General features: G+C 30.4%; 5 protein-coding genes across 9 annotated transcripts; 3 read left to right on the top strand and 2 right to left on the bottom strand.

Moving 5' to 3' along the window:
* Positions 1-2,262: 2,262 nt before the first annotated feature.
* Positions 2,263-22,177, bottom strand: LOC119612932 (eukaryotic translation initiation factor 4E-binding protein Mextli). Of its 5 annotated transcripts, XM_037968824.1 has the most exons (11): positions 22,024-22,177; positions 16,998-17,690; positions 15,118-15,388; positions 14,844-14,915; positions 14,291-14,351; positions 13,889-14,220; positions 13,749-13,822; positions 13,406-13,673; positions 11,444-11,605; positions 11,248-11,366; positions 2,263-2,505 (listed from the first exon to the last, which is right to left on the bottom strand). In XM_037968824.1, the coding sequence occupies exons 2-11, from the start codon at positions 17,388-17,390 to the stop codon at positions 2,377-2,379; spliced, it is 1,881 nt and encodes a 626-aa protein (XP_037824752.1). In that variant the 5' UTR covers positions 17,391-17,690; positions 22,024-22,177; the 3' UTR covers positions 2,263-2,376. The 5 variants fall into 5 exon arrangements, with proteins under 5 accessions (XP_037824752.1, XP_037824749.1, XP_037824751.1 ...); XM_037968821.1 differs by having other exon boundaries at positions 13,749-14,220; XM_037968823.1 differs by having other exon boundaries at positions 13,749-14,220; positions 22,057-22,130.
* Positions 22,178-22,738: 561 nt separating this feature from the next.
* On the top strand, positions 22,739-24,625 carry LOC119612935 (probable cyclin-dependent serine/threonine-protein kinase DDB_G0292550). Its single transcript, XM_037968828.1, has one exon. The coding sequence runs from the start codon at positions 22,833-22,835 to the stop codon at positions 24,177-24,179; it is 1,347 nt and encodes a 448-aa protein (XP_037824756.1). The 5' UTR covers positions 22,739-22,832; the 3' UTR covers positions 24,180-24,625.
* LOC119612936 (28S ribosomal protein S2, mitochondrial) lies at positions 24,612-25,643 on the bottom strand. The gene is made up of 2 exons (XM_037968829.1): positions 25,506-25,643; positions 24,612-25,446 (listed from the first exon to the last, which is right to left on the bottom strand). The coding sequence occupies exons 1-2, from the start codon at positions 25,528-25,530 to the stop codon at positions 24,683-24,685; spliced, it is 789 nt and encodes a 262-aa protein (XP_037824757.1). The 5' UTR covers positions 25,531-25,643; the 3' UTR covers positions 24,612-24,682.
* A 1,388-nt stretch (positions 25,644-27,031) lies between these two features.
* LOC119612937 (protein SAND) lies at positions 27,032-30,804 on the top strand. Its single transcript, XM_037968830.1, has 4 exons — positions 27,032-27,468; positions 27,530-28,058; positions 29,439-29,792; positions 29,859-30,804. Exons 1-4 carry the CDS (start codon positions 27,228-27,230, stop codon positions 30,502-30,504), a joined length of 1,770 nt encoding a protein of 589 aa, XP_037824758.1. The 5' UTR covers positions 27,032-27,227; the 3' UTR covers positions 30,505-30,804.
* A 3,490-nt stretch (positions 30,805-34,294) lies between these two features.
* Positions 34,295-56,502, top strand: LOC119612931 (ras-interacting protein RIP3-like; the record flags this gene model as incomplete). The annotated part of the gene is made up of 2 exons (XM_037968820.1): positions 34,295-34,741; positions 55,225-56,502. A coding segment is annotated over exon 2 (588 nt), but the record flags the coding sequence as incomplete, so codon positions are not given.
* Between the last annotated feature and the right edge of the window lie 5,114 nt (positions 56,503-61,616).

The raw sequence follows: 61,616 nt of genomic DNA, 5'->3' as shown, positions 1-61,616 counted from the left end.
AAATTTCACTATAAATTTGAAATTATACTAAATATTCAAAATTTTACCAGATATTTAAAACTTTATTTGAAATTTTATTAGAATGTCCAAAATACTATAAAAAGTTTAAAATTTTATAAGAAATTCAAAATTTTATAAGAATATCACTATAAATTTATAATTTCAATAGTAATTCAAAATTCGAATTTTCACAAAAAGAAAGAAATCCAAATTTTTAATATGATAAAACTATAAATTCCAAATTTTATTAGAACATTCTCTATAAATTACAAATTCGAAATTTAACTTAAATTTAGAAAATTCAGTAGAAATCTCATAAATACAAAATGTCACTTGAAATTCCAAATTTCACTAGATATTTTAAACTTTTAGAAGAAATTTAAAATTTCACTAGAAATTAGAATTTCACTAGAAATTAGAAATTCTAAATTTCACTACAAATTCGAAATTTCACTAGAAATTCTAAATTTAACTAAATTTCACTGGAAATTTAAAATTTCACTAGAAATTTAAAATTTCACCAGAAATTCAAAATTTCATTAGATATTCGAAATTTCATTAGATATTCGAAATTTCATTCACAAGAAATTTAAAATTTCACTAGCAATTCGAGATTCCGCTACAAATTCGAAATTTCACTAGAAATTCGAAGTTTTACTAAAAATTCCATTACGAATTCGAATTTTCTGTACAAAATCGAAATTTTACAAGAAATTTCACTAAAAATTAGAAAATTCACTAGAAATTTCATTAAAAATTCGAATATTCTGTACAAAATTGAAATTTTACTAGAAATATTAAATGTCATCACAAATTGGAAGTTTCACTACAAATTTAAATTTTGTTTGAAATTTTATAGAAATTCGAAATATCACTAGAAATTCCAATTTTTACTAGATATTTTAAATTTAACTACAAATTTAAAATTTCACTTTAAAATTTTTAATTTCATTACAAATTCGAATTTTCTATAGAATATCGAAATTTTACTAGAAATTTAAAATTTCTCTAGAAATGTCATCGAAGTTTTAGTAAACAATTTGAAATTGTACTAGAAATTTGAAATTTCACTAGAAATTTGAAATTTCACTAAAAATTTGAAATTTCACTAGAAATCTGAAATTTCACTAGAAATTAGAAATTTCACTAGAAGTTCGAAATTTCCCCAAAAATTAGAAATTTCACCACAAATTCGAAATTTCGCTACAAATTTGAAATTTCACCACGAATTGGAAATTTCACTACAAATACAAAACTTTCACTCGAAATTTAAAATTTCACTTGAAATAAGAAATTTTCTTTTAAGTTTTTAATAAAACAACATTAATTTCGAGGTTCTTTTAGAAAAAAAGTAAATATATTTATTTCATTTAAAATAATAATTTTTATAGATTCCAAATGAATTTCAATTAAAAAAAAAAAATAGTTAAATTAAATTTTAGTTTCAGGTAGACTAGAAATTATAGAAACAGTACACAAATAACAAATAATTAACAATACAAATGGAAAAGTTAAAAAAGACAAACAAAAGAAGTAAAAGAGAAATGAAACATAATATAAAAAGAATGAGTTTTTGTTAATAAATTATTATTCAATATTGATAATTTTAATAAAAAGAATACTTTTTTTTTAATAAAGACTTTTTTAAAAGTTAGTTACATTAGTGTTTAGATTTGGATTGGTTGATTTTATTTTTAAATTACAAAAAATGCAAAAATAAATATTAATAAAAAAATGATTTACTAATTTGTTACATGAATTATAAAAAATAAAAAAATAAAATTATAAACAATATAAATAAATAATAAAAAATTTAAATAAAAATTATTTAAGAAAAATTGGTCTTTTTGTTTTAGAACAGAACAAACAAAATAATATCAATTTATAAATTTATAGACCTGTTTTGTTTGACATTTAATTTAATAATTATATATAAAGTATTATAAAACAAGTTTAGTAATTTTATTACAAAACAATTATCGTTAAGGTTATTATTGAGTTCGTAGATTCTTTTTGTTTTTTTTTTTTTTTTTTTTCTAAATATATATACTAAAAAAGTTACTATTTTTTTTAATATAATACGTATTTGTATATATATTTGTTTAAAATGGTTTTCTTTTTTTTTTACTTAACCTAAATTGCAATTGGTTTCGTTTTTTTTTAACTTTTAAATTTAAAGTGTTTTTCTGCTAAATCTAAAAGTTGTAATAAACAAAAAATAAAAAAAAGTATTTTTTTCTTAATTATTTGCTTTTCTTATTAAAAAAAAAGGTAAATTTTTCTTTAATGCTGAAAAGCATTTGGTTTTTTTTTTTTGTTGTTTTTAAATGTTAAAATTTTCGTTAAGAAAAATATTTAAAAATAATTTTTTTTTTTTTATTCGTTATCTTGATTATCTCCCTCAGTGGTGTTGTCATCAGCAGCTGTTATATTACGTTTACTAGAGGATTTAACCAATTCCAAATATTTTTCTCCATCAAAACGATTGCTTTCATCTTGTAGATCCTGTAGGAATATATAAAGAGATAAATAAATGTTAAATATTTTTTATGTCAAGGAGACAGGAAGTTTGCTTTTTTGGAGCGAAAGGAATGTATTTAAAAGTAAATGTAGTAATTTTTTTAAATTGGATTCACTTAAATTTAAATTTTCACTAGAAATTAAAAATTTCATCAACAATTTTAGACTTTATAGAAATTCCAAATTTCACTAGAAATTCAAAATTTCACTAGAAATTCAAAATTTCGCTAGAAATTCGAAATTTCACGAGAAATTCATAATTTCACTAGAAGTTCAAGGTTTCACTAGAAGTTCAAAATTTCACTAGAAAGTCAAAATTTCACTAGCAATTCGAAATTTTACTAGATGTTCAAGAATAGAAATTCAAAATTTCTTTAGAAATTAAAAATTTTACTAGAAATTCGAAATTTCACTAGCAATTCGAGATTTCACTAGAAATTCAAGATTTCACTAGAAATTAAAAATTTTACTAGAAATTCAAAATTTCACTAAAAATTCAAAATTTCACTAGAAATTCAAAATTTCACTAGAAATACAAAATTTCACTAGAAATTCAAAATTTCACTAGAAATTGAAAATTTCACTAGAAGTTCAAAATTTCACTAGAAATTCAAAATTTCGCTAGAAATTCGAAATTTCACGGGAAATTCATAATTTCACTAGAAGTTCAAAACTTCACTAGAAGTTCAAAATTTCACTAGAAAGTCAAAATTTCACTAGCAATTCGAAATTTTACTAGATGTTCAAGACTAGAAATTCAAAATTTCTTTAGAAATTAAAAATTTAACTAGAAATTCGAAATTTCACTAGCAATTCGAGATTTCACTAGAAATTCATGATTTCACTAGAAATTAAAAATTTTACTAGAAATTCAAAATTTCACTAGAAATTCAAAATTTCACTAGATATACAAAATTTCACTAGAAATTCAAAATTTCACTAGAAATTTAAAATTTCACTAGAAGTTCAAGATTTCATTAGAAGTTCTAAATTTTACTAGAAATACAAAATTTCACTAAAATACAAAATTTCACTAGAAATTCAAAATTTCACTAGAAATACAAAATTTCACTAGAAATTCAAAATTTCACTAGAAATTTAAAATTTTACTAGAAATTCAAAATTTCACTAGAAGTTCAAAATTTCACTAGAAATACAAAATTTCACTAAAAATTCAAAATTTTACTAGAAGTTTAAGATTTCACTAGAAGTTCAAAATTTCACTAGAAGTTCAAAATTTCACTAAAAATACAAAATTTCACTAGAAATTCAAAATTTCAATAGCAATCCGAAATTAGGGTAGAAGTCCAGAGAGGAAATTCCAAATTTTACTAGAAATTCCAAATTTCACTAGAAATTCCAAATTTCACTAGAAATTTGAAGTTTTACTAAATAACTGCAACAAACAATTTAAAAAAAACCTTAAACCAAATCTACTTTATAATACATTCCATTAATATTAATACAACTTAAGCTTACCTTTTACCAAAATATATTTGTAACATTATTTTAAGTCTAGCAATTGTTTTAATATATATTTTTATAAAGCATATATGATGTGAGTATTTAAATTCTCTTCCCGTTTAATCAAAGTGCAGGTGATTAGTTACGAATTTTATTAATATTATTATTATTAATATTGGAGACACAAACAATTTACATTCACAATTATATTAACGAAATAAGGAAAACAAAAACGTATGATGAGTAATAATAAAATAAAAACAAAATGTTATAAAGCAATGATGATGATTAATAATAAAATAAATGTAAATGAATGAAGTTAGGAGAGGGAAACACTCGACTTAATTAGAAGTTTTTGCGCGTTTATAGTTATTACCAAATACGATCAAAACCTTAACCATATATGATGTGGATAAAATACATATTAAATATATAGACCATAAAGAGAAATAACAACCTAAATTATTAAATAATAAAACAAACGAACCAGTGAACTTAATATATAGTTACATACTATGGCAAATTGTTTAATAATTTTTTTTATTATAGATCAAATTGTTTAAATTAGAATTTGCTATAGTATATCCCTAAAGAATTTAAAAGTTTTCTATTATATAAGATTTTATTATTCTTTTGTTTTATTACCAAGTGTTTTTAAAAGTATTTTGTAAATACCTTTTATACAGGTAGAAATATATTTATTTTAAAATCATGAGATTAACGTTTTTGTTGACTGGATCACAAAATAATATAATAATAATACATATACATACATTAAATTAATGAAATACATAAAAAGGTTTCTTTGTTTGTTGTAGTAAGTTTGTTTGTTAGGTAGTTTATAGGTTTTGTTAATATAAATTATTAAGTACAATTAATCATTATTTTAATTATACATTAAAATTTTTTTGTTTTATTTCTTTGGTTATGTTTAAGGAATGCGTAATTTATGTTTAAACTTTTTTTTAATATTTTAAAGTATTTTCGAAATACTTTTTTTTATTTAAATATTAATTTGGTTTATTTTTAAGTTAAGTTACTTGTTGTGTTTTTTTATATTTTATACATATTTTCTTTTTTAAATTAAATTTAATCTGTTTCACAGCCAAAACACAGATTATATGGAGAGTTTTTGTAAATAAATAATAATTAAAAAAAAAAAACAATTTTCTTTTAAATAAATTTTGTTTTCGTAAAACAAATAAAATTTGAAATTTTGTTTAAATAAGTGTTGTTCACAGTTAATAAATTTGTTTTTAAAAAACAAATAAAATTTAATTTTTAATTATAAATTATTTAACTTGAGATTCTTTGTTTTTTCTTTTTTGTTCTTTTGAGTGTTAATTATAAAGAAAGTGTAAAATATTTTAACAGAGAAATAGTTGTAACATGTTTTTTTTTCTTTTTGAAGAGAACAAGGAGTTAAATGAAAAAGATTACTAGGGAGTCTTTCCTAGAATCGATTGTTGAGTTGACGATTAAAGTCATGTTGATCATCCTCGCCGTACAGACTAGTGTAGTCTAGTCTAATTTGTAGTCTAGTTTTTAGTCTAGTATTTAGTCTAATATTTAGTCTAGTATTTAGTCTAGTCTATTGTCTAGTCTATAGTCTATTCTAGTCTATAGTCTAGTCTATTCTAGTCTAATCTATAGTCTAGTCTATAGTCTAGTCTATAGTCTAGTCTATAGTCTAGTCTATAGTCTAGTCTATAGTCTAGTCTATAGTCTAGTCTATAGTCTAGTCTATAGTCTAGTCTATAGTCTAGTCTATAGTCTAGTCTATAGTCTAGTCTATAGTCTAGTCTATAGTCTAGTCTATAGTCTAGTCTATAGTCTAGTCTATAGTCTAGTCTATAGTCTAGTCTATAGTCTAGTCTATAGTCTAGTCTATAGTCTAGTCTATAGTCTAGTCTATAGTCTAGTCTATAGTCTAGTCTATAGTCTAGTCTATAGTCTAGTCTATAGTCTAGTCTATAGTCTAGTCTATAGTCTAGAATATAGTCTAGTCTATAGTCTAGAATATAGTCTAGAATATAGTCTAGAATATAGTCTAGTCTATAGTCTATAGTCTAGTCTATAGTCTATAGTCTAGTCTATAGTCTAGTCTATAGTCTAGTTTATAGTCTAGTCTATAGTCTAGTCTATAGTCTAGTCTATAGTCTAGTCTATAGTCTAGTCTATAGTCTAGTCTATAGTCTAGTCTATAGTCTAGTCTATAGTCTAGTCTATAGTCTAGTCTATAGTCTAGTCTATAGTCTAGTCTATAGTCTAGTCTATAGTCTAGTCTATAGTCTAGTCTATAGTCTAGTCTATAGTCTAGTCTATAGTCTAGTCTATAGTCTAGTCTAGTCTAGTCTATAGTCTAGTCTAGTCTATAGTCTAGTCTAGTCTATAGTCTAGTCTAGTCTATAGTCTAGTCTATAGTCTAGTCTATAGTCTAGTCTATAGTCTAGTCTATAGTCTAGTCTATAGTCTAGTCTATAGTCTAGTCTATAGTCTAGTCTATAGTCTAGTCTATAGTCTAGTCTATAGTCTAGTCTATAGGCTAGTCAATAGTCTAGTCTATAGTTTCTATAGTCTAGTCTACAGTCTAGTCTATAGTATAGTCTATAGTCTAGTCTATAGTCTAGTCTATAGTTTAGTCTATAGTCTAGTCTATAGTTTAGTCTATAGTCTAGTCTATAGTCTAGTCTATAGTCTAGTCTATAGTCTAGTCTATAGTCTAGTCGATAGTTTAGTCGATAGTCTAGTCTATAGTCTAGTCTATAGTCTAGTCTATAGTCTAGTCTATAGTCTAGTCTATAGTCTAGTCTATAGTCTAGTCTATAGTCTAGTCTATAGTCTAGTCTATAGTCTAGTCTAGTCTAGTCTATAGTCTAGTCTATAGTCTAGTCTATAGTCTAGTCTAGTCTATAGTCTAGTCTATAGTCTAGTCTATAGTCTAGTCTATAGTCTAGTCTATAGTCTAGTCTATAGTCTAGTCTATAGTCTAGTCTATAGTCTAGTCTATAGTCTAGTCTATAGTCTAGTCTATAGTCTAGTCTATAGTCTAGTCTATAGTCTAGTCTATAGTCTAGTCTATAGTCTAGTCTATAGTCTAGTCTATAGTCTAGTCTATAGTCTAGTCTATAGTCTAGTCTATAGTCTAGTCTATAGTCTAGTCTATAGTCTAGTCTATAGTCTAGTCTATAGTCTAGTCTATAGTCTAGTCTATAGTCTAGTCTATAGTCTAGTCTAGTCTATAGTCTAGTCTATAGTCTAGTCTATAGTCTAGTCTATAGTCTAGTCTATAGTCTAGTCTATAGTCTAGTCTATAGTCTAGTCTATAGTCTAGTCTATAGTCTAGTCTATAGTCTAGTCTATAGTCTAGTCTAGTCTATAGTCTAGTCTATAGTCTAGTCTATAGTCTAGTCTATAGTCTAGTCTATAGTCTAGTCTATAGTCTAGTCTCTAGTCTAGTCTATAGTCTAGTCTATAGTCTAGTCTATAGTCTAGTCTATAGTCTAGTCTATAGTCTAGTCTATAGTCTAGTCTATAGTCTAGTCTAGTCTAGTCTATAGTCTAGTCTATAGTCTAGTCTATAGTCTAGTCTATAGTCTAGTCTATAGTCTAGTCTATAGTCTAGTCTATAGTCTAGTCTATAGTCTAGTCTATAGTCTAGTCTATAGTCTAGTCTATAGTCTAGTCTATAGTCTAGTCTATAGTCTAGTCTATAGTCTAGTCTATAGTCTAGGTCTAAGTCTAGTCTATAGTCTAGTCTATAGTCTATCCTATAGTCTAGGTCTATAGTCTTAGTTCTATAGTCTAGTCATATAGTCTAGTCTATAGTCTAGTCTATAGTAGTCTAGAATAGTCTATTAGGTCTAGTCTATAGTCTAGTCTATAGTCTAGTCTAATAGTCTATAGTCTAGTCTAGTCCTATAGTCTAGTCTATAGTCTCGTCTATAGTCTAGTCTATAGTCTAGTCTAGTCTAGTCTAGTCTATGTCTAGTCTATAGTCTAGTCTATAGTTCTAGTCTATAGTCTAGTCTATAGTCTAGTCTATAAGTCTAGTCTATTTAGTCTAGTCTATAGCTTAGTCTATAGTCTAGTCTATAGTCTAGTTCTATAGTCTAGTCTATGTCTAGTCTATAAGTCTAGTCATAGTCTAGTTCTAGTCTAGTCTATAGTCTAGTCTATAGTCTAGTCCTATAGTCTAGTCTATAGTCTAGTCTATAGTCTAGTCTATAGTCTAGTCTATAGTCTAGTCTATAGTCTAGTCTAGCTATAGTATAGTCTATAGTCTAGTCTATAGTCTAGTCTCTAGTCTAGTCTAGTCTATAGTCTAGTCTATAGTCTAGTCTATAGTCTAGTCTATAGTCTAGTCTATAGTCTAGTCTATAGTCTAGTCTATAGTCTAGTCTATAGGCTAGTCAATAGTCTAGTCTATAGTTTAGTCTATAGTCTAGTCAGTCTAGTCTATAGTATAGTCTATAGTCTAGTCTATAGTCTAGTCTATAGTTTAGTCTATAGTCTAGTCTATAGTTTAGTCTATAGTCTAGTCTATAGTCTAGTCTATAGTCTAGTCTATAGTCTAGTCTATAGTCTAGTCGATAGTTTAGTCGATAGTCTAGTCTATAGTCTAGTCTGTAGTCTAGTCTATAGTCTAGTCTATAGTCTAGTCTATAGTCTAGTCTATAGTCTAGTCTATAGTCTAGTCTATAGTCTAGTCTATAGTCTAGTCAATAGTCTAGTCTATAGTCTAGTCTATAGTCTAGTCTATAGTCTAGTCTATAGTCTAGTCTATAGTCTAGTCTATAGTCTAGTCTATAGTCTAGTCTATAGTCTAGTCTATAGTCTAGTCTATAGTCTAGTCTATAGTCTAGTCTATAGTCTAGTCTATAGTCTAGTCTATAGTCTAGTCTATAGTCTAGTCTATAGTCTAGTCTATAGTCTAGTCTATAGTCTAGTCTATAGTCTAGTCTATAGTCTAGTCTATAGTCTAGTCTAGTCTATAGTCTAGTCTATAGTCTAGTCTATAGTCTAGTCTATAGTCTAGTCTATAGTCTAGTCTATAGTCTAGTCTATAGTCTAGTCTATAGTCTAGTCTATAGTCTAGTCTATAGTCTAGTCTATAGTCTAGTCTATAGTCTAGTCTATAGTCTAGTCTATAGTCTAGTCTATAGTCTAGTCTATAGTCTAGTCTATAGTCTAGTCTATAGTCTAGTCTATAGTCTAGTCTATAGTCTAGTCTATAGTCTAGTCTATAGTCTAGTCTATAGTCTAGTCTATAGTCTAGTCTATAGTCTAGTCTATAGTCTAGTCTATAGTCTAGTCTATAGTCTAGTCTATAGTCTAGTCTATAGTCTAGTCTATCTAGTCTATAGTCTAGTCTATAGTCTAGTCTATAGTCTAGTCTATAGTCTAGTCTATAGTCTAGTCTATAGTCTAGTTTATGGTCAAGTCTACAGTCTACTCTATGATCTAGTTTATAGTCTAGCCTATTATTTAATATTAACTTCATCATTTATAACCTTAAATGAGAATAATATGACAATTTTCGTATAAAAATTAAAGTTAAAGTTAAAAGGATAAAAACGTGTTTAGATTATTAATCCTTCTTTTAACATCCTTGTCCTCCTTTTTAACATGTACATTTCTACAAGTATAAATGTGTGTGTTTTTTTTTTAGTGTAATTTAAAGTGCTTTTAAAAAACGGTGATTTTGTTTTTGTTGTATAAAAAGTTTAAAAACCAATTATTATTCATTAGTTTACTTAAATATTTAATAATAATAATTATAAATTAGAAATTTTTTTTCTTGGAAAATTTTTTCATCTTTCTTTGTTTCATTTAAACAAAAAGCATTACAATGCCTTATAAATAATGTAATATTTTTTTACATTCTCTTTTGGGGCGGTTAAGTATGTGGGTTATAATAGAGTTAAGTACAAAATGTAGATACAAATTTCAATTTTCTCTTCTCTAGTCACAAGTGGAATATGAACGAAATTCATAATTTAATTTAGGACGAGCACATGATGATGATGTTGTTGTATTTGAGTTGGAAGCAGTAGTTGCATTTCCACCATTGACATTACTTGAAACTGCTACAATTTCAACATCATCATCATCATCTTCATCGTCATTATCAGCAACAACATCTCCCTGCTGACCAGAGGAGATTCTTTGGCTGAGGGGATCGTTATAGTAGGATTTTAAATTTTCATTTGATTTATTTGTAACAACGCATTTGCTACTTTCAACCATAATATCGGATATAATTTTAATTTGTTTGTTTAATAACTTTTGACGTGTATCGGTATTTGGGGTTATGTTTGATAGCGGCACCGAAGTCATTGGTCCAGTGCGTACCGAAGTTATATGACGATTTAAACCAGCACTATGTATACGACCACTGCCAGCAGTAACATTTAATGAAGCATTATTTGTATTATTAGCTGTAATGTGTGTATGTAATATGTTTGAATTAGTGATAGTGGTAGCAGCAGATGCTGTTGCAGGTGCTGTTGTTGGATGATGAGGGGTAGATGGAGGAGGTAGCTCAACATTAGGTGAAGGCGTCATAGCAGTAGCCTCATAGCCATCCTCATCTATACTATAGGTTAAACGATTGAAGAAACCCTTACGTCTTATATTTAGCGCTAGACTATGACCATGATGAGAATTTAGCTTGTATGTTAGGGAATTGTTAGCAGCTTCTAAAGCCTTAGAAGTATTAGTTGCAAAATGGTTATCATTATAATAAACCTGATGATGATTATTATTATTGTTGTTATTGTTAATATGATTACTTGGATTATTAAAACTAATACTTAAATTATTGTTATATGCAATAGAAGAAGGAGGAGAAATGTTAGTGACATTATTGGTAGATGGAGATGTTATTGTTGTGGTTGTTGTTGGTATGTTATGAATGAAAGTTGTTGTTGCTGTTGAGTTGATATTAAACGATTTGACAAAGCTACTTTTGTTAGTAGTAGAAATAATATTGGTAGTGGTGTTGTTGTTGTTGGTGGTAGTGTTTGTTGTAGTCATATTTTGATTACAAGTTGATAATGATGGTGCAGCAGCATTATTGCAAGCAACACGTAGCGTTAATGAAGAAGCTTTTGGGTTGTTGTTGGAGGAAGAGGAGGAGGAGTTGGAGGAATAGGGAGAATTTGTTAAAGGAGTTAGAGCAGTTGTACTATTATTAATAGTTGTAGTAGTAGTTGTACAATTAGCTGTAGAAGCATGCGTAGTTGTTGTTGAAGTTGTTACCTTATTACGTATGATGGCTGGAAATTTGTCACAGATCTTTTGCCATTCGGTTGGTAGCGCCCAGGAATGAGGACTTTTAGCATAGTACAATAAATGATCATATTGATGAACAATGCGTGCTGTTATAAAGTTATATAATTTTTATTAGTAATTCTATTTTTGTACACAATTTATGTTTATTACATTGTCTACTTACATGTATCGGTATTTGTATTGTTAACATTATTTCCGGGTTCACTTTTTTGACGCATTATAGCTGTACTTGCCGGGTTAGCTGCTGCCTCGGGCGTGGAATCTTTACGTGAGAAATGACTTCTACGTGAACGTGCTAAGCCATTACTCTGAGATGCTGATTTAGCTAGAAATTTGAACAAATATATTTAGAAATATTAATATTAAATGCTAAATAAGAGGGAAGGAAAACAATTCACAAAAAATAGTTTTTTTAAGCATTTGCAATTAGTATGTTATATATTAAATGAAAACATTATTTTAGACTAAAGCTAGACTATAGTAGCAGTCTGGTTAATACGTTATTGTCTTGATTCTAAACTTTTCTATAGGCTTTAATATCGACTAAAAACAGTCTATAGTCTGTAGTCTTGACTAACTATAGACTGACTATAATCTGGACTATAGACTGACTATAGTCTGGACTATAGACTGACTATAGTCTGGACTATAGACTGACTATAGTCTGGACTATAGACTGACTATAGTCTGGACTATAGACTGACTATAGTCTGGACTATAGACTGACTATAGTCTGGACTATAGACTGACTATAGTCTGGACTATAGACTGACTATAGTCTGGACTATAGACTGACTATAGTCTGGACTATAGACTGATTATAGTCTGGACTATAGACTGACTATAGTCTGGACTATAGACTGACTATAGTCTGGGCTATAGACTGAATATAGTCTGGACTATAGATTGACTATAGTCTGGACTATAGACTGCCTATATTCTGGACTATAGACTGACTATAGTCTGGACTATAGACTTACTATAGTCTGAACTATAGACTTACTATAGTTTGGACTATAGACTGACTAGTTTGGACTATAGACTGACTGTTGTATGGACTATAGACTCACTATAGTCTGGACTATAGACTGATTATAGTCGGTCCTATTGAGATATTATAGTCTGGGCTATAGACCATTTGTAGTCTGGACTGTAGACTGACTTTAGTCGGAACTATAAACAGTCAATAGGCTGGACTATAGACTGACTATAGTCTGGACTATAGACTTACTATAGTCTGAACTATAGACTGACTATTGTCTGGACTATAGACTGACTATAGTCTGGACTATAGACTGATTATATTCTATCCTATTGAGATATTATAGTCTGGACTATAGACCATTTATTGTCTGGACTGTAGACTGACATTAATCGGAACTATAAACAGACAATAGGCTGGAATATAGTATGATCTATAAACTTACTTTAGACCTGACTATAGACTGACTATAATCTGGACTATAGATAGACTATATTATAGATTATAGACTAACTACAGTCTAAACTATATACTGACCATAGTCTGGGCTATAGTCTGTACTATAGAATGACTATCGTCTGGACTACATACAGACTTCAGTCTGGACTATAGACTAACTATAGCCTGGACTATACAATCATTACATAGATTACCTACAGTGTGGACTGCAGAGTGACTAAAGTATGGACCTCAGTATGGACTACAGACTGACTACACTATAGACTAAATACTGACTATAGTCTACACCTTAGACTGGCTATAATCCTTGTTTTAATTATCACTTGTAAACATCATCTATTTAACTGACAAGAAAATAAAGGAATGAGATAAATATGGTATAATTTATTCATTAAAAGAAAGTCTCTTTTTATAACGTAGTCTAAAGAAAGTCTGTTCTTCAATAAACCATTAGCCAATTTGGTAAAAAACAACTTATTTGATTTGCTTAAATGTTTGTAAGGTAAGAAAAATAAATTAAAAATTTTATACATAAATGATTTGAGTCTACCACTAAATCTAGTAGACACACATCATTCATCACTCACACATATTCTAAGCTGAAACAAATTTAAATATAAATAAAAAAATAAAAGTTTGGAAAAAAACTGAAAATAAAAAAAAAGTAAAAATCTACCAACTTACATAAATTATTGGAATCGGGAAAGAAAACGTCATCATCATTATCTTGATTATTGTTGTTGTTAACCGAAGAAATATAATTAAGACCAATGCCACTATCGGTAGCCAAAGGTGAGGCAGCATGTAATGGTGTGCCCATAGCAAATTGTGGTGCCCCCGTCATAGGAGTAGTAGGTGTTGAGATGGGACTAGCATCAAAAGCGGCACCAGCCTCTATAGAAGCTAAAAATTCAGCACTGCTAAAATGATCATCCAATACCAGTTTGGCTATCTATAAAAATGAAATAAAAACAAAAACAAAACTATAACCCCTTATTTAGATTATAAGTTAACAATTTCTACTAACCCTCACTAGTTCACAACAATCACCGGTGATCTTAATTACATGTTGGCCAACATTGCAAGTGAATTTGTATTCACCTAAAGAAGCATCATTTGTAGAATATGAATGCAATAACATTTGCGAATGAGGACGTATTGGTTTACCTGCAGCAGCAGCCGCTACGGCGGCATTAGCTACAGGTGTAGATGTATTCATTGCCTGCATATTCGCCATATGCTGCTGCTGTTGGTGTTGATGTTGCACCATCTGTTGGGAGGCTGCAGCGGCAGTCATGAAATTTTGAGCTGAATTGAAACTCAAACGATTGGATAGATTACTACTAGCACCGGGAGTTCGTGGCTGTACGGGTTCATCGGAATTGGAGGAAGCTAATGAAGAACAAGAGCCGCCAGCATGACTGCTAACCATTGCCGGATCCAAACGTACCGGTGAGGCATTACGTCTTATGGTATCCTCAATCAAATGTTTAGCATAACTTTAAATATTTCAAACATAAATAAATATATTGCACACACACAATTTGAAGCTTTTAAAAAAGAACCTACTTGATTTTGTCCTCGGCTGGACCAGTAATCTGTACCAGACGTTCTTTGGCACCGGGATTTACTTGAGAAAGTTGAAAAGATTTTTATTATCAATTTTACAATATTAATTTTATGACACAAATTAACTCTTATGTTTATGAATAATTAATAGATACATATAAATGAAAGCATAATGAAATTAATATTAAATGTAGATTTATTTATAGAGAATTTGCGGCCAAAGTTTAAAATGAAAAGTGCAGTTGGGATGGGGTGAGTTTAAACACAAATGTTTGGTTTTAACTTTAGTCAGTTAAACTTATGAAATATGTTTATTATTAAAATTATGGTTAATACATGCTATGCTTAAGATTTTACACTACATTTAGCTTCAGTTCCAATATAAAAATGAAAAAAACATTCAAATTGCATTTCCAACCAATGAAATTAAAAAAAAAAATAAATGAGAAAAAAAGGATTCTTCTTTTAGAGTGATTAATGGCACCAACAAAAAATGGTAGTTAACAAATTATTAAAAGGGATTATCAAAAGTTATTTTTTTGTTTGTGGTTACCTCTTTGGAAGGATATAATAGTTTCACTGAGTTCCTCTATCATATGGACGCGACGGCCTTTGATGCCCATTACTTACAAAATTTATAAAGACAGACAAGTTACAGAAAGGAGAGCATCGTGGGAGAAATAATAACAATAATAAATGTAAAGGTAAGAGTTTTAACAAAAAAAAAAAAACGTATTTTTTCAAAAGATTTTAAAGACTTCTAAACCAATACTAGTATTGTTTTTGTATACGTGTTCACTAGATTTTATTGTTGTCATTATAAATACCTTTTCCTGAATCAGCATTACGTATAACCACCTCATCCTTACAATATGTTTTGCCGGGAATTTTTGTTGGTTTTGGAAATTTACCAGAATTACGTATAACTTCACCGGGACTCAAGAGCAAATGTTGCTGATTAGCCGAGCCAACGGAAGCAATTGCAGCGGCAGCTGCTGCAGCAGCAGCATTTCCCCCCATATTTATACCACCAAATGTAGGGGAGGTGCTTAAAAATGCTGTTTGTGTAGGATCAACATGATTTTGGACATCATTTAACTGTAAAAATACAAAGTTTTCTTGTTTATTAATTTGAAAATTTAAAAACTAAATGACATATTATGTTCTATAGACTGACTATATCATGGACTATAGACTGACTACATGTAGGCGTATAGACTGACAAAAGTCTGACTATACTCTTGACTATAGACTGAGTATAGTCTGGACTATAGACTGACTATAGTCTGGATTATAGACTGACTATAGTCTGGACTATAGACTGACTATAGTCTGGACTATAGACTGACTATAGTCTGGACTATAGACTGACTATAGTCTGGACAATAGACTGACTATAGTCTGGACTAGAGGCTGACTATAGTCTGGACAATAGACTGACTATAGTCTGGACTATAGGCTGACTATAGTCTGGACTATAGACTCACTATAGTCTGGACTATAGACTCACTATAGTCTGGATAGATTGAGTGTAGTCTGGACTATAGATTGAGTGTAGACTGGACTACAGACTGACTATAGTCTGGACTATAGGCTGACTATAGTCTGGACTATAGGCTGGACTATAGACTGACTATAGGCTGGACTATAGACTGACTATAGTCTGGACTATAGACTGACTGTAGTCTGGACTATAGACTGACTATAGTATTGACTATAGACTGACTGCAGACTGACTATAGTCTGGACATTAGATTTACTCTAGTCTAGACTATAGATTTACTACAGTCTGGACTACAGACTGACTATAGCCTAGACTATAGACTGACTATAGCCTAGACTATAGACTTACTATAGACTTACTATAGTCTAGACTATAGACTGAATATAGTCTGGACTATAGACTTACTATAGTCTGGACTATAGACTTACTATAGTCTGGACAATAGACTTACTATAGTCTGAACTATAGACTTACTATAGTCTGGACTATAGACTTACTATAGACTTACTATAGTCTGGACTATAGACTTACTATAGTCTGGACTATAGACTGAATATAGTCTGGACTATAGTCTGGACTATAAGCTGACTATAGTCTGGACTATAGGCTGACTATAGTCTAGACTTTAGACTGACTATAGTCTAGACTTTAGACTGACTATTGTCTGGACTATAGGCTGTCTATAGTCTGGACTACATGTCGGCGTATAGACAGACTATAGTCTCGACTATTGGCAGGCTATTGTCTGGACTATAGACAGACAACAGACAGATAATAGTCTGGACTATATACAGATAATAGTCTGGACTATAGACAGACTATAGTCTGGACTATAGACAGACTATAGTCTGGACTATAGACAGACTATAGTCTGGACTATAGACAGACTATAGTCTGGACTATAGACAGACTATAGTCTGGACTATAGACAGACTATAGTCTGGACTATAGACAGACTATAGTCTGGACTATAGACAGACTATAGTCTGGACTATAGACAGACTATAGTCTGGACTACAGACAGATTATAGTCTGGACTATAGACAGATTATAGTCTGGACTATAGACAGACTATAGTCTGGACTATAGACTGACTATAGTCTGGGCTATAGACTTGCTATAGTCTGGACTATAAACTGCCTTTATCAAAACAAAAACAAAGAAAAAAAACATAATTTTGTTTTTCATTAAAATTCGACTTACTTCAGCGTTCGTAGCCTGTTTTGTTTTATAATACGAATTAATGCCACTATCTTCCCAACCTTTGGCACGTAACTCAATCAATTCGAGCAAATTGAGACGAGTCATTATATTCAAACGTTCGTCCTGCGAAGCATTACGAAATACAACAAAAGCTCGATCTAATGTATCCTTCGATACCGACTCCAATTGTGGTCCATGAATGCGTAAATTTTGCACCAAAGTGGCCATAGGTTCCGTATTATTAATACCAGATTGCAATGAGATTGCAACATTTTCGATCAATTGTATAAGTTCTTCAATAAGCATAAAGTTATTTTTAAGTGAAGAACGTGACTGTGATTTAAGAGGTCGTGGAGCCTCAACATTCTTTACAGATCGTCCAATGTGTGCCATGATGTCTTTGATTTCTTGTTGTTGTTTATAGCTTTGTTATATTGTTGGTTTGTTATTACAAAGAAAATACTAAACGTGAGTGAGTAAAGTTGTGAAAACTAATAATGATATGATTCGTTGTTGTGATGTCAAACTGATGAAAGAAAACTTTGTTTTTTTGTTCTATGTTTTTTTGGGTTTTTGTGTTTTACTCAAACAGTTTTCGTAGTTTTGATATGAGTATCGATCGCTTTAAGTATTTAAAATCGAAGAAAATATACAGACAAAACTGTTTCTTTGGTTTATCGTTCGCACCTCCCCCTGCAAGTAAATTATAAAAGGTAAAACAAAAAAAAAATTAATGACACAATTTGCAAAAAGAAAAAAATCAATTTTTTTATTATTTTGTTGGTTTTTGTTATGTTTGTTAGTTCAATTGAAGAAGGTATGTTTGTTATTATTACCACCTACTTGTTGTCTATAGTTATTTTTATTGTTTAAGCCCCCTTTTTTAGGACAAACATTTAATTCTCGTTTATTTTCTTTTAACACTGTCGATTCTCTTCTTTATTTAGTTTCCTAGGTAATATGTTTGATTTTGTTTCTATAAAATTAATGATTTTGTCTTTAAATTTTTTGCGTTTTATTTTTAGCAAAATATTTTTGTTTTTAGCCATAAAAGAAACTTATTCTAATATATTTCTTTCGTTCTTTTTTTTTAGCAAATTCTGATAAGAAAATGAAAAATTACTTTAAATTGAATTTAAGTTATGGGTCAAATAACGCAACACTTTATTATCTGCTAAAAGCTAATGAACAGTTTTCCAACTAATGAATACTTTTGAATATCTATACAAATTTTTGTTTAAATTTGTTTGCTTCGTATAACATCTTCTTATCATTTTACACTATTGCCAAATGATAAGAGTCATTTTATCATTATGTCCACATTTTAGAAAATCTTTGTAACTTTTTATGAGTTAAACTAAAAACAACAAAAACTATTCATACATACATATCTAATTTATTTGACATAGACATGTATCTTCTATATAGTGTTTAATTTTAAATAAATTATTTTGCTTAAATTTTAGCAATAGATATAGACATGAATAAGAAAAAGATATACTTTCAAAACTATGATATTTTTCTTACTAAAACGTCAGGAATTTGCAGATTTAAAGTTCAAACGTAAAACCGTCTATAGTCTGAATTGTAGACTAACTATAGATTGTAATTTAGACTGACGGCAGCTTGGAAGATCCTGACTATAGTTTGGTTTATAGACTTACTGTAATTTGGACTGTAAACTGACTATAGCATGGAATAGAGACTGACTATAGTATAGGCTGGAAATAGACTGACTATGGTGTGGACTACAGACTGCATATAGTGTGGACTATAGATTGACTATAGTTTGTACTACAGACTGACTATAGTGTGGACTGATAATTGTCGGAATTATATACTGATTATAGTTTGTACTACAGACTATCTATAGTCTGGACTAGTGGCTGACTGTAGTTTAGACTATAGTGTGACTATAGATTTGACTATACACTGATCCTTCGTTTTTTTACTAAAAATACGAATTTCTTCCAAAAATTTAGTTTTAATCGAAAAAATTATTTTTCAACAAACTGACTTTAGTCAGTCTAGTCTGAACTATAGACTATAGTCTATACTGTATGGTCGATAGACTAATTATAGTGTGGACTATAGACTGACTATAGTCTGTACTATAGGCTGACCTTAGTCTGTACTATAGTCTGATTTTAGTCTGGACTATAGACTGACTTTAGGCTGGACTATATACTGAATATAGTTTGGACTATAGACTGACTATAGATTTCACTATAGACTTAATATGGTCTGGATTATAGACAGATTATAATCTGGACTATAGAAAGACTACTAGACTATAGGCTGACTAATATTTGAACTATAGACTAACTATAGTTTGGATTATATACTAACTTTAGTGTGGATTACAGACTGACTATAGTCTGGACTTTAGACTGACTATAGTCTGGACTTTAGACTGACTATAGTCTGGACTTTAGACTGACTATAGTCTGGACTTTAGACTGACTATAGTCTCCACTATAGACTGACTATAGTCTTGACAATAGACTGACTAATAATTAAAATGTTTACACAAAAAAATATATATACATACATATGTATGTATTATCCGTTTTCCCGAACATATGCAGATCAATTTCCGATTTCTCTGATAGCTTTGCCTACAATGACAATCTCCTCGAGTCTTTAACGTCCTTATGACAACGTCTATATCATTAAATATCATATTTTTCCATTGACTCAGACACAAAAACTAAAAAGAAAGAACTTGGCAATAGTATAGGAACAACTAGTACCCACAATCTTATTTATATTAATACATATTAAGAACTTTGTCTTTCGTTTCTTGTTATTTTTTACAAGTGTATTAATTAGACACGTTATAGACGGTATTAGAAAAAATTTCAAAATTTTTCCAGATCAACTAAATAAGAGATGATACATTCGTTAATACTGAATCATAAATAAACAAAAGATAAATGTTTACAAAATATTCATAAGTAGAATTATGATATTGTTGACGAGAGGCAGAGCGGAGATGGGCGGGCATAACGCCAAATTGAAGAGAAGAAATTATTGCGCACTTTTTTCTTTCTGCTTCAAATTTTTTTTTTTGTTTGTTTTGCTCAATAAGTATCGAAAAATAAAAACTTTTGCAATAGAATAAAAAAAAAACCCCAAAACAATGAAAAATAAGAAAACTAGTAAAATAAAGACTATTATGCTCTTTATAGAGTTAACTTCTGATCGTGTCATTAAAAATAAACGTCACATTTTGTGGAAAGTAAAAAAATAGAAATATTCTGGAATATGTGTTATACATATAGTGGGAGAAAAAACAGGATCTGTTCAACTGTAATAGAAAATGAAATTGATTAGGAAGATAACATGACATCAAATAGCGTGATAATATTAAGTCTACGGTCCCCTTATTTGTTTTCAAATAAGTTCCATCAAATAAAAAGTTCTCATAAAACCATAATAATTGTTAATTGTATGTTAAATACTCAAAATCTTATGGAATTGAACAAGGATCCTGCTTAACTTATTGGGGAATTACGACTCTAGACTTTGAGCAAACACCTCTAAGGGAATTTTCAACTAGGAACGATTGGCTTGTAGCCGTTGCTGGTGTATATGTATATCACTGATGCCAATATAAAAGGATCCTTAGTACTCTCTATAAAAGGTCCTGTGGACTCTCTAAGGAATCATAAGGTCGGTTGTGACAAATTATATCAATATTTAAGCTGCTGTTAGAGCATTCTCTCTTTCTGTTTCTCTATCTTTGGAGCTTCACACTCTACGAAGGGAATCACAATGCCCCTATGGTCCCCGAGTGGAGTTGTACCATTTTATGATGCATAACCCTTCTAAACCCAAAGTAAAATCAACATAAACGCATAATGTCCTACTCAACGTAGAGGTAAAAAGTTATACTTTATTCGTTTAATAGTAACAATTACTATACATAGTTTTAAAAGGAGTTTTTGTAAAGTATACTTTCAGGAGTTATTCTCTATTTAGAACTATACTAATAAAATAGCTACTTCAAGTTGGTCTAATAGGAAATATTCTAAATTTAAAAACTATTTGAAGATCACAATTTCCAATAAGCTACTTTCTCTGTCCGTTGGTCTAATTAAGAGTTAATTTGAAAATAATTTAAAATTTTAAACTACACACTATAGTATATAAAATGAGCTACATAATTTCTACTATTTTTTCTCTTCCCATTGGAAATACAGTACAAACGATGACGTCAATTTATTGTGGCAAATATCATTATTCATTACTTTTTTAATTAAAAAACATAAAATCACACCATTGATAAATAAACATGTTTTTCAAATTTCAAAACCTTTTCAACTGACCTGACCATACCCAATAATATTTTTAATGCTATAACATTACAATTTAAGCGCAATTTTTGTAAAAAAAAAAAAATCATATCAATGCAACTTCGTTCTCTCTCATTTGAAATTCACTAATAAGATCACTAAAATTTCCTCTCAGTGTAAGTGTACACATTTCGATATATGTATTTTCTCTATTTCTTATACGAAATTCATTCAAATTAAAAACGGGACATTCTAATTGGGCGTCTTCTTTTTTAGATTATTATTTATTCATTTTTGTAATTATTACACTATGCGATTTAGCCTCGTCATATGTGTGTATTAACAAAAAAAAAATCCAACCCAATGAAGAAGGAAGAGGAGTGTGTGTGAAGCAACGCAACAAATATTGTATTTGCCTCGCCCTCCACACTTGCCGCCCTTCCAAAAATTGAATCATTTTGTCGAGAATAGCAACAAAACATCCATACACGACAACGACTGACTGCGATGAATACAGAGTTCAGTCAGCTGCGCTATGGCAGCACCACAGTCAGCACAGCTATTAACCAAAAAAAAATTTTCACAAACGCACATTCAATCTATAATTTCTATCACTTTTCCAGGCGTAAATTTCATGAAATTTCTTGAAATTTTTATATTATATAGATTTTACTCACTGTTGTTTTGATTTAGATGAGGTTTTGAGCGTTTTTTTCAATAAAACTTACCAAAAAATTTAACAAAATTAACTTTTCACTTACGAAGAAAATCTAATCGACACAGACACAAAGTATACTTTGTGATGACAGTTGAGTAATTTTAATTGTTCCTCTTCTTCTTTTTCATTCGTACAGAACGTCATTTATGGAAACAGTGATGCCAGAGGATTAAAAAACCGCTATTTCAAACAGCGTTTAAAATTACTATGTACATTATTATCTTATAAATCAAAATGAAAATATGAAAGAAAATATTTTGCATAAATGTATCATGTCAGTATGTTGTGTAAAAGTGTATTCAGTGTTATATTTCACAGCATACTTTAAGGCATTCTTAAAATGTATTGAATATTAAGAAAGTGGAAATAAAGGAAATGGTTGTTAAATTTTAATTAATTTTTACGTAAAAATCTCCACTGCTGTTTCTTCATAAATAAATTGTTCCTTCCCATCGATTACACCTATACTATGGGGGAAGTTTCAAATACAAAATTTATTAAAAATGCAAGTTTTACCTTTATAGCTGTAATATACAAAGCTGTTCCCATGTGCTATTAACATTTTGAATTTTTTAATGTTGAATTTACAATTTTAATTTACAAAATCGACTTATCGGTAAAAAAGTAGATTCTAGCTTTTTTCGACAAAAAGTAAATTATTTAAATATCAATGTATAAACCCATCCCTGGTTTTTTAAATTAACAACTGCAGCCAACTTCATTGTATTTTGTTTTCTTTTTACAACTGTGTGTATATATACACATATAGAAAATATCAAATTTATTTTAATATAAATTTCAATTAACAATTAATTAAAAATGTCCAGCGATTCTAACCAGGAAAATGATCAACAAAACAATGAAGCTGGCAACAAGGAACAGACCGGCAATGATAAAAAACCTTTGTCATTTAAAGACTGGAAAAGTTTAAAGGAAAGCCAGAATAAACCTCAAGAAAAAACACAAAATTCTAAAAATAAAAATGCTAATAAAACTAATAACAATAATATAAGCAAAGATAATAGAAATGGTGATCGAAATGACTTTAATGGTAACGTAAGGAATTTCAATGGTCAGGGAGGCGGTAATTTCTTTAATGGTGATCAACGTCTGCCCGGTTTTATGCCACCAAATAATTTTTTTGGCATGAATAATTTCAACAACAGTCGTATGAATAACAATTTTAATGCTAATTTTGGCATGGGTGGAAATAATAACAATAACTGTTTCGGAGCCTCCAATAATGGTTTTAATAATACTAATGGCTTCGGTTTTAATAACTATAATAGTTCCAACTTTAACAACAACAATAATAACAACTTTAATAGTCCCAACGCTTTTGGCGTTAATAATAAGTTACCTAATGGTCCTAATAGATTAAATGGGCCCAACATTGATTTACCAGACAATTTTTTCGCCTCTGATGGCATTTATCGTCAAAAGGATATGATGCAAAAGCCTTTGCCTCCCAGTCATAATCCCTTTAAAAACGATCAGAAAGCCAATGAATTATTAAAAGAATTCGATCGTAGTCGTTATACCAGAGAAGAGAAAAAGAAGAAAAAATCCAAGAAATCTGCTGGAGATAACAAAAAATCCGACAAAAACAATGGGCAAGGATCTAACGTAGTTATAAATAACGAACCTAAAGTATATATACCCAATCCCAAGGCGAGACAAGATGGCAAGCCTTTTATACCTAAACCAAAAATACCCGAGGAAAATCTGGAAATCAGTAAAGAAGAGAAAAAACAACAATGGAAAGAATATAGAGAGGCTATGAAACCGTTTAAGAATCGAGAATTTTACAATGCTAAGCGTGTGGTACAGCGTCTGGGTAAGATACCAGTTAGTGAGTTGGAAGAAAGACAATTATTACGTTTAGCCAATGCTCGAGAGATTATGGCCAATCATAAACAACATTTAACTGAGAAATACGGCAATTATGTTAAAGCTGATGATAGTTCTAATGAAATGGGTGAACTGTATGTACTGAAGAAAAATCCTCCCAGGGATATGGGATACTTTAAGCCAACTTTGCAAAATACAGGCAATTTTGGTGAACACGAAGAGGGTAGAAAAATTTTGGGAGGTTATGGTGGTTTTAAGGGTTTCGTATCGGGTGGTATGCTAGAGCGTCCGACGACTACATTTGGTATGGATTGAATATTATATGAAAGTAATTATTAAATCAACTTGCAAGAGGATGTGGGTAGTCATAAAGTACAATGTCATAGTGTGTATGGATACAAAATGCTAAATGAGAAATTTGCTAATGATTTTAAAGACCTTAAAAGCTGCCTGAACTATATTAGTTTTACGAATTCCTTTGTAATTAGTCATGATATAAAGAACTATGAAACAACAGTATCCTACAAAGCTAATGCTGGCATTTCGATATAAGGTAAATTAGGATACTTCGCGTTGGTGGCGAAGACTAGTCTGTAGGTTATCAAATAGTTCAACGATAATATCAAAAATTTCTTAAATTCTGCGGTAGTTTTTCCTAGACGGATGACAATGGACTTCATGATACTCCAATAAATTTTAATCGTATTTAAAAACAATATTTTTCATTAGAACCAATAAAATGTATAATTTAAGAGAACAAATTTTTGAATATCTTTAATTTTAATCTTTAACATTTTTACAAAAATTTAACAAAAACTCTAATGTTTCTTAGCAGCCTGTTCTTGGACCGGCGCTTCTCCCAACAGTTCACGACGTTTCTGTTTGCCCCTCAAAATGGCTGCCTTAAAAAGGTCACAATATAGTTCCACGGCTGACGGTGAATCATCATTACCAGGTACTGGGTAGGTTATTAAATTTGGATTACAATTGGAATCTACTATGCCCACCGTGGGTATGGCCATTTTGGCGGCATCTCTCACCGCCATATGTTGATTCAAAACATTATTTTGTGTGTTGAGGAAAATGCACAAATCCGGCAAACGTGTTACAGCACCAAATTGCACATTAGCATTTGTGAATATACCACCACGCCAGAATCTTGTATGCGAAAACTCACCCGCCTCCATGGCCTTTTTCTCAACCAAATGGGCATTTAAGGCATTACGATTGAAGAAGCAAATAATACCATCTCTAAAGGCAATGTGAGCAGTGATATTCAAGGCATCACGCAAATGAGCTGCTGTTTTATCCAAATCGAAAATTAAATGACCCAAACGACTACCATAGATATAGGGACGCATGCGATCGTCTAAGGAACCCTCCTTGTGGCCATAATGTACACGGGCATTGAACAGATCGCGTACTGTGAATAAATTGTGCACCTGGAAGTAGTCGGGATGTTTCAAAATACGTTGTTCAATCGCCGCAATATCTTCAATTTCAGGTTGTGTTGTTTCGCTGGCTACAGCGGCGGCTGCCGTTGATTGTGCACGTAATTGGTGTAACACTGGTAATCTACAAACTTTTTAAGGATATTAGCTGTGTAACTATGATTGAATTCTAGTTTAATTAATAATTTACCATTTCTTAGAGTTTGTGTTAACATTTTCGTAAATTTTTATTTCACTTTTTACACAATTTTCTCGCCAGTCGAAGGAATTATTCAATTGACATTTTAAATGTTGCCACATGTATTTACAAAATGAGTGTAAAGTAGGCAAAAAGTTTGTTAACAAAAACATACTAAGAACGTGTTTAGTAATAAGAAGACATAACGGTAAATGGAACGAATGAAAAAATTCCATTATGGTTGTTGTTGTAACCACAAATTATAGTTGCAATATAGCCGATAATTCTTTTCTGTATAAAAATGTTCAATTAATGCAGCTGTCGCTAAGTTTACAATTTTTGGCCTAGTACGACTCCGGTCGTTCCGGAGCGAAGATCAAATATTCTGTTATGGTAAAATTGTCGGCTTATATTACCGTAATTTTAAAACACTTACAAAGTTCATTAGGGTTTTATAAATAGACTTTCTAACAATCGAGTTTTTAACGGAAAATTACGACAATTTTTCTGCAAAATATTCGAAGTCGACTATTTTCTTAAAAAAAAAATTCAATAAATTCAATGTAAAATTGAAATAAGACCAAAAACGTCAATTAAAGCCGAAACTTTCAAAATTGTCATATCGATAGGTAAATGTTTTAAAAAGTACAGCTTTAAATAGGGTTCTATAAATCGACTTTCGAATAATCGAACAATCGACTTTTTGTCGAAAAAAGTCGAAAAGTCGAAGTCGACTATTTTGTTCCAAAAAAGTCGATAACTCGACTATCGTCTATGAAAAAAGTCGACTTTGTAAATAAAAGTCGAAAAAAGTCGAAAAAAGTTGAAAAGTCGAATAAAGGCGATAAGTCGATAAGTCGAAAAAAGTCGAAAAGTCGAAAAAAGTCGAAAAGTCGGAAAAATTCGAAAAGTCGGAAAAAGTCGAAAAAAGTCGAAAATTTTAAAAAAGTGGAAAAGAGGTCAAAAACTCTAAAATAGTCGGAAAAACTCGAAAAAAGTAAAAAAATAGTCGAAAATAGTCGAAGAAAAATCCAAATAAATCGAAAATAGTCAAAAAGTCGTAAAAAATCAAAAAGTCGAAATGTCGGAAAAAGTCGAAAAGTCGGAAAAAGTCGGAAAAAGTCGAAAAAAGTCGAATAGTCGAAAAAAGTCGAAAAGTCGGAAAAAGTCGAAAAGTCGGAAAAAGTCGAAAAGTCGGAAAAAGTCGAAAAGTCGGAAAAAGTCGAAAAGTCGACCATTTATAAAATACTAAAAGTCGAAAAGTCTAAAAGTCGACTTTTAAATAAATGAAAAAGGTCAAAAAGTCGAAAAATCGACTTTTCATAAAATGGAAAAAGTCGAAAGGTCGAAAAGTCGACTTTTAACTAAATGCAAAAGTCGAAAAGTTGACTTTTCGTTTCAACTATAGAACCCTAGCGTTAAAACACATTTAAGCGATTTTACTTCATTTCACATTCCTGTGGCATCATTAAATATGACAACTCTGTTATATTACGAACAGCTGAGTAATGACAAGGCTACCATATAGTTTACAGATTTTTTGACACAATTTCTAATAAATTACAAACAAAAAAGATTTTCATTTTTATTTTTGTGCCGTTTAGGGAAAATTTTCTTAAATTATTGCACTAAAACAAAGGAAATTTGAAATAAACAAATTATGATTAGATTAGTTTAAAAAAGTAGATAAATTTATGAAAAAACTTTGGCAAAGAGAAAAATTGAAAAAATATTATGGCCAGCAGCAGCAATCATTTTGAGACACCCACAATTGCATCGAATTCATCATCGAATGCGGAGTTTTATGATGCAGAAAGTAATGATGATAGTGATACATGTTGTGTTTTCAAGAGCTTAGCGGAAATAGAAGTGAGGCGGATAACTAAAGAAGGAAACTTAACAGAAGAATTTTGCTGTGCTAAATGTGGACGAAGTGTACAGGAACTTATAGACAGGGAAAAGTTAAAAACAGAAGGTAAGTGGTAACACTAAAGTTAAATAATTACATGTATTTTAATTGAATTTTAATTTTGCAGAACTAAAAACAAATGCTTTAGATAAAATGCAAACACTAGCTGAAATCGAACCTATGGTAAAACAAGAACAACATACAAATAACACCATCAATGATTCACGAGCTTTAGAATCGATTTCTGAAAGTGATTCCTTCACCACACCGGAGCTTTCAAAAGACTCGATTTTAGAGGTGTCACCGGAACAAAACAAAAGCAATGCTACAAATAACGCTTTAACAAACACAAATTCCTTGAATAGTGCCGATAGTGCTCTATTACAAGATCCCATATGGCGTGGCCATAAAAAACATATTTTCATATTGAGTGAGGCTGGCAAACCCATTTACTCTCTACATGGTTGCGAAGATAAATTGGCAATACTATTTGGCATAATACAGGCTTTAGTGAGTTTTGTGGAAAATACTCAAGATGTTTTAACGTCTATACATGCCCGTGGCATACAGTTTGTGTTTATGATTAAAAGCCATTTAATATTTGTTGCCGCCTCAAGGACAAACATGAGTGTTACACAATTGCAAATGCAATTAAAGTGAGTATAGATTTTTGATTGATTTTGTATGGTATTTCAGAAGGAAAAACTTATTTTAATCTAGGTAAACTTAGGCATAATCTAAATTCAGCTTCAATTATATATGTACATACGTATTCAGCCAACAAAAAAAAATCTTTAAAAAAATTACACAAATATTCCTTTAATACAAGGAATTTACTGAGCTATTTTGCAATTCAGCTAATGAATTTTGTAAATATGTATTATGAAAACATAATTCAGCTGAGATAAAAAGCAATTCAGCTAAACGTTTTTGTATAAAATTGTAAAACAACATGAAGTTTAATGTATTTATTTCTTTAGAATGGTATTCAGCTAATAATTTCATAATTTAGCAAAAAAAAAACTTCTTGAAAATATATATAAATATTCTTTTAGTTTAAGAAAACATAATTCAGCTAAGGTATTTGGCAATTCAGCAAAGAAGTTTTCTTTATTAAATAAATATTAAAAAGTTGTATGTTATGAAAACATAATTCAGCTGGTATAAAAAGCTATTCAGCTAAACGTTTTTATATAAAAGTGGTAAAACAACAAGAAATTTAATATAATTATTCCTTTAGAATATTATTCAGCTAATCATTTCATAATTCAGCAAATTAAATTTCTTAAAAAATATATCACATATATTTTTAGTTTAAGAAAACATAAGTCAGCTAAGGTATTTTGCAATTCAGCAAAGAAGTTTTCTTTATTAAATAAATATTAAAAAGTGTATGTTATGAAAACATAATTCAGCTGGTATAAAAAGCTATTCAGCTAAACGTTTTTGTATAAATGTGGTAAAACAACAAGAAATTTAATATAATTATTCCTTTAGAATATTATTCAGCTAATCATTTCATTATTCAGCAAACTAAATTTCTTAAAAAATATATCTACATATATTTTTAGTATAAGAAAACATAAGTCAGCTAAGGTATTTTGCAATTAAGCATGGAAGTGTTCTTTGTTAAATAAATATTAAAAAGTTTAAGTTATGAAAACATAATTCAGCTGGGGTAAAAAGCTATTCAGCTAAACGTTTTTGTATAAAAGTGGTAAAACAACATAAAGCTTAATGTAATTAATTCTCTAGAATGGTATTCAGCTAATGATTTCTTAATTCAGCAAACTAAATTTCTCCTAAATGATTTTGTATACATCTGGTAAAACAACAAGAAGTTTAATATGTATAGACATTGCTTTAAAATGGTATTCAGCTAATAATTTAATAATTCAGCAAACTATATTTCTTGAAAATATAACTAAAGTTTAAAAAAACATAATTCAGCAAAGGTATTTTTGCAATCCAGCTAAAACATTGCGCTGAACTTTTTTAAAACAAAAATCGCTTATTTCTCATTTCCTATTTTTCAGCGATGTTCACAATCAAATTCTATCTACCCTAACTTTCACCCAATTAACGAAAATTTTCCAACATCGTAAAAATTTCGATCTACGCCGCCTGCTAGAGGGTAGCGAGCGTTTAATAAACAATCTGTTGTTGAACGACAGTAGCAATAAAAAAGTAACAAATAATGTTTTTACATTTCTAACCAATTCGATAAGATGCTTACCCATGCAGTCGTCGACCCGTTCCAGTATAGTGAGTGCGATAAAGGATAATTGTAGTAAAATTAAGAATTTAGTATTTGCCATATTAATAGCAAAGAATCGTTTAATATGTTTGGTGCGCATGAAAAAGTATTCAATACATCAATCGGATTTAAGGTGAGTTTAGCTAAAATCTCTATACAAAATGTTTGGCAACAAATAATATTCCTCCTTTGCTTTTAGATTAATTTTCAATTTAATCGATAGTACGGAATCATTTAAAACCTCTGAAAATTGGACACCCATTTGTTTGCCAAAATTCGATATGAATGGTTATTTGCATGCTCATGTTTCGTATCTAGAAGATGAATGTCCGGCCTGTTTACTATTGCTTACCGTCGATCGTGATGATTTCTTTACGCTGTCGAGTGCTAAAAAATCCATTACAGAAAAAATGAAACGTTCTCAATGTTTGGAGAATATCAATGAATCAGTGCAGCATATAACAAATCCAAAATATCAATTAAATGCTCAAAATATTGGCATACCGGAATTAAGACATTTCATTTATAAACCCAAATCAACTGCTCAAGTTCTCTGTTCAGAATTAATACCGCCCTATATATCGCTGCCAGAATTTGAACGTTTAGAGGGTATTTACTGTGATCTAATGGAAAGAGTTCATCATTCAGCGAGACCGTTGAAATTAATATTCGAAGCAAAAAGTAGTGAAGTTATATTGGCCTGGTCCACTGCTACCTATGAGCTTTATGCCGTTTTCGAACCCTTGACAAAGAAAAGTACTGTCATTAAAAATGTTGATAAATTAATCAAATGGATTGATAAGGAATATGATACTTATTTTATACGTACTCATCCAACATTTTGATTATGGTCTGTCTTTGGATGATTGCTGTTCATACAACAACAAGTATTCGTTTAAATTTGAAATATAGTGATTATAAAAACAACCACAACAAAAAAAGCAATTCAACAATTTTAAGTATTCTTCAAAGTTTCCAGTTAAAAATACATTTAAATCTGCTCAGCCAATAAAATCAAATTTGCTGCTGTGGCCCTTGTGCTATGGAATTGTGTACATTTAAAGAAACCAACAAAGTGAGTGTCGTCCCTGCGTGTTTGTATGCAAAAATTGTGTATTTTAAATAAAATGTATATAATTATTAAACTGTTATAATTTCTTACTTATTGTTAATAGATTTCAAGAAATCAAAAACAAAAAGAATTATTCAAGAAACCACAAGTTTAAAATTTGAGAGTTTTTAATAGCAAAAGAACGAGCATGTTTGCGGATAAAACAGGTAATTGTTTCAAAACTAAACTAATTGTAGATAGATTTTGTCTCATAAAATTTTTAGGAATTTCTAATCGCTTAATAGTTGGTTAAATTAGTGTCTTGATATAATAACTGATAAAGAATTGTTGTTGTTGTAACAGTTCGACTGTGGCCGATAGTTCTTTCCTGGGGAAAAAACTTTCGGTTGATACAGCTGTCGCTGGGTTGAGTATGACTCGGGTCGTTCCGGAGCGAAGATCCAATTGTCGTGGGAACGCTGATAAAGAGTAATACATTTTGCCAAGAGCCGAATACTGTTCGGATCGAGTTAATTCTGTCTTACGAACCCATAAATTGGAAACAATTGGTTCTTTGCAATGACCTAGTGTGTTGTAATAGATATTGAAAAAGATTAAAAAAATCTTAATGAAATCCTAATATTATTCCAGTCGAGCTTATTCTCTAGTGTCTCTTCAAATGAAACGTTTAAGAGTTAACCTTTCGAACACAATTTTAGGGAACCGACAGGTGAAGATATCTCGAAGAAGTGAGACGATATGTCAGACATAATAATGGATTAAAAAATTTTCTGTCTGTGTAATGATCACCGACTTGTCTGGAGACCAAAACGTCTGGAATATTAAGTGTATCTGACTTATATGGGGAATATTCTAGCTAACCATACAGTATTTTTAATCACCGTAGGAGAATATATATCATTAACATAAGACAACTAAGGTAGTGGGCACCGTGGCATATTATGCGCCATGGAGACCCAACAAAAAACGGATCTCTAGGGCACAGTTAAGGAATTCGAAGAGGATGCTACAGAAAATTATATTGAGTCAATTCCAGGAAAATATCTGAAACAAATAGAAGCACATCACTCGAGGAGCTGTCGAAGATAAGCTATACCTTAATCTTAAGCCAGAATCCTGCGAGTAAAGGAAACAAAGCTTGATTTTGCGAAGGTCTAGCGGAACATTACAGCAAATACCCAATAAGAAAACGAACTCGTATATATTGTTGAAGACAATGACCTAGTTTCAAGTCAGAATCCTGGAAGCTAGATATTATGGAGATAGAGCAAAGATCTTTAGTATTCGTTGCTACATGAAGTATTATGGGTATAACTATGCAAATTTGGACGTCCGGAGAATTGTAGAGCATGCAGAGAATGCAGTGAAAATCACGAACACTCTCTTTGTCATTAATTCGTCGAAATTAGCTCTAAATGTCTTGGGAGTGATGTCATTCCAAATATAATATTCCTTACAAATATAGATTGGAAAATTTTACGGAACTACATCTGAATTTTGAAAATCGTACGATGACACCTTCATAGAAGGCTTTATAAGGTTTTTTCCCACCATAATTGCTCATGTAAAGTATGGCTTAGGTGTATTTCTTTGGATTTGATCACTTAATCAAACGCAACCTTATCTATATCAAAACTCCATGCTCATAGACTTGTTAAATGGATTTTGTGTCTAAGAAGAAAATTGATCAGCGCCTACTTTGATTAAGTTCTTCTATGGAATTTCCAGTATTAACTCTATCTGAAGTACAAAATATCTGGTATATATCCTGAATTTGAACACACAAGTATTTTTCGTGCAGAAGAGCAACAGAGAAAATATTGGTTAACAATAAAAAACACTAAATGGCTCTTTGACATGACTGTTAAGCCTATATTGTTGTACGACAGAAAGCTACTCACAGCAAAACATTTGAAAGAATCTTTCACATGAGTACTAATCATTATCATTACATGTGTCTTATTTATACTTATCTACATCTAATGTTCGTTTTGTCATAATGAACTGGTTTCCCTTTAATCGAATGGGTAAAGCTGCCCTAAAAGCAGCGAAACATTCCTCAGTAGGTTTGCTCTGGATTACTGTTCATCAACAGATTTCTGGTAATATCTGATAATTTTGTTATTCTCACGACAATTGGATATTCGCTCCGAACCCGAGTCTTACACGGACAAAGACATCTGTATCTGTATTTCTCCAGCTGCAAACAATTAAATCGGGATAGTCTAGTCTATAGTCTAGTCTATAGTCTAGTCTATAGTCTAGTCTATAGTCTAGTCTATAGTCTAGTCTATAGTCTAGTCTATAGTCTAGTCTATAGTCTAGTCTATAGTCTAGTCTATAGTCTAGTCTATAGTCTAGTCTATAGTCTAGTCTATAGTCTAGTCTATAGTCTAGTCTATAGTCTAGTCTATAGTCTAGTCTATAGTCTAGTCTATAGTCTAGTCTATAGTCTAGTCTATAGTCTAGTCTATAGTCTAGTCTATAGTCTAGTCTATAGTCTAGTCTATAGTCTAGTCTATAGTCTAGTCTATAGTCTAGTCTATAGTCTAGTCTATAGTCTAGTCTATAGTCTAGTCTATAGTCTAGTCTATAGTATAGTCTATAGTCTAGTCTATAGTCTAGTCTATAGTCTAGTCTATAGTCTAGTCTATAGTCTAGTCTATAGTCTAGTCTATAGTCTAGTCTATAGTCTAGTCTATAGTCTAGTCTGTAGTCTAGTGTATAGTCTAGTGTATAGTCTAGTCTATAGTCTAGTGTATAGTCTAGTCTATAGTCTAGTCTATAGTCTAGTCTATAGTCTAGTCTAGTCTATAGTCTAGTCTATAGTCTAGTCTATAGTCTAGTCTATAGTCTAGTCTATAGTCTAGTCTATAGTCTAGTCTATAGTCTAGTCTATAGTCTAGTCTATAGTCTAGTCTATAGTCTAGTCTATAGTCTAGTCTATAGTCTAGTCTATAGTCTAGTCTATAGTCTAGTCTATAGTCTAGTCTACAGTCTAGGCCATAGTCTAAGAAAGAGGAAGTCCGAGGTTAGTGTGATGATACGTACCAGCACCCTGGAAGACTTTCCTTAACATGGCCACGCTTTCGTCGAAATTAACACTTTGAGAACGATTTTATTTTAGAATCTAGATATAACATCCCACAGGAATTTTGAGAACTTAAATCTAGGAATCCTAAGTTTCACAACATCGAAATATTATACTTTCATATAGCACTATATAGGGCTTTTCCCACCAAAATTGTTCATCTAAAGAAGCACACAGTAGTTAGACTGATAGCGGTCTGATAATCTAAAAATCTAATATAAAATTTTAACCAAAAAAGTCAAAGAACAAAGCTAACAAATTGAGAAGCATATAAAAACCGCCTCTCAATTATCTATCCTCCCTGCTGTACTTACTACCTTTTTCAAACAGCTCTGCTTTATGTACTTTTATGTCAAACGAAAAGCTCTCCCTCCTTATTCGTTGAGCTTTTCTGTCGTTTTCACGACTACTATAATTAACTGAAACGTTTTAGCAATGTGTGTGTACTCACTGTAATGTCAGTTGAGTTCAGGATATACCACAATATGGTTGTTATCAACTTAAAACAAAGTACACGACAATAAAATATTAAAAGTTAAAGAATGTGCGATGGAAATTAGCAAAAAAGAAGAAAAAAAAAAAATTTATATATATCCATAAATATCTATATAAAATTTAGCAGATTAATTACAAAAATTTTCCATTAAAAAAATTATATTAAAAGAGTGAAAAAAGTAAATTTATTTAATTAATAAATATGAAAAAGAAATTTACAGCATTTTTTTTTTTTTAAAAGCCTATAATAAATCATAGAAAAAGCAAGTGAAAGTGTTTGAAAATAAAATTGTGTACCAGGAGAAAAATATTTGTAAGAAGAAAAAAGTTTCTTTTTTTTCGGTAAAAATCACGCAGTTTTAACAACCGCGAAGAAGACGACGACGACAAACATTTTTGGGTGTTTTACCAAAAACAAAAAGAAGTATGTGGTGTACATGTATGTGTGAGTGTAGGTGAGTATTTTCGAAAAAAAAAATTGTGCAAATTTTAAAAAGAAGAAGTTTTTTTTGATATATTTAAAAAAATAATAATTTTGTAATAATTAATGGCATATGTTTTATGAAATCAAAAAGTTTAGGTAAATGTATTGGCTGAATGTATGGAAGTTAAGGATTTTATCCTTAATTTTACTTACCTTTACATACATATAAGTTCTGACACACATACATTTACAGGTCAAACACTGAAGAATTAGTGAAATGTCTGCATGTATCTGTCGTTTTTTATGTTCGTTGGTTTTTTATTTTTTTTTTTTTTGTGAAAGTGTTGCCAGATTATGAAAGTTTAAAGATTCCCAATAGGTCAAGTCTAGAATTGTTTGTAGACTTTCAAGTCTTATTCGAAACTTAGAGGCTAAAGTATACTTCTCTAAAGGATTGAGTAGCACTGAATCCGAATCCAAATCTATCCATCACATCAGGTTTTCCAGATATCGTGCCATGAAATTTGAAAAAACACAATTTTTGACGCGAGATTACCTTTATTTATAAAAGTTGTTCAGTTAATGGGAAATTTAAAAAATCAGGGATTTATCAACAGGATTTTCGAGTTTAATGTTGGCTTACAGTTCGTCAAGCACTGTTTGATTTCTGATACAGATCGATAATTTAATGTATCTCAAAAGACAAACGTGGATTAAAATTGCACGAACGACCCACGCCGAAATTGGTAAGCAATATTTCGATTTTGTTTCATGTTGTAAGGACCTCTAGCGATCACCGAATACAAGAAGAATTTGTCGTAAATTACTATGACATTGATAACACATAAAGTAATATGGTCAAGCGAGATATTAGAGCACATATTGGACGGTTATAAATAAACATCAGACGAGTACAAGTGACCGAAATAGTGGGAGTTGTGGTCAGTGGAACATTACAACTAACATCCATGGGAATCTGCTGAATCTCATACAAGAGACAGAAAATGTCTAAAATTCCAATGATGCTTAATGGAGTACTATGGTAAAGTGAAACATTAAAGCTAACATCCATGACTCGATCGAATACAAGGCATTGACATTAATACCAAAGGGAGTGATATAGCCAAGTGGCAAATTAACTGGATCAATCGAAAACAAGATACAGAAATTTTCGGAAATCGCATTAATATTGATACCAGATAAAGTAATATTGTCAAGGGAGACATTAGAGCCAAAATCCATGGGAATCTGCTGCTGCACGGATGGCTCGATCGAATACAAGAGGCAACGATTGTCGAAAATTGCATTAACACTGATCCCAGATGAAGTACTATGGTAAAGAGAAATATTAGAGCTAGAGGGGCCCTGTAGCGATCACAGTTGACAGTTAAAAGTTTGGCGTTTACATCTAATCCTTGGCTCGATCGTATACAACAGATAGAATTTGTCGGAAATTGCATTAACATTGATGCCAAATGGAGTGATATGGTCAAGTGGAATATTGATGGATCGATGGAATACTAGAAACACAAATTGTCGAAAATTGCATTATAAATTACCAGATAAAGTAATATGCTGTTACACGGATTGCTCGGTTGAATACAAGAGACAGCGATTGTCAAAAATTGCATTGACACTGATCCCAGATTGAGTACTATGGTAAAGGGGAAAATTAGAGGTAACATGAAAATCTTCGACTACAGTTATGGCTTTAAGTTGGAAGATAGAACGGTTCAGAGAAACTAAATTGAAAACCCAGAAACCGAGATATATTTCCCTCTTTTAGATCACAACATCCAGGGTATCCAGCCGTAAGTCCAGAAAGTGTAAAATGAGCTGGATTAAATTTAATAGCGTCCAAAAAAGGCTTCCTATCGATTGCATGGATTAATAGTATGGTGGGTATGTTATGGGGTGGCCCAAACGAAAAGAGAACGTGATGTGGCGAAGAAACACAGACATGTGAAGCACTGGAACACTGCCATGGTCTTTCTTGAAATTAGTTCCAAGTTCAGAATCATTAAACTATAAGTCTTCTTTAAAAGTGAGTCACACACTAAAAAATTGTATATGTTGATGAGGTGATGCTGAAATGGTTACTGCGTCCAAAGTGAGGATGTGAATTCTTTTATCAAAATATTAAAGTGTACTTCCTTCGGATTTCACCTATTTCATTTTCCAGTCCATTAGTTTACAAATCAAACTTAACGTTTTTATTCGGAAAGCAGGTACAATCACAAAATTAATCATCCGAAGTTTTACTCTACGATCCAGATAACTTTAAACCCAGAGACCAATGTATTCTCTACTGAATCCGATTCTGGCATTGATAACGCAATGGAGAAAAAATATATAAATGTGGTTAAACCATTATTTTTAAGTCAACATATTGGACTTTCAGATGATGTTTTAATTTCTGCAAAAAATTATTTTTTTCTAAACTATAACTCGAAAAGGCCAGATTGGTATTCAGCTCGTCATAATCGTTTAGAAAACAATTATCTCTGTTATTGGACTTTTTCGATTTTTATTGGCCTGTGTTATTCTTAGTTATATGAGGCTAAAGAATTCAGTTGCTTTCATACTAATTATCTCTTAGACAGAAAGTCGAAACGCTTTATCTGCTTAAGCTCAGAATTGACTTAACAGTGGCGAAAATAACCTAGATACAATCCGAAATTTGAGTTTTCATTTCCATTAACAAAAATCCACTGACTCATTCTTTTGTCGTTATTATTGTGTCGAGTTTTAGTTGTTCCATAGTTTTCTTATTTTCATATAAAAACTCAAAATCCGGCAATATCATTTAAAGTTTTTTTGTATGATTCCTTTTCTAAAGGAGACAATATGTGTGCGACGAATTTTATATATATATTTAAAGTGGAAAGTCTACGTTAAGTATTCGCAGCTGTAAATAAATTTTATTCATAGTTTTTCGTTTTTTTACGCGCCTTTGCTTTTCAAAAGCTCTCTCCTGCTCTCTCATACTCTTTGCAATAAACAACTGTGTTTATTACTCTCACGATAAGTCTACTTCTCTCAATTTCTTTCTCCTTTTTAACATATTCATTCTAATAAACGAAAACTTCATAAGGAAGTAAATTGACGTTTTATTTTCATGTCAAACTCACGGTGTTGACGTCGACATCCTAATATGTGTTAGTATGTGTGTGTATTATTAGAATGTATTGGTGTGTGTATCCTTTTTAGACGTCCGTTACTTTTGTAACAATCGTGGTGGTTTTTAATATTTTTCTTGTACTTTTGTTTTTTTTTTTAACATATTAATGTTGTTTTTATTGGATATTTGGACTACCTCACGTCTGTTAAACTTAATACCGGTTTACGTTAGTACGGCATTAGACAAACAACTGTTATTGTGTTCTAAAACAAGTTGAAAGTTAAAGAATTGTTATACTATTTCCTTTTAATATGGACATGCAATTTTCCTTTTTTTTTTTTGCTTTTTTGTATACAAATTATGGTTTAAGCGTAAAATACTCGTGTTAAAACTGTCTACAAAACTAATTAAAATACTACAATAGAAATTGGCAACAGTATAGAAGAAGAAGAAGAAGTTATAAAAAAAGCAAACTATAAAATATTCATTTATATATGTATTTGTCAATATAATTTTATATTGCCTTGTTTTTTTATTGGTTTTCTTGGTTAGAAAATATCCAGCTGTCTATAATTTCCTGTAATCAATAATGCTGACGACTAATGAAATAGGTTGTTGGTAATAAATAATACAATAATTTTCTTTATTTCTTTTTTTTTTTTTTATACACAAATTTCGAAACGTAAATTTATGGAAAAATAACGAAAAAACAAATAAATTATTTATACTTATTTAGTTGGCAAAATTGTTTGTAAACAATCAATAAGTTTTTATACCCTATGCCAACATAGTATTGTGCTATCATTTGTAACGCACAAAAAAATTAATCCTATACGCACCTTAAAGTGTACCGATAAACTTTCGAAGTCGATAAAGCCATTTCGGCTGTCCATGTATCGCAATGAAATTGGCAATAAGCTATATCTATCTATCTATCTATCTATCTATCTATCTATCTATCTATCTATCTATCTATCTATCTATCTATCTATCTATCTATCTATCTATCTAGCTATCTATCTATCTATCTATCTATCTATCTATCTATCTATCTATCTATCTATCTATCTATCTATCTATCTATCTATCTATCTATCTATCTATCTATCTACCTATCTATCTATCTATCTATCTATCTATCTATCTATCTATCTATCTATCTATCTATCTATCTATCTATCTATCTATCTATCTATCTATCTATCTATCTATCTATCTATCTATCTATCTATCTATCTATCTATCTATCTATCTATCTATCTATCTATCTATCTATCTATCTATCTATCTATCTATCTATCTATCTATCTATCTATCTATCTATCTATCTATCTATCTATCTATCTATCTATCTATCTATCTATCTATCTATCTATCTATCTATCTATCTATCTATCTATCTATCTATCTATCTATCTATCTATCTATCTATCTATCTATCTATCTATCTATCTATATAAATAAGAGTGTAATGTTTGTTCGTAATCGATAAACTCAGGAACTACGGCGCCTACTTCAAATATATGTTTAAGGTATCATTAGAAGTGTTCCTGTGAAGTTTTAAATTTGGCTGCCAGATGTCGCCGGAGTTTTAGTTCTAGTCAATTACACCTAAACCTCTAAACCGATCATTTTAAATTTGAGGTTTAAATAGGTATTATTTATTATAAAGTCTTTTTTTAGAAAACTAGTTTTATTAATAAATTGCTTAAATATACCTACATCCAAAAATATGGGTTTTTAAAGATTTTACACATTATTTTTTTGCACAGAAATTCGGATTTATACTCCTCTTGGAAGCATATGACTTCCACAAAGTATCACGTTCTCAGTCGTAATACAGGACTGAGTTGAAGAACTCGTCGTTTTATGTTCGTACACCTCCGGGAAGCTCCTCCTTCTCAGACGCAATACAGGTCTGAGATGAAGAACAACTCGCGCGAATTGTCGTAATGTATTATAAGGCAGTCAGGCCAATTATATTTGTTTAACTTTCGACCAATTTGCATCTCACTCGCTTTCGTTTTTCCGAAAAGAGAGGTTATGTTCTAACTGATGGGTACCGTAAAATACTCAGATCATTTACGTTCATTTCTCCACTAGTACATTAAAACTGTTAAACTTTTTAAAATCTCCAAAAAAACATCTGCATCTTATTCTTTTTGCTGTTATTGTTTTCGCGTTTTCCAAGTAAAATTGCATTGTTCTTGGACTATCGTACGAATCCAAGTGTTCTTGGACTATCGTACGAATCCAAGTATTCTTGGATAGACCTAGTCTTTTTGTGCCTTAAGGAATCCAATCTAATGCCATCATTGTAATGCTGTCAAAAATCTTCCAGATAGTATGAATAGTATGATCCACCACCATTTTTTGAGTTTAATTTGCTGTAGTTATGTTACAGAGATTCGTGTTGAAAGCTTTCTTGAGGTCTATAAACACATTATTCTATATAATGTTCTATTTTAATGCGTTAATTTATTGGCCTGGTCTAAAGATTGTGTTTCCTCTATTTCGCCCACACGGATGTGATGTGTAGTTGTAGAAGTTCAGCTGTGGTTTCGATGACAATCTGTAGAATTTCATAAAGTATTCCTTTATCGCCTGCTACCTTATTATTTTTTCATTTTTCAATGGCCTTATCTCATTTGTATTGGAAGAGTTGCATGATATTCTCAAGTTATTTTCCTGATATACTAATTATAAAAATGACAATTTCCATGATAATAAGATCCAACATCAAACCAGAGAACATCCTTAATTACAATAGTTTGTACCTATTTAAATATGCATATGTATGTATGTATGTATGTATATTTTTATCAGTAAACATTCTTTAAACATTTCCATGTACTATTAACAAATTTATAATTTATGTTTATTTCTTTTGCCTTCTATTTCTTTAAGATTTACTAAATAACACCCGATATCTTCGTTCACATAATTTAATAATATTTACTTGTTTTCCAGCATATGCCTTTATGTATATTAAAGTTTCTAATGGAATTTATTGAATTTTTTTTCTTCATCATATTAATATTTCAATAACCAACAAGTTAAGAAAGTTTACTAAACATTATACTCCACGTAATGTAATACTAAACTTCTTCACAATCTCACACTCTCGTACGATGATTACGACGACTATGTGTTATTTGTGAAAGTATGTTTAGGTATTTTTATTTTATTGATAAAGGGCAGGGTTTCCTAATTTAGTGATGATTTTTTTTAAATACCAGGAATTAAAGTATTCTTTGGAATTCGAAAATATATTATAATGGGATTATAATGTCATAGAATACATTATAATAGAATTATAATCATACAATAAACATTAAAATTGGATTATAATAATATAAAATAGATTATAACGGGATTATAATGTTATAGAATATATTATAATTATATTATAATGCTATATGAAACATTATAATCAAATTATAATGTTTCAAATGCATTATAATTCCATTATAATCTTTATAATGTGATTATAATGTCATAGAATACATTATAATAGAATTATAATCATACAATAAACAATAAATTGGATTATAATAATATAAAATAGATTATAATGGGATTATAATGTTATAGAATATATTATAATTATATTATAATGCTATATGAAACATTATAATCAAATTATAATGTTTCAAATGCATTATAATTCCATTATAATCTTTTTTGAAATATCATAATCAAATTATGTAAAAATTTAAAAATAAATAATAATAATAAATAAGAATAATAAATAAAATTATTATAGTGTTTCATATATCATTATAATTTTATTATAATGTATATAATTATAATGTTCTTTATATCATTATAACTTCATTATAAAATTCTCTACAATACTATTAGCCCATTATAATGTAATATATATCGTTATAATTCGATTATAAAGAATTCTACAATATTATAATCCCATTATAATGTACTTTATATCATTATAATTCCATTGTAATGTATTTTATAACATTATTTTCATTATAATGTTCTTCCTTATCATTATAATTTTATTATAAAGAATTATACAATATTATAATCCTATTATATTGTATCCAATAGTATTGCATCGGATATTTTATAACATTTTTTTCATTATAATGTTCTCTATATCATTATAACTCCATTATAAAATACTCAAAAATATTATTAACCCATTATAATGTTAACTTTATCGTTATAATTCCATTATAAATCATTTTACAACATTATAATCCCATTATAATATTCTCTGTACCATTATAATTCCATTGTAATGTATTGTATAACATTATAATCCCATTATAATGTTTCTTTAGCGTTAACATAATGTTATAATATATCCAATAGTGTTCAAATCAGATTGCTATGCATTCTATAGCATTATAATCCGATTATAATTTACTCTATAACATTATAATACCATTATAATGTACTCTATATCAGCATAACTATATTATAATGTATTCTACAATACTATTAACCCATTTTAATAGACCAATTAAACTATATTATAGAACAATATAATCTAATTATAATGTATTTAAATCAGATTGCTATGCATTCTATAGTATTATAATCTGATTATAATTTACTCTATAACATTATAATTCCTATATAATGTACTTTATATCAGCATAACTAAATTATAATGTATTCTACAATATTATTAACCCATTTTAATAGGCCAATTAAACTTTATTATAGAACAATATATAATATATAGTATTAAAATCTTATTATAATGAATTTTATATCATTATATTACCATTGTAATGTATTTTATAACATTTTAATCCCATTATAATGTTCTCTAAAGCATTATAAAACGATTATAATGTAAACTCAAATATTATAATTCGATTATAATATATTCTATAGCATTATAATCTGATTATAATGTACTCTATAATATTATAATCCCGTATATTTAGTTTAAAAGAAGTTTTTTGATATTTGTCCCGAGAACTGCTTTTATTAAACCTCTAATAATGTCATCCTCCCCAACTTCAAATTATTTATTTTGGAGAGGGTGTTTTTCTGTTAAAAGACAAATTTCTATTTCTTGTTTACAGATTTATGAGCATTATTTTTTTTTTTTTTTTTGTTCGTAGTGGTGTTATTGCCAGGAATTCCATTTTAGTTTAGGCTGTTTTCAGTTGTTATAGATATTTATGAGCATAGATATAAACTTCTTTAGTTTTTTTTCCTTAATGTCCTTGTTTTTTACGTGTAATGAATTTTTTATAAGTCAACTATAGTAATTTGTATTTGTCTGTGTAAAAGTGTTAAATAAATTTAAGCTTTAAAGTTTTAATAACATAGATTCCCATGTAGAGTTCATTTTATTGAATAGGTTTGTGACTGTTAGTTTAAATGAGTTTAAGGCTGGGAATAAGACATGTGCGTTTTATAGCCTTAGTGATATATTTTAAAAGAAATTCTCTACTTTAATATTTTACTCAAATTGTAAAAATTTGTGTCATTTTAAAACTGTTAAACATTTTACTAATAGAGGACTCCTAATAACCTAAGCAGAATTATAAGTATTATTAATATTAATAAAATTTTGCAATAAAATTCTTATTTCTAAAATAGTTTATTGAAACATATAAAAAAACCGAATCGAATTAAAAAAAATTAATATTCTCCATCAATCTTTTATTTTATTGAAATGTTAGGGGAATGAGAGCAAAAAAAAGCAAAGTAAAACCACATTATAAAATGAATTTTCTCTTTAATCTGTGATAACAAAATATAACATTCTTTTTGCACATAAAACTTTGTGGTTGAAGCCTCAGAGAACGTTTAATAATTCCATAAATGGCCAAAAGGCAAAATAGTCAAATGCAGAATGACAGATTGAGATAAAAATACATATTTTCCAACCATCTTATAAAAATCGAAAAAAAAAAATATATATATATGTATATATTTATTTGTAGAATAAGAAGTATGACCATGAGTTAGTTTTTACGATATGTGTTTTTAAATTAAATGCACATATTTAATTTTTTTTCAAAATATATTTATATATAAGAAAATTATGGAAATACTATGGGATTTTTTAAGGGCCTGAAGCACACAATTTATAAAAAATTCTCTCTAAGTAGAAAATTGTTTCTGTTATTTAATTATTATAACCCAAATAATGACTATTTACCATTCTACTGTGATTAAAAAATATTGTATAGCATTATGATCCGATTATAAAGCATTTTATAATATTATAATCCGCTTTTATGGAGTTTTATAGCTTTTTAATCCGATTATAATGTATTATGTAATATTATAATCTAGTTATAATGTGTTATTTTACATTATAATTGATTTAGAAGCATCACAACACGATTATAATATATTATGTTACATTGTTAGACTATTATAATGTATTAAATAATATTATAATTAGTTTATAATGTGTAATATATTATTATAATCTCATTTAAAAGTATTACATATCATTGTAATCTATTATAATGTATTTTATAGCAATATAATGTCATTATAATAATTATTATAACATTATAACACATTCTAAAATATTGTAATCATATTATAATATATCCGATAGTATTACACCGGTTTTTAATGTATTTTATAACATTATAATCCCATTATAATGTACTTTATATAATTATATTGCATTATATCACTTTGTAGTCTCATTATAATGTTGTCTATATCATTATAATTCTATTATAAAGTACTCTGTAATATTTGTATGTATCCTATAAAACATTATTACAATGTATTTTATAATGTTATAATCCCATTATAATGTTTTTTAAAGCATTATAATACGATTATAATATAGAATATAATACGATTATAATATAGAATATGATTTGTTTATAACGTATTCTGTAAAGTAACGTATTTCATAACATTATAATAAGATTATAATGGATCCCAAAGCATTATAAACCGAGTATAATGTATTCTTTAACACAGATATTGTAATTGTAATATATTATATAACATTATAATCCAATAGTATTAAGCTCTAAAGCATTATAACCGGATTATAATGTATTCTTAAACATCATTATGCAATTATAATGAGTTGTATAGTTTTATAATCTTATTATAATGTATTATACACCATTATAATATTATTATACTGCACTTTTTAATAATTTAATCCGATTATAATCTATTCTTTAATATTATAATCATATTATAATATATTCTGTAATATTATTATTCGATTATATTGTATTCAATAACATTATAATACTATTATAATGAATTCTAAAGCATTATAACCCTATTATAATGCATTTTTTAACATTATTATTCCATTATAATGTATTCTATAATAATATAATTCAATTCTAATGAATCAATTATCAATTATAATCACATTATACTATAGTCTAGGCCATTATAATTTTATTATAATATAACGTGTAACATTACAATACCATTATATAGTATATATCGTTTGAAAGGTACTCTTATAGCATTTTAATCCATTTATAATACAGTCTATAATATTATAATCAATAACTTACATTAAATAGTTTTCTCTAAATATAGAAAAAAATTGAACATGTCTGTTCATGTTTAACTATTTTCTTACTCTTTCTTATTCCTCTTCTTTTTTTTTTGTCGGATTAAAATGAAATGCAATATTTCGATTATAAAATCAATTTTATGCAATAAATTGATTTAACAGTAAATGTTGTTGCTGTTGTTTTTATTGAGGTTTATATATTCTTACTTGTTATTGTTTATGTATGGTTGTTAAATTTCAATTGATATTATGATGTTTTCTTTTCCTATTCAATTCATACTTTTGCTATTTGTGTGTGTGTTTCTTTTAAATATTAAAATTCAAGAAAATAATAGTTTAATTTAACAAAAAAGAAAAAGGAGACACACTCATACAAATACATACATAGATACATTTTTATTATTATTCAATGGATATTGACATTATTTTGTATTGTGTTGTAGTTGTTATTGTCTTCTGTTGTAATAAAAATTGAAAAGATTGTATGTATTATTCTTTAACTGGAACAGACTGAATATATCCTACCCACCCAGCAAGCAACAAAGAGTGAAACTTTAATTGAAATTTTTTTTAAAATTCATACACTTTTCAAAGGCAAGGTTTTCGAGAATATATAATAAATAATATATATTTATATAGTTGAAAATTTTATATCAATATTCTTTAAGATTTGTTAAAAAATTAAAATTTCACACGTATTTAAAATTTAATTTTTTATTTGCTGGGTTTTTTAATTACATTAGGGGGTATTTTTCTTTTAATAACATGCAATTTTTCAAAGTTCTAGTTCAGTTCTAGTTCATTTCTAGTTCAGTTCTGGTTCAGTTCTAGTTAAGTTCTAGTTCAGTTCTAGTTCAGTTCTAGTTCAGTTCTAGTTCAGTTCTAGTTCAGTTCTAGTTCAGTTCTAGTTCAGTTCTAGTTCAGTTCTAGTTCAGTTCTAGTTCAGTTCTAGTTCAGTTCTAGTTCAGTTCTAGTTCAGTTCTAGTTCAGTTCTAGTTCAGTTCTAGTTTCAGTTCTAGTTCAGTTCTAGTTCAGTTCTAGTTCAGTTCTAGTTCAGTCTAGTTCAGTTCTAGTTCAGTTCTAGTTCAGTTCTAGTTCTAGTTCAGTTCTAGTTCTAGTTCAGTTCTAGTTCTAGTTCATCTTTCTAGTTCAGTTCTAGTTCAGTTCTAGTTCAGTTCTAGTTCAGTTCTAGTTCAGTTCTAGTTCAGTTCTAGTTCAGTTCTAGTTCAGTTCTAGTTCAGTTCTAGTACAGTTCTAGTTCACCTAGCTCAGTTCTAGTTCACCTCTAGATCAATTCTAGTTCAGTTCTAGTTCAGTTCTAGTTCAGTTCTAGTTCAGTTCTAGTTCAGTTCTAGTTCAGTTCTAGTTCAGTTCTAGTTCTAGTTCAGTTCTAGTTCAGTTCTGTTCAGTTCTAGTTCAGTTCTAGTTCAGTTCTAGTTCAGTTCTAGTTCAGTTCTAGTTCAGTTCTAGTTCAGTTCTGGTTCAGTTCTAGTTAAGTTCTAGTTCAGTTCTAGTTCAGTTCTAGTTCAGTTCTAGTTCAGTTCTAGTTCAGTTCTAGTTCAGTTCTAGTTCAGTTCTAGTTCAGTTCTAGTTCAGTTCTAGTTCAGTTCTAGTTCAGTTCTAGTTCAGTTCTCTAGTTCAGTTCTAGTTCAGTTCTAGTTCAGTTCTAGTTCAGTTCTAGTTCAGTTCTAGTTCAGTTCTAGTTCAGTTCTAGTTCAGTTCTAGTTCAGTTCTAGTTCAGTTCTAGTTCAGTTCTAGTTCAGTTCTAGTTCAGTTCTAGTTCAGTTCTAGTTCAGTTCTAGTTCAGTTCTAGTTCAGTTCTAGTTCAGTTCTAGTTCAGTTCTAGTTCAGTTCTAGTTCAGTTCTAGTTCAGTTCTAGTTCAGTTCTAGTTCAGTTCTAGTTCAGTTCTAGTACAGTTCTAGTTCACCTCTAGCTCAGTTCTAGTTCACCTCTAGATCAGTTCTAGTTCAGTTCTAGTTCAGTTCTAGTTCAGTTCTAGTTCAGTTCTAGTTCAGTTCTAGTTTAGTTCAGTTCTAGTTCAGTTCTAGTTCAGTTCTAGTTCAGTTCTAGTTCAGTTCTAGTTCAGTTCTAGTTCAGTTCTAGTTCAGTTCTAGTTCAGTTCTAGTTCAGTTCTAGTTCAGTTCTAGTTCAGTTCTAGTTCAGTTCTAGTTCAGTTCTAGTTCAGTTCTAGTTCAGTTCTAGTTCAGTTCTAGTTCAGTTCTAGTTCAGTTCTAGTTCAGTTCTAGTTCAGTTCTAGTTCAGTTCTAGTTCAGTTCTAGTTCAGTTCTAGTTCAGTTCTAGTTCAGTTCTAGTTCAGTTCTAGTTCAGTTCTAGTTCAGTTCTAGTTCAGTTCTAGTTCAGTTCTAGTTCAGTTCTAGTTCAGTTCTAGTTCAGTTCTAGTTCAGTTCTAGTTCAGTTCTAGTTCAGTTCTAGTTCAGTTCTAGTTCAGTTCTAGTTCAGTTCTAGTTCAGTTCTAGTTCAGTTCTAGTTCAGTTCTAGTTCAGTTCTAGTTCAGTTCTAGTTCAGTTCTAGTTCAGTTCTAGTTCAGTTCTAGTTCAGTTCTAGTTCAGTTCTAGTTCAGTTCTAGTTCAGTTCTAGTTCAGTTCTAGTTCAGTTCTAGTTCAGTTCTAGTTCAGTTCTAGTTCAGTTCTAGTTCAGTTCTAGTTCAGTTCTAGTTCAGTTCTAGTTCAGTTCTAGTTCAGTTCTAGTTCAGTTCTAGTTCAGTTCTAGTTCAGTTCTAGTTCAGTTCTAGTTCAGTTCTAGTTCAGTTCTAGTTCAGTTCTAGTTCAGTTCTAGTTCAGTTCTAGTTCAGTTCTAGTCAGTTCTAGTTCAGTTCTAGTTCAGTTCTAGTTCAGTTCTAGTTCAGTTCTAGTTCAGTTCTAGTTCAGTTCTAGTTCAGTTCTAGTTCAGTTCTAGTTCAGTTCTAGTTCAGTTCTAGTTCAGTTCTAGTTCAGTTCTAGTTCAGTTCTAGTTCAGTTCTAGTTCAGTTCTAGTTCAGTTCTAGTTCAGTTCTAGTTCAGTTCTAGTTCAGTTCTAGTTCAGTTCTAGTTCAGTTCTAGTTCAGTTCTAGTTCAGTTCTAGTTCAGTTCTAGTTCAGTTCTAGTTCAGTTCTAGTTCAGTTCTAGTTCAGTTCTAGTTCAGTTCTAGTTCTAGTTCAGTTCTAGTTCAGTTCTAGTTCAGTTCTAGTTCAGTTCTAGTTCAGTTCTAGTTCAGTTCTAGTAGCATTTCATACATAATTTGAATTACAATTTTTATCTGATTGGGACTTTTTGAAAAAAATACACCCTAATATTATGTACATTTCTGTTTTTGTATCCATTCCAAGATATGAAAGTGCTTTCATTGTCTATGGCCATTGTTATTGTGTAACTGATGTAATTGTTAAGTAATGCGTTATGATCTTCTGATGGACAAATATTGAGAAAATATAGATGGATGGGTGTATGTATTGTATTGTATGTATTGAAATCAACAAGTCCAAGTTGTCGTTATTTATGACAAATTATAGTATATACAATTTTAAAAGAACACAAGGTTACTACATTGAGACCAAACAAGAATAAGACAGAAATTAATTGCTTTCAACATGTCGAGGTTGAAGAAAAACCGAAATAGGTTTTCGGGAATTCAATAACATGAGGAATATAAAATCAGTTTCACCAAAGTAAACATTTTATAAATACATTTAACATAAAATTTTGTCAGATTTTGGTCCCAATTTCTAACAAAAACATTGCAATTTGATGGATAGACAGACACATGTTCCGAAACGTTAAGAAAAAGAAATGTCTATTTTTAACATTATATTAATAGAAGACAAACAATTTACATACTTTAATATGTTGGTTCTGAGAATATTACAAGAGTATGTACATTAGGTTGGACCTACAAAATTATGTTTGATAATAAAAAAGAAACTCTAGAATTTCAACAAAAGTTTTAAATTGTAACAATCTTGCAGTAAGTGTCCCTTAATATCAAACTTACTAAAAACGATTTCTTATTTTCTTACATATGTAGGTCTCTTAAAATCTTATTATAAAAAAACTTGACTAATAATATTGCTACCGAAATTCATCACTAATGTTATAGACATGTGTAATGAAGTAAATAATATTAAATATTTAATGCGTTTCAAGTTTTTTAACTAACCTTTTAAAGATTGATAAATGACCCTTGGTGTTTGTGTTTGACTACAGCAACAAAATCATCTTAATATTAATTAAATAAATAAAATATTTATTTCATAATCTTGAGATTTATTTTGTTATCATTCACAATTCTTTGAGACGAAACAAATCTTTAATAAAAATAAACAAAATAAATTTTAATAAACTCTTATGGACACAAATCGTACACTGAAAAAAAATGAATTCACTTTTGTATTCTTTTAAATCGGGGGTTGAGTCCTTGTTCTATCTCTCTTCTAGTTCTGTTCTAGTTCTGCTCCAGTTCTGGTCTAGTTCTGTTCTAGTTCTGTTCTAGTTCTGTTCTAGTTCTGTTCTAGTTCTGTTCTAGTTCTGTTCTAGTTCTGTTCTAGTTCTGTTCTAGTTCTGTTCTAGTTCTGTTCTAGTTCTGTTCTAGTTCTGTTCTAGTTCTGTTCTAGTTCTGTTCTAGTTCTGTTCTAGTTCTGTTTTAGTTCTGTCTAGTTCTGTTTAGTTCTGTTCTAGTTCTGTTCTAGTTCTGTTCTAGTTCTGTTCCAGTTCTGTTCTAGTTCTGTTCTAGTTCTGTTCTAGTTCTGTTCTAGTTCTGTTCTAGTTCTGTTCTAGTTCTGTTCTAGTTCTGTTCTAGTTCTGTTCTAGTTCAGTTCTAGTTCTGTTCTAGTTCTGTTCTGGTTCTGTTCTAGTTCTGTTCTAGTTCTGTTCTAGTTCTGTTCTAGTTCTGTTCTAGTTCTGGTCTAGTTCTGGTCTAGTTCTGGTCTAGTTTTGGTCTAGTTCTGTTCTAGTTCTGTTCTAGTTCTGTTCTAGTTCTGTTCTAGTTCTGTTCTTGTTCTGTTCTTGTTCTGTTCTAGTTCTGTTATAGTTCTGTTATAGTTCTGTTCTAGTTCTGCTCTAGTTCTGCTCTAGTTCTGGTCTAGTTCTGGTCTAGTTCTGTTCTAGTTCTGGTCTAGTTCTGTCTAGTTCTGTTCTAGTTCTGTTCTAGTTCTGTTCTAGTTCTGTTCTGTTCTAGTTCTTTCTAGTTCTGTTCTAGTTCTGTTCTAGTTCTGTTCTAGTTCTGTTCTAGTCTGTTCTAGTTCTGTTCTAGTTCTGTTCTAGTTCTGTTCTAGTTCTGTTCTAGTCTGTTCTAGTTCTTCTAGTTCTGTTCTAGTTCTGTTCTAGTTCTGTTCTAGTTCTGTTCCAGTTCTGTTTCTAGTTCTGTTCTAGTTCTGTTCTAGTTCTGTTCTAGTTCTGTTCTAGTTCTGTTCTAGTTCTGTTCTAGTTCTGTTCTAGTTCTGTTCTAGTTCTGTTCTAGTTCTGTTCTGGTTCTGTTCTAGTTCTGTTCTAGTTCTGTTCTAGTTCTGTTCTAGTTCTGTTCTAGTTCTGTTCTAGTTCTGTCTAGTTCTGTTCTAAGTTCTGTTCTAGTTCTGTTCTAGTTCTGTTCTAGTTCTGTTCTAGTTCTGTTCTAGTTCTGTTCTAGTTCTAGTTCTGTTCTAGTTCTGTTCTAGTTCTGTTCTAGTTCTGTTCTAGTTCTGTTCTAGTTCTGTTCTAGTTCTGTTCTAGTTCTGTTCTAGTTCTGTTCTAGTTCTGTTCTAGTTCTGTTCTAGTTCTGTTCTAGTTCTGTTCTAGTTCTGTTTCTAGTTCTGTCTAGTTCTGTTCTAGTTCTGTTCTAGGTCTGTTCTAGTTCTGTTCTAGTTCTGTTCTAGTTCTGTTCTAGTTCTGTTCTAGTTCTGTTCTAGTTCTGTTCTAGTTGTTCTAGTTCTGTTCTAGTTCTGTTCTAGTTCTGTTCTAGTTCTGTTCTAGTTCTGTTCTAGTTCTGTTCTAGTTCTGTTCTAGTTCTGTTCTAGTTCTGTTCTAGTTCTGTTCTAGTTCTGTTCTAGTTCTGTCTAGTTCTGTTCTAGTTCTGTTCTAGTTCTGTTCTAGTTCTGTTTCTAGTTCTGTTCTAGTTCTGTTCTAGTTCTTCTAGTTCTGTTCTAGTTCTGTTCTAGTTCTGTTCTAGTTCTGTTCTAGTTCTGTTCTGTTCTGTTCTGTTCTGTTCTAGTTCTGTTCTAGTTCTGTTTAGTTCTGTTCTAGTTCTGTTCTAGTTCTGTTGTAGTTCTGTTGTAGTTCTGTTTCTAGTCTGTTCTAGTTCTGTTTAGTTCTGTGTAGTCTGTTCTAGTTCTGTTTCTAGTTCTGTTTCTAGTTCTGTTCTAGTTCTGTTCTAGTTCTGTTCTAGTTTCTGTTCTTAGTTCTGTTCTAGTTCTGTTCTAGTTCTGTTCTAGTTCTGTTCCTAGTTCTGTTCTAGTTCTGTTCTGTTCTAGTTCTGTTCTAGTTTCTGTTCTAGTTTGTTCTAGTTCTGTTCTAGTTTCTGTTCTAGTTCTGTTCTAGTTCTGTTCTAGTTCTGTTCTAGTTCTGTTCTAGTTCTGTTCTAGTTCTGTCTAGTTCTGTTTCTAGTTCTGTTCTAGTTCTGTTCTAGTTCTGTTCTAGTTCTGTTCTAGTTCTGTTCTAGTTCTGTTCTAGTTCTGTTCTAGTTCTGTTCTAGTTCTGTTCTAGTTCTGTTCTAGTTCTGTTCTAGTTCTGTTCTAGTTCTGTTCTAGTTCTGTCTAGTTCTGTTCTAGTTCTGTTCTAGTTCTGTTGTAGTTCTGTTCTAGTTCTGTTTTATTTCTGTTCTGGTTCAGGTTCAAATAGTGATGGCGTCCAACCTCTAAAAATATCTTATGACTTTAAGGAACTTCCATATTTTAATTGAATTGCGTTCTTACCTTATGAAAACTCTTTTTTATTTCAAATTCTTAAGACGAAAGAATATGTCAAGTACAACTCTCAAGCTTCATTAAACGTTTTTCATTTTCATAGTCCTTTTCATAAGGATTTTTTAATCAATGAGTACACAATGTGTTACGAAATTTCACTCCAACCTCCTAACATGACTTGACATGAAGGTTAAGCAGAAAACTGTTTCAGGTCAATATTTGCATAAATAAAGTAATAGTATTAATAATATAAAAAGAAAACAACAAAAAAAGGACAAGACAACTCTTCCTTTGGCAAGTAAATTTTCTTATTAACGTTTCCTTTAATAAAAGCTTTTATGTAGAATTTGTACAAAAAGACAATTCTAAATCTGTTTCTTTATAAACTTTTATACATACATATAAATTAAGTACTTTATAAATTACATACATACTTAAATGAACACTAAAATACAAATACGTATGTATGTATGTTAATACTAAGATATAGTATGTATATATGTACAGACATACATATTTACATACATATGTGTATGTAGGTATAACTTGTATATATTCTTGGAGTATATAAAGAAACCACAACAAAATGCACTCAAGTGTAAATTAAACACTATGTATGTATGTACATATGTATATTTCTAAGAAATGGATGTTGATATCAAGGATAACATTTGTTATATTCTATAATGTTCGTTCACACAAATTGGAATGAATGGACCAGGCACAGAAAGAGCATAAAAACCATTTATTTAATTGTTTTCTATTTTTTCCTCCTCATTTTTTTAAGCTAAGAAAACCTTTTTCCGAAATGATGTTTTCTTTGGCAGTTTAGCATTTATATTTGATTTTTATGATTTTTGTTATTTTTTTTTCTATTCTATTAGATTGTCTTGAATCGTAAAGAATTCAAAATAAGCTAACTTAAGATAAGCAACTAAATAGTAAGATTTTCAGTGTAAAAATAAAATATACGAGTTTTTTTAGAAACGGAAATAAACTCAACTAGAACATACATAAGTAGCTCCGTTAAGATTCGAAAGTGAACTGGAAATAAAGTGAGCTAGAAATGAAACAGAGCTAGCATAGAACTAGTTCAGTTCAAAATCGGAAAGAACGTTCAGTTCGGTTCTAGTTCAGTTCTACTTCAGTTCTAGTTCAGTTCTAGTTCAGTTCTAGTTCAGTTCTAGTTCAGTTCTAGTTCAGTTCTAGTTCAGTTCTAGTTCAGTTCTAGTTCACTCTAGTTCAGTTCTAGTTCAGTTCTAGTTCAGTTCTAGTTCAGTTCTTGTTCAGTTCTAGTTCAGTTCTAGTTCAGTTCTAGTTCAGTTCTAGTTCAGTTCTAGTTCAGTTCTAGTTCAGTTCTAGTTCAGTTCTAGTTCAATTCTAGTTCAGTTCTAGTTCAGTTCTAGTTCAATTCTAGTTCAGTTCTAGTTCAGTTCTAGTTCAGTTCTAGTTCAGTTCTAGTTCAGTTCTAGTTCAGTTCTAGTTCAGTTCTAGTTCAGTTCTAGTTCAGTTCTAGTTCAGTTCTAGTTCAGTTCTAGTTCAGTTCTAGTTCAATTCTAGTTCAGTTCTAGTTCAGTTCTAGTTCAGTTCTAGTTCAGTTCTAGTTCAGTTCTAGTTCTAGTTCAGTTCTAGTTCAGTTCTAGTTCAGTTCTAGTTCAGTTCTAGTTCAGTTCTAGTTCAGTTCTAGTTCAGTTCTAGTTCAGTTCTAGTTCAGTTCTAGTTCAGTTCTAGTTCAGTTCTAGTTCAGTTCTAGTTCTAGTTCAGTTCTAGTTCAGTTCTAGTTCAGTTCTAGTTCAGTTCTAGTTCAGTTCTAGTTCAGTTCTAGTTCAGTTCTAGTTCAGTTCTAGTTCAGTTCTAGTTCAGTTCTAGTTCAGTTCTAGTTCAGTTCTAGTTCAGTTCTAGTTCAGTTCTAGTTCAGTTCTAGTTCAGTTCTAGTTCAGTTCTAGTTCAGTTCTAGTTCAGTTCTAGTTCAGTTCTAGTTCAGTTCTAGTTCAGTTCTAGTTCAGTTCTAGTTCAGTTCTAGTTCAGTTCTAGTTCAGTTCTAGTTCAGTTCTAGTTCAGTTCTTGTTCAGTTCTAGTTCAGTTCTAATTCAGTTCTAGTTCAGTTCTAGTTCAGTTCTAGTTCAGTTCTAGTTCAGTTCTAGTTCAGTTCTAGTTCAGTTCTAGTTCAGTTCTAGTTCAGTTCTAGTTCAGTTCTAGTTCAGTTCTAGTTCAGTTCTAGTTCAGTTCTAGTTCAGTTCTAGTTCAGTTCTAGTTCAGTTCTAGTTCAGTTCTAGTTCAGTTCTAGTTCAGTTCTAGTTCAGTTCTAGTTCAGTTCTAGTTCAGTTCTAGTTCAGTTCTAGTTCAGTTCTAGTTCAGTTCTAGTTCAGTTCTAGTTCAGTTCTAGTTCAGTTCTAGTTCAGTTCTAGTTCAGTTCTAGTTCAGTTCTAGTTCAGTTCTAGTTCAGTTCTAGTTCAGTTCTAGTTCAGTTCTAGTTCAGTTCTAGTTCAGTTCTAGTTCAGTTCTAGTTCAGTTCTAGTTCACTTCTAGTTCAGTTCTAGTTCAGTTCTAGTTCAGTTCTAGTTCAGTTCTAGTTCAGTTCTTGTTCAGTTCTAGTTCAGTTCTAATTCAGTTCTAGTTCAGTTCTAGTTCAGTTCTAGTTCAGTTCTAGTTCAGTTCTAGTTCAGTTCTAGTTCAGTTCTAGTTCAGTTCTAGTTCAGTTCTAGTTCAGTTCTAGTTCAGTTCTAGTTCAGTTCTAGATCAGTTCTAGTTCAGTTCTAGTTCAATTCTAGTTCAGTTCTAGTTCAGTTCTAGTTCAGTTCTAGATCAGTTCTAGTTCAGTTCTAGTTCAGTTCTAGTTCAGTTCTAGTTTACTTCTAGTTCAGTTCTAGTTCACTTCTAGTTCACTTCTAGTTCAGTTTAGTTTAGTTCATTACAATTTTTTTCTTTAAACTAATACCTTTTTATTAAAAATCGTATTTTTAACCAATTTATTTTATCTTTACAGATGATTACGACGATAAAATTTAGTACAACTAAAAGAAACAAACCCATAAACGATTTCTCTTTACAAAATTGTACTTAGTTTCAACTTTTTTACTTTTGTTTGGAAAAATACTATAAAAATACCAGATCAAAATCTATCTATGAACGGTGATATGGGAGTGAGAAATAGATATAATGTGTATTTAGCTTCACAGCAATTACAACAGACCCATCGAAAATGTCATCATAGACAATCGTATAAAAAAGAAAAACAGCAGCAGCAGAGGCACCATCAAAAGTCCCTCAAAGTGCAACAGCTAGAAGGACAACAAAAGCTATAGAACAACAAATCAAAAATGTACAATATCTACCACCAAAACAGCAATATTCAATAAACAAAAAACAGCAACGAAAACTGCAACAGCAACACAACAAACTATTAAAAATCCAAAGTGGCCAACAAAATCACGTAGAACTAACAACAAAACATAAAAGGGAAAAAGCCAAAACTAAAGGAACCACAAACCGAAATGCAATAGAAAAAGCAGCACCACATATACAGCAACCACATAAACTAAGGACATCAGTAGAATTTCTAAGAAATTTGACGAAAAACAGAGGTTTTACCTTAAAGCGTTTGTGGGCTTTATTACTACTAGCATTAACATGTAGTGGGTCTACAACAAGATATCACTCTAATAGGTCACTTTGGATGCCCTCCGTAGCCTCGATGGCTTCGTTAGCTTTAACACAAACTTCTATGGTCTTCGCAGCGGTGGCCTATGAACCCCCCATTAAGTATCATCACACCGATAATGATGTGGAAGAGTCGGATGGCATGGTGGTCGAAGATATTGATGTAAATAGTAATGAACAACAATTGCTGGCCTATTATAAGAAAGCTCAAAAGGAACATGAACAATTGAAAAGACAGCAACAAGAACAACAAATGCTACAACTGCAGCAGCAACAACAACAACAACAGCGTCATCATCATCAAGAGCGTGATATAAAAAGGAATACGGTGGTGTTGTCACAACAAATGGATTTTAATGATATTTTACCCACAGCAGATGTCATCTCTACACTAGACGCGATGGAGGCGACGTCTAAGAAAAAAAGTACTGCCACTAAACGTAGCACCACAAAACATACTTCTACGGCTCCAACGCCAACATCTGGTCCAAAATCAATGCTGACGACTAGCACAACTACTACCACCACTACTACCAGCGCTACTACTGCCAGCAGTGAAGAGAAATGCGAGCCCAAGGTTTTGGATGAAGTGCCAGCTGAACCGGTAAGTTGCACATTATAATATCTCGTACAGTTCTAGATCAGTTCCAGTTCCAGTCTTGTTCAGTTCTAGTTGAGTTCTAGTTCAATTAGGATTTTTTAGGGTTTCGGCGTAAAGGTCATTTTCCGGCAAATTAACTGACTTAAAAAGTACCGTAGGGTATTACAATATTTATAAAGTTTTAAAAACTGAAATATTTAAAATTGTATGTATATTTATTCTCTTTATTTACTGCAATTATGGAATCTTCCATTTAATACACAATTAATCAAAACAATAAAAATGTATACCCATTACCATCCATCATCTATGTATAAAAATCCTAACAGGAACACCCACCATACCCTATAATAATCGCACCACGCTTTTTTATTTATACCAATAATTTAAACCAATGACGCCTGAAGCTTACATACATAGTTATTGTTGCTTTTTTCCAGTGTTTGTCCGTTGTTTTTCCTTTTTTTCTCGAATTTTATGACAAATAAAACCTGTTATTTGTTATTACGTTTATCTGTATGATTATGACATCATATTGTTGGTATAAAGGGAGAACAGAAAAACTCAAATGTATTATTTTTTTGACTCTTTGGCTCTTTTTCATACTTTCTCTTTCTTACTCATTCACTTTTTTGTGTGAACCATAAATAACTGTTTTACAAATAGAACAATAATAAAATGTTAGTTTTTGTTATATATTTTTCTGTTATTATAACTATTATTGTGTATTGGTCCGTTCATTGATATGTAAATATAAATGTTCAAACATTTACACTCTACAACATTGGTACGTATGATTAATATTTAATTAATTTTATTGTTGTTCATGTTTTCGTTGTTATTATTTTAACACTCATACGCCATGTGGTTTAAATGTCAGAATGTTTAAATTTTGCATTGCTAATAACAAAGCGTTGCCAGAAATTCTTCAGTTCTAGTTTATTTGTAGTTCAGTTCTAGTTCAGTTCTAGTTCAGTTCTAGTTCAGTTCTAGTTCAGTTCTAGTTCAGATCTAGTTCAGTTCTAGTTCAGTTCTAGTTCAGTTCTAGTTCAGTTCTAGTTCAGTTCTAGTTCAGTTCTAGTTCAGTTCTAGTTCAGTTCTAGTTCAGTTCTAGTTCAGTTCTAGTTCAGTTCTAGTTCAGTTCTAGTTCAGTTCTAGTTCAGTTCTAGTTCAGTTCTAGTTCAGTTCTAGTTCAGTTCTAGTTCAGTTCTAGTTCAGTTCTAGTTCAGTTCTAGTTCAGTTCTAGTTCAGTTCTAGTTCAGTTCTAGTTCAGTCTAGTTCAGTTCTAGTTCAGTTCTAGTTCAGTTCTAGTTCAGTTCTAGTTCAGTTCTAGTTCAGTTCTAGTTCAGTTCTAGTTCAGTTCTAGTTCAGTTCTAGTTCAGTTCTAGTTCAGTTCTAGTTCAGTTCTAGTTCAGTTCTAGTTCAGTTCTAGTTCAGTTCTAGTTCAGTTCTAGTTCAGTCTAGTTCAGTTCTAGTTCAGTTCTAGTTCAGTTCTAGTTTAGTTCTAGTTCAGTTCTAGTTCAGTTCTAGTTCAGTTCTAGTTCAGTTCTAGTTCAGTTCTAGTTCAGTTCTAGTTCAGTTCTAGTTCAGTTCTAGTTCAGTTCTAGTTCAGTTCTAGTTCAGTTCTAGTTCAGTTCTAGTTCAGTTCTAGTTCAGTTCTAGTTCAGTTCTAGTTCAGTTCTAGTTCAGTTCTAGTTCAGTTCTAGTTCAGTTCTAGTTCAGTTCTAGTTCAGTTCTAGTTCAGTTCTAGTTCAGTTCTAGTTCAGTTCTAGTTCAGTTCTAGTTCAGTTCTAGTTCAGTTCTAGTTCAGTTCTAGTTCAGTTCTAGTTAGTTCTAGTCCAGTTCTAGTCCAGTTCTAGTTCAGTTCTAGTTCAGTTCTAGTTCAGTTCTAGTTCAGTTCTAGTTCAGTTCTAGTTCAGTTCTAGTTCAGTTCTAGTTCAGTTCTAGTTCAGTTGTAGTTCAGTTCTTGTTCAGTTCTAGTTCAGTTCTAGTTCAGTTCTAGTTCAGTTCTTAGTTCAGTTCTAGTTCAGTTCTAGTTCAGTTCTAGTTCAGTTCTAGTTCAGTTCTAGTTCAGTTCTAGTTCAGTTCTAGTTCAGTTCTAAGTTCAGTTCTAGTTCAGTTCTAGTTCAGTTTCTAGTTCAGTCTAGTTCAGTTCTAGTTCAGTTCTAGTTCAGTCCTGTTCTAGTCCAGTTCTAGTTCAGTTCTAGTCAGTTCTAGTTCAGTTCTAGTTCAGTTCTAGTTCAGTTCTAGTCAGTTCTAGTTCAGTTCGTAGTTCAGTTCTGTGTTCAGTTCTAGTTCAGTTCTAGTTCAGTTCTAGTTCAGTTCTAGTTCAGTTCTAGTTCAGTTCTAGTTCAGTTCTAGTTCAGTTCTAGTTCAGTTCTAGTTCAGTTCTAGTTCAGTTCTAGTTCAGTTCTAGTTCAGTTCTAGTTCAGTTCTAGTTCAGTTGTAGTTCAGTTCTTTTTCAGTTCTAGTTCAGTTCTAGTTCAGTTCTAGTTCAGTTCTAGTTCAGTTCTAGTTCAGTTCTAGTTCAGTTCTAGTTCAGTTCTAGTCGTTCTAGTTCAGTTCTAGTTCCATTCTTGTTTCATCCTAATTTAGTTCTAGTTCCACTCTTGTTCCATTGCAGTTCAGTTCATTTTCTGCTCTAGTTCAGTGCTAATAGATCTTTTACTTAAGTTTTCAAATTTCAGTTATTGTTGTTTTAACACTAATTGAAAATCTTTAACTTAAAAAATTTTTGAAGAGTAAAATGTTTCATAATCTCTCACCTCCCTTTTATTTTAGTTGTTGTTATGTTAATGGAAAAATGTTCACTTTTTGTTGCCTTAAAACTAAAAAGTGTTATTTTTTAGTTGTTCTTGTTTTTTTTTTTTCAAAGAAAAATTGTCCTCAAAACAAAGTTTTAAAATGTGTTTATAACAATATGAGTAACTATGTCATTTAGTTAAATAATTTCACTCTCTTTTTGTCACACAAAAGTGCACAAATAGTTAAGAGGGAGAGTGAGATGGAGAAGTAATAATAGAATGGGCAAACATCTAGTCATCCATTCAATCCATTACATGCCATAAAACACCTAAAATCTTAAAATAAAGTTCAAAAGTACTTGACATTTTTTCCAACAACATCATCTTCTTCATGGTATACTTTTGTTTTGTTGCAAATGCATTTAGCGTAAAATGAAAAAATAAAAATAAACCCAAACATTTTTAGTTCATCCTTTGAAAAAAGACCTACGCACACACATAAATACATACATTAGGGAGCTACTTTTTTGGAAAAATGTTTACTCTATTTAAAATATTGTACATCTTAACAATTCTTGAGAAAACTTTCCGTCAAAATTAGTTTGTTAAATAAATTAAGAAAATTTAGAAAGCGAGTTGTTGAATGTGTGTTGTAGTTAATTCTAACTACAGTAAAGTTTACATTGTTAATAAGTGTAACTAGCGAAATAGTGGGTACAAAGTATACAACTGACATCATCAAACCAGCGAAGAGTATTTATGTCTTATGTATTTTAAAAAAATATTAAACGAAATTCCCCAAAAAAAAAAACCTGAAATGTATTTATAGTTTACTATATCAAAGTTTACCACACACAAACCTATTAAAGCCCTACAAAGCACTAGCAAGAACTATTTGCTACATGGAAACTAATAAAAGAAAAACTATAATAACAAGCAGCAACCCAGCAAAACAAATGTTTACAAAAACCTTAAGAATTTTGCAAATTTCTATCAAGGGTGCATAAATTATAAAATTATGATCTCAAGATTTAATTTAATAATAAAAATTGTTTAAATGTTTAAATTTTAATTAATTTATTTTGATTGTAGACGTAAAATTTGCTTGGTTATTTTCTGTCTAAATTTAATTTAAACTTGTTAACTGGTTCTATTTTTTATACAGTTTCGACAATCTTACTTATACATAACACGTATGCTTTTGCTACACATCTATCTATTTACACATACTAATTCACTTTCATTTGAAAACATTAGGAAGGTAATTTTTTTTGATGGAAAATAATAAGGATCATAGATTATCACCATTTCTAGTTCAGTTCTAGTTCAGTTCCAGTTCAGTTCTAGTTCAGTTCTAGTTCAGTTCTAGTCCAGTTCTAGTTCAGTTTTAGTTCAGTTCTAGTCCAGTTCTAGTTCAGTTTTAGTTCAGTTCTAATTCAGTTCTAGTTCAGTTCAAGTTCAGTTCAAGTTCAGTTTCTAGTTCAGTTCTAGTTCAGTTCTAGTTCAGTTCTAGTTCAGTTCTAGGTCAGTTCTAGTTCAGTTCTAGTTCAGTTCTAGTTCAGTTCTAGTTCAGTTCTAGTTCAGTTCTAGTTCAGTTCTAGTTCAGTTCTAGTTCAGTTCTAGTTCAGTTCTAGTTCAGTTCTAGTTCAGTTCTAGTTCAGTCTAGTTCAGTTCTAGTTCAGTTCTAGTTCAGTTCTAGTTCAGTTCTAGTTCAGTTCTAGTTCAGTTCTCGTTCAGTTCTATAGTTCTAGTTCTAGTTCAGTTCTAATTCAGTTCTAGTTCAGTTCTAGTTCAGTTCTAGTTCAGTTCTAGATCAGTTCTAGTTCAGTTCTAGTTCAGTTCTAGTTCAGTTCTAGTTCAGTTCCAGTTCAGTTCTAGTTCAGTTTTAGTTCAGTTCTAGTTCAGTTTTAGTTCAGTTCTAGTTCAGTTCTAGTTCAGTTCTAGTTCAGTTCTAGTTCAGTTCTATGTCAGTTCTAGGTCAGTTCTAGTTCAGTTCTAGTTCAGTTCTACGTCAGTTCTAGTTCAGTTCTAGTTCAGTTCTAGGTCAGTTCTAGTTCAGTTCTAGTTCAGTTCTAGTTCAGTTCTAGTTCAGTTCTAGTTCAGTTCTAGTTCAGTTCTAGTTCAGTTCTAGTTCAGTTCTAGTTCAGTTCTAGTTCAGTTCTAGTTCAGTTCTAGTTCAGTTCTAGTTCAGTTCTAGTTCAGTTCTAGTTCAGTTCTAGTTCAGTTCTAGTTCAGTTCTAGTTCAGTTCTAGTTCAGTTCTAGTTCAGTTCTAGTTCAGTTCTAGTTCAGTTCTAGTTCAGTTCTAGTTCAGTTCTAGTTCAGTTCTAGTTCAGTTCTAAGTTCAGTTCTAGTTCAGTTCTAGTTCAGTTCTA

This window comes from Lucilia sericata, unplaced genomic scaffold (assembly GCF_015586225.1).
Source record: "Lucilia sericata isolate MDLA Ls3-8-SP2 unplaced genomic scaffold, ASM1558622v1 Contig001876F_arrow, whole genome shotgun sequence".
Lineage (NCBI taxonomy): Eukaryota > Metazoa > Arthropoda > Insecta > Diptera > Calliphoridae > Lucilia > Lucilia sericata.
The sequence above is the reverse complement of the archived record's forward strand: the minus strand, read 5'-3'. Positions and strand labels throughout refer to the sequence as shown.

Bases quoted from the DNA above. Each gene is read 5' to 3' on its own strand.
- LOC119612932 (XM_037968821.1), bottom strand. From the start codon at position 17,390: ATGGCACACATTGGACGATCTGTAAAGAATGTTGAGGCTCCACGACCT. The intron at 15,389-16,997 runs GTAAGTCGAATT...GTATTTTTACAG, and splicing joins AACAGGCTACGAACGCTGAA to TTAAATGATGTCCAAAATCA. The intron at 2,506-11,247 runs GTAACAACTTCA...ATATTCCTACAG, and splicing joins CAGCCATCATACGTAATAAG to GATCTACAAGATGAAAGCAA.
- LOC119612935 (XM_037968828.1), top strand. From the start codon at position 22,833: ATGTCCAGCGATTCTAACCAGGAAAATGATCAACAAAACAATGAAGCT.
- LOC119612936 (XM_037968829.1), bottom strand. From the start codon at position 25,530: ATGTTAACACAAACTCTAAGAAATG. The intron at 25,447-25,505 runs GTAAATTATTAA...ATCCTTAAAAAG, and splicing joins AACACAAACTCTAAGAAATG to TTTGTAGATTACCAGTGTTA.
- LOC119612937 (XM_037968830.1), top strand. From the start codon at position 27,228: ATGGCCAGCAGCAGCAATCATTTTGAGACACCCACAATTGCATCGAAT. The intron at 27,469-27,529 runs GTAAGTGGTAAC...TTAATTTTGCAG, and splicing joins GGAAAAGTTAAAAACAGAAG to AACTAAAAACAAATGCTTTA. The intron at 28,059-29,438 runs GTGAGTATAGAT...CCTATTTTTCAG, and splicing joins CAATTGCAAATGCAATTAAA to CGATGTTCACAATCAAATTC.